At 35.2% G+C, this 72,089-nt stretch overlaps 1 long non-coding RNA gene across 1 annotated transcript; it reads right to left on the bottom strand.

Moving 5' to 3' along the window:
* Positions 1-32,220: 32,220 nt before the first annotated feature.
* LOC122445219 lies at positions 32,221-55,319 on the bottom strand. The gene is made up of 3 exons (XR_006270481.1): positions 55,307-55,319; positions 46,309-46,375; positions 32,221-32,269 (listed from the first exon to the last, which is right to left on the bottom strand). It is a non-coding gene; the product is annotated as an uncharacterized LOC122445219 (long non-coding RNA).
* Between the last annotated feature and the right edge of the window lie 16,770 nt (positions 55,320-72,089).

Below are 72,089 nucleotides of genomic sequence, written 5' to 3'. Positions count from 1 at the left end.
AATTTGCATTACTAAGCAAGTTACCACTAGGGACAACAAAATTTTAAACCCATCAGAGGCTTGGAAAGCCAGCGTAGAAAACACACTTTTCAGTTATTTCACACAAAGAAACCGGGGTATTTATTTACCAATTCTTGTCTGTCATTGGTTGGACAGTATGGTGTTAATTTCGCAAAAAATTTGGCTTGCTACTTTAGAGACAAGTTGAATCTAACTACCAGATAAAGACTTCAGGGAAAGGAATGTAGCTGGCACTAATTGGAATTCTAGACCCTGTCCCCAGAAATAATAAGAAACCAGGGGATATGTACTAAGCATTGACAGCAACTATTCTAAGTCCTTAAGACAGATAAATGTCATTTTAATATATTTTAACATTTTTAAGCAAACGCATTGCTTTCAAAGTATATAAATAACTGTGTTGCCTCAGAACCTTGACATGGAAATTAAAAAATCTGTATTCAAGGCCCATATTAATGAAACATAAGAAAAGTTATATTCTCCCTATTGTTCTTGACTTTTTATTCAATAAGGGTGGCTTCCTTGTCTTGCTCATTTGTATAATGAAAATGTGTGCAGAGATATCCTTACATTGAAAGAAAATAAAAATAAAAATAGATTTTGTTTTAAAATTGTTTCTACTAAACAGTTTTAAAAAGAGAAAGCAAAACATCCAGTAACTTAGAGGAAAGCAAGTTATTGTGCAATTATTTAAGTTAGATTTTAGATTGATCATACTGATAGTAAAGAATTGTGATTAGAATTATTTGCCAAATTATAAGCGATTTTAAGTGGGATCAGATGTATCTGATGAGTTATGTTTTCACTGATCCATGGATATTTTGATATCTGGATGCATCTTAACATGTAAAAGATCACTAAAGATAGACTCAGTGTGTTTCTAAAATTGGTCTCTAATTTGCATCACAGCATCCAACAGTCATGATAATTAAGCCAACTGATAAAATCACTATGACTGCTTCTTGTCACTGTAGTATTTTCCCCATTGAGAGGGGTTAAATGTAGTGGTAGAATTATCTCCCTCTTAGGCAGAATTTTTAAAAACCAACAGTGAGGTTCAAAATGACCAGTAATAAAAGTAGGAGGAGATGATTGCTATGAAACTCAATTTAATGGGGTTGGACTCACAGAGAAAATAACCACATAGTGAATTAGATCAAATAAAAGAAGTAAAATGGCCTGCATATGGTCTATTAAGTAGAACAAAATGAAGCAAAACAAACTGTTACATTGTAGTAATTTCAGATATTTATATCACCTAACTTTCACTAATTTGAGTATTATTTTAATATAAAATTGACCTATGCATGTGTTAAAAGAAAAATGAAATCCTTCTATTACTGAAACTAGCTCAGATTCCAGAGGATAGTCCACAGTTTCTTGTACAATACTTAAATGGTGGGATCCTGGTTTATATTGATTCACACATTTCATAAGCAATGTAAGACTGTTTTTCTATGTTCTTAGTGCTAGATATTTTCAACATTACTGATTTCACATAATTATTAAGTTAAATGGAAACTCATGTTTTTAATGTGTATTTCTTCATTGTAGGTGATGTTAAACATCTAATGTTTAAAACACTTGTTCTTTTTCTTGGTTTTGAATCATCTGTCCAGCTTCTTTATTCACTTATATATTACATGGTTTGACTTTTATTCATTTTTGGAAATCCTTTGGTTACTGATTCACTAGAAGAAGGAAAGATTAGTAGTCTCCATGATCTACAACCAGTTCTAGATCATTGGGTCTTCCATATAGGGTTTTATTGTTTTTAATAGCTTTACATAAAAAGTATGTGTATATTTGTCATATATCTATAAAGTAATCAGAATTCACTGATATTAAGTGCTCAGATGTTCACTTGTGTCCGACTCTTTGTGACCCTATGGACTCTAGCCCACCAGGCTCCTCTGTCCATGGGATTCGCCAGGCAAGAATACTGGAGTGGGTTGTCATTTCCTTCTCCAGGGGATCTTCGCAACCCAGGGATTGAACTTGAATCTCTTAAGTCTCCTGCATTGGCAGGCAGAATCGTTACCATTACATGACCTAGGAAACTTACATTATTATCACCTCAATTATAGAGCTGAAGAAATGTAAGCTTGGACAATGATTTGACCAACACTCATAAGAAAAATGAAACTTCTTTTCTGACTTCTTGCATTTATTTTCCAACTACAAACATCCATTGTCTCTATTTTATTAACAGAGTATTGTTATATCTATTATCATGCACCAATATTTTTTCTATTAAGTTTTCTATATTGAATACATACTAATTAATAGAAAAACAGATCAATTCCATAAAAATCCCTGCAAAAATCTGCTTTAATATTTTATCATTTCAACACCCCCATACTTGGCCACAGAGATTTTAATAAAACTAAATCAGCTGTTCCCCAACTACTGAGCTTGGCACCAAAATCAGCATCCACGTTATTTCAGCTTCTTGAAGTGGTCTAAATAATTCATGCCATGTTGCCAAATTATTAGCCACTTTATCAGGCTAGGTTAATTTCTTTCTCCTCAATGAAAACTGTAATAATCTTAAAAAAAAAAAAAAAAGTCAGAACTTTTCTCACTCTCTGTACTTCAAGAATTTTATAATCTTTTATATAATAAAGTTCATTTCCTTAAATATCTACCATAATCTTTCAAATTATTCTAATAAAACTGTATTAATATCCTATTAATATGTAGTTTGACAACAGAATTGGACATCTTTTTTGGGTGTTAGTTCTAAAAGGTCTTGTAGGTCTTCATAGAACTATTCAACTTCAGTTTCTTCAGCATTACTAGTCAGGGCATAGACTTGGATTACCGTGATAGACAATGGTTTGCCTTGGAAACGAACAGAGATCATTCTGTCATTTTTGAGATTGCATCCCAGTACTGCATTTTGGACTCTTTTGTTGACCATGATGGCTACTCCATTTCTTCTAAGGGATTCCTGCCCACAGTAGTAGATATAATGATCATCTGAGTTAAATTCACCCATTCCAGTCCATCTTAGTTAGCTGATTCCTAGAATGTTGACGTTCACTCTTGCCACCTCCTGTTTGACCACTTCTAATATGCCTTGATTCATGGACCTAACGTTCCAGGTTCCTACGCAATATTGCTTTTTACAGCATCAGACCTTGCTTCTATCACCAGTCACACCCACAACTGGGTATTGTTTTTGCTTTGGTTCCATCCCTTCATTCTTTCTGGAGTTATTTCTCCACTGATCTCCAGTAGCATATTGGACACCTGCCCACCTGGGGAGTTCCTCTTTCAGTGTCCTATCTTTTTGTGTCTTCATACTGTTCATAGGGTTCTCAAGGCAAGAATACTGAAGTGGTTTGCTATTCCCTTCTCCAGTGGACCACATTCTGTCAGACCTCTCCACCATGACCCGTCCATCTTGGGTGGCCCCACACAGCATGGCTTAGTTTCACTGAGTTAGACAAGGCTGTGGTCCTGTGATCAGATTGGCGAGTTTTCTGTGATTATGGTTTTAGTGTGTCTGCCCTCTGATGCCCTCTCGCAACACCTATCGTCTTACTTGGGTTTCTCTTACCATGGGCGAGGGGTATCTCCTCACAGTCGCCCCTCCTGACCTTGAACGTGGGGTAGCTCCTCTCAGCCCTCCTGTGCCGCGCAGCTGCCACTCCTTGGACGTGCGGTAGCTCTTCTTGGCTGCCGCCCCTGACCTTGGGCATGGGGTAGCTCCTCTCGGCTGTGCTTCTGTGTGGTCCATCACAGCCACCATGCTTTTCATTATAGGGGGCTGGAATGCAAAAGTAGGTAGTTAGGAAACACCTGGAGTAACAGGCAAATTTGGCCTTGGAGTACAGAATGAAGCAGAGCAAATGCTAATAGAGTTTTGCCAAGAGAACGCACTGGTCATAGCAAACACCCTCTTCTAACAACAAAAGAGAAGACTCTACACATGGACATAACCAGACGGTCAACACCAAAATCAGATTGATTATATTCTTTGAAGCCAAAGATGGAGAAACTCTATACAGTCAGCAAAAACAAGAGTGGGAGCTGTGGTTCAGATTATGAACTCCTTATTGCCAAATTCAGACTTAAATTGAAGAAAGTAGGGAAAACCACTAGACCATTCAGGTATGACCTAAATCAAATATTTTATAATTATACAGTGGAAGTGAGAAATAGATTTAAGGCACTAGATCTGATAGACAGAGTCCCTGATGAACTATGGATGGAGGTTCATGACATTGTACAGGAAACAGGGATCAAGACCATCCCCATGGAAAAGAAATGCAAAAAAGCAAAATGGCTGTCTGAGTAGCCCTTACAAATTGCTGTGAAAAGAAGAGAAGCGAAAAGCAAAGGAGAAAAAGAAAGATATTCCCATCTGAATGCAGAGTTCCAAAGGATAGCCAGGAGAGATAAGAAAGCCTTCCTCAGCAATCAATGCAAAGAAATAGAGGAAAACAACAGAATGGGAAAGACTAGATATTACTTCAAGAAAATTAGAAATACCAAGGGACCATTTCATGCAAAGATGGGCTCGATAAAGGACAGAAATGGTATGGACTTAACAGAAGCAGAAGATATTAAGAAGAGGTGGCAAGAATACATAGAAGAATGGTACAAAAAAAAGATGTTCATGACCAGTTAATCACGATGGTGTGATCACTCACCTAGAGCCAGACATCCTGGAATGTGAAGTCAAGTGGGCCTTAAAAAGCATCACTACGAACAAAGCTAGTGGAGGTGATGGAATTCCAGTTGAGCTATTTCAAATCCTGAAAGACGCTGCACTCAATGCCAGCAAATTTGGAAATCTCAGCAGTGGCCGCAGGACTGGAAAATGTCAGTTTTCATTCCATTCCCAAAGAAAGGCAATGCGAAAGAATGCTCAAACAACCACACAGTTGCACTCATCTCACACGCTAATAAAGTAATGCTCAAAATTCTCCGAGCCAGGCTTCAGCAATATGTGAATCATGAACTTCCAGATGTTCAAGCTGGTTTTAGAAAAGGCAGAGGAACCAGAGATCAAATTGCCAACATCTGCTGGATCATCTAAAAAGCAAGAGAGTTCCAGAAAAACATCTATTTCTGCTTTATTGATTACACCAAAGCCTTTGACTGTGTGGATCACAATAAACTGTGGAAAATTCTGAAAGAGATGGGAACACCAGACCACCTGACCTGCCTCTTGAGAAACCTGTATGCAGGTCAGAAAGCAACAGTTAGAACTGGACATGGAACAACAGACTGGTTCCAAATAGGAAAAGAAGAATGTCAAGGCTGTATATTGTCACCCTGCTTATTTAACTTATATGCAGAGTACATAATGGGAAACGCTGGGCTGGAAGAAGCACAAGCTGGAATCAAGATTTCTGGGAGAAATATCAATAACCTCAGGTATACAGATGACACCACCCTTATGGCAGAAAGTGAAGAGGAACTAAAAAACCTCTTGATGAAAGTGAAAGAGGAGAGTGAAAAAGTTGGCTTAAAGCTCAACATTCAGAAAATGAAGATCTTGGCATCTGGTCCCATCATTTCATGGGAAGTAGATGGGGAAACAGTGGAAACAGTGTCAGCCTTTATTTTTGGGGGCTCCAAAATCACTGCAGATGGTGACTGCAGCCATGAAATTAAAAGAGGCCTATTCCTTGGAAGGAGAGTTATGACCAACCCAGATAGCATATTAAAAAGCAGAGACATTACTTTGCCAACAAAGATCTATCTAGTCAAGCCTATGGTTTTTCCAGTAGTCCCGCATGGATGTGAGTGCTGGACTATAAAGAAAGCTGAGCGCCAAAGAATTGATGCTTTTGAACTGTGGTGTTGGAGAAGAGTCTTGAGTTCCTTGGACTGCAAGGAGATCCAACCAGTCCATCCTAAAGGAGATCAGTCCTGGGTCTTCACTGGAAGGACTGATGCTAAAGCTGAAATTCCAATACTTTGGCCACCTCATGCGAAGAGTTGACTCATTGGAAAAAACCCTGATGCTGGGAAGGATTGGGGGTAGGGGGAGAAGGGGACGACAGAGGATGAGATGGCTGGATGGCATCACCGACTTGATGGACATGGGTTTGGGTAAACCGGGAGTTGGTGATGGACAGGGAGGCCTGGCCTGCTGTGATTCGAGGGGTCGCAAAGAGGCGGACACGACTGAGCACCTGAACTGAACTGAACTAACAACAGAATGTAAGTATATATAAATTAATGTAGTTTGTTGGTATTGCTCACAGGTGTCAGTAATTGCTAGAAACTTGAGTCAAAGAAGTTCAGGGGAACTCTTTATTAATGAATAATGATTTAAAATCTAAGAATAAAAGAGGAAGGAAGAAGGAGGCAGTTGCTGAATATATAATTAAAATATAAACATGAATGTAATCATCCAGACCAGGTTAATGTTTGGAATAATGCAAAAGCATTTTTGTAGTATTTCCAAAATTTTACTCTCTACCCCTTAAAGAATAAGGTAGACTCTTTAATTACAAAAGAAGACGAATGCTAGTAGTTGACCCAGGGAAGTTAATGCACCATTGGCAGAAGAGAAACAGGAATGGGAGGTTAGGAGGTGGCAATAAGTTTTGTTTTGTTTTGTTTTTTAATGTGATATATGAACAATTAATCCAGAAACTGAGAAAGGGGAAAGTAAGAAGCAAATATGCAGGGGGGAATTTAAACTATTATGTATGTAGTTAGGCATGAGCAACAAAGAATGGCCTAGATACAAAATATTCAAGCTGATCTCTAAACTGCATCCCAGACATGTCCCAGTGTAGCCCAGGAGATCTCACAGATATGCTATAAAATAACCACAGAGATTTTTCCAACTCCAGCACACGTGCAGTTGATTCACAGCTGTGTCCTCAAGTGACTTTAAGCAGCAGGGAGCTCATTAAGTGTTCATAAATATTCTGTACATACATACATCTGATTATAACAGACTGAATTATGGGAAAGGCATGTGCAATACAGCCTGTTGTTATATAATTTACAACTGTCAATCAAAACCATCAGTGCACGCCCACCTAGATGAATATATAAAAGCTTTGTTCTGAAAACCCCATAGTTCATCATGCAGGTGCCAGTGCCTCTCAGCTTGGCCCACCTCTCCCTTGAGGTATTCTTTCTGTTCTTTCTTCAATAAACTTGCATACTGTCATGGGTAAGACCTCAGATTCTTCTCTGTGTCCTTACCAAGACTAAGGCCAAGGAAGGGTCCTCTTTGACTCTTCCTTCTTGGTAACAAAACTCATCTCAGTAAGGTCAGGAGATTGTTACAGGGATGTATACAGAGAAATGAACATCAGCTGGAATAGACCAATAGCACACTGTGTGATTTGTGTCATTATAAATTTTTATGGCACAAGTTCTGGAACTAAAGAAGATGCTCTGTCTAGACAGTGCCCCAGAAGAGCCTGAGGTTTGCATAAACTCTTCTGGTATTTTTCTTTCAATCCTGTACGTTGGAGGTTATGCCTTACATACCTAGCAGGATTATCACATTGTTCAAATCATTTTATTTGTAAATATTTCTGTATCTATCCATATATCAGTTTCTTAAATTATGCTGTATCAGGTATTGGTTTTTCGAAAGATTATTTCATTTCACTTATTTATTTCAGTGTTTCAAACTTCAAATATCTGCCTGCAATTTAATTTCTGCCTAAATTATATCAAATATTATACATATATTTAATGCATTTGCAAATAAAATATGGCTAGTGTTTCATATTGCTATTTAGAAGGTTATTAAATTATTACACATAAACAGAAAATGTTCTATACATTTCATCACTTTTAATATTTTAGTAGTTGCTTCAATTTTGCTATAAAGTGTAGGGATATAGCCAGTTAAGGTTAAAAGGCAACATAATAGAGCAAATGGATTTAAAATGGCTTCAAATTAGTTTTGTTTAATAAAATAATCTATGCCTTGGGCTTACCTTTTTCAATCCTATCTACTTTCTGATTCTTATGGTCCAGAAAAAGAGTATTGTAAATGACTGAACAGAGCATTATATCTGATTTTGTGCTAGAGAATTGAAACAGCATGTGATCATGTCTAAGCAGAAGTTTTATGGAAGGAGCAAATAGTTACATGATTATTGAAGTAGAGCTGTCACTGGAAATAGAAACCTGCCAGGAGCCTGTCATAAAAGTAGCCATTTCAGATTCACTAGTGTATAAAATTAAAGTTTAGTAATTCATTGTGTATGTATCTACTTAATAGCTTCCAGAAAGTTTCTTACTTTTACTTAGCATTTTCATATTTTTTTCCTTAATGCCCTGCCCTTCAAAACAAAAATATATTTATTTAAGATGAGTAACACAATTGTTACAAGGTTGTGTGAATAAAGCATGCTAAAAACATTGAATTGTGGGACGATGGTCAGTCAATTGTTTCTGCAGTTAACACTTGACTTTTAATCAATTGAGAGATGAAATATACTAAGTCAATTTGACCAATAGATTCCCTGCCCGCCCCCACCTGCCCATTTCTGGAGTATAGTTAGCTGATGATGATGGTGAATCTAATTAGAGACATGAAGAAAATTTAAAGTGAAAGTGCTTAGTGACAAAAAAAATAAAACATGGCGATTTAAATAGGTGTACACAAATATATGATATTATACTGTCCTAAGTGGAGATGTTTATTTTGTTATTGAATAATGGAGGGCTCTTCAAGCAGTTTCCACAGAAAAAATGTCTGTGCCCATCAATTTATTATTGTTGTTCAGTTGCTCAGTCCTGTCTGACTCTTTGTGACTCCATGGACTGCAGCACACCAGGCTTCCCTGTATTTCACCATCTCCCAGAGTTTGCACAAACGGATGTCCATCGAGTTGGTGATGCCATCCAACCATCTCACTCTCTGTTGTCCCCTTCTCCTCCTTCCCTTCAATCTCTCCCAGCATTGGGATCTTTTCCAATGAGTTGACTCTTCATATCAGGTGGTCAAAGCATTGTAGCTTCAGCTTCAACATCAGTCCCTCCAATGAATATTCAAGATTGATTTCCCTTAGGATTGACTGGTTTGATCTCCTTGCTGTCCAAGGGGCTCTCAAGAATCTTCCCCAACACCACAGTTCAAAATCATCAATTCTTCAGTGCTCAGCCTTTTTTATGCTTCAACTCTTACATCCATACATGACTACTGGAAAAACCATAGCTTTGACTAGACAGACCTTTGTCAGCAAAGTAATGTCTCCACTTTTTAATATGCTGTATAGGTTGGTTATAGCTTTTGTTCCAAGGACCAGGCATATTTTAATTTCGTGGCTGCAGTCACCATCTGCAGTGATTTTAGAGCCCAAGAAAATAAAGCCTGTCACTGTATCTATTGTTTCCGCATCTATTTGCCATGAAGTGATGGGACCAGATGCCATGATCTTTGTTTCTTGAATGTTGAGTTTTGAGCCAACTTTTTCAGTCCCCTCTTTTACTTTCATCAAGAGGCTCTTTAGTTCCTCTTTGCTTTCTGCCATAAGGGTGCTGTCATCTGCATATCTGAGGTTATTGATATTTCTCTGGGCAATCTTGATTCTGGCTTGTGCTTCATCCAGCACGGCATCTCACATGATGTACTCTGCATAAACCCTGGAGAAGGAAACAGCAACCCACTCCAGTATTCTTGCTTGGAGAATCCCATGGATAAAGGAGGCTATAGTCCATGGGGTCACAAGAGTCGGGCACAACTTAGTGGCTATAACACAACCACCACCAGCACTCTGCATATAAGTTAAATAAGCAGGGTGACAATATATATTCTTGACATACTCCTTCCCCTGTTGCCTATTGTTCCATGTCTGATTCTAACTGTTGCTTCTTGACCTGCATGCGAGTTTCTCAGGAGACGGGTAAGGTAGTTTGGTATTCCCATCTCTTTAAGAATTTTCCATAATTTATTGTGATCAATACATACCTCCTATTGCCAGCTACTCCACAGTGTCTTTCATGATTCTTTTACTCACAATTATTATGTGTTTTCCTTTTACTTTCATGGCTGTTTGCTTATTTCTCTACTCAGAGCAAATTTTAATCTGTTAAAATAGGCTTGTATATATTTGATTGCTTACTTGTCATTATTATGAATTATATATGCCAAAAAGTTTGAAGGACAAGCAGAAAAGAAATCTAATAACTGAGAATAGATAGAAATACCAAGAAATCATTAAGTTTTGCCCATTTTCTGAGAAAAAAAGTATTAAAAGCATTTGCTCCAGACTACTTTCCAAGAATGTTTTTATTGCACTCACTATGGAGGAGCAAACATAAGATCTCTCAGACTTGCTCTGATAAGGGTAGTAATGATTCAGGGTCAAATTTTGGTAGATTGGAAGCAGCTCCCTTATAATATTGGGAGTTTCCCTTAGGTCACATTTCCTCAGTTTTGTCATAAAAGGTACTATGTGGACAGCATCCACCTGGACCCACTTCCAAATTACCTGTGAGGGACTTAGGGACAAGAGGAAGTGATGGGTATATGAAGTCCTTGATCCCTGCTGTGCAGTGAGACATAAAGTTCTGTGATCCAGGTATCTTGTATTTTCTGCTTGTAACTATGAAGCCATGCTGGGCAACCTCATAGATTAACTTAGTTTTCAAGTAAAGCAAAATTTCAGAACTCACAATTTCCTATAATACCCATTTGTTTTCTGTATTTTTCTGATGAAAGGGCCCAAAATAAACAACATACCTATCCCAACATTATCATACTTAACATGCAGATCTTGATCTTTGAATATCATTCAACTCTAAAAATAAACAAGAATTCTTTAAGAATACACTGAATCCAGGGCTCATGTGGGTGCAGAGAAAGCAAAATGAAGAAGAATGTTGGTGGCAAAGCTTTACTAAGTGTTTATATTTAACATCACTGACTTTGGGGACCAGTAAGCATCACTTGCCTCCTGCTGTGATACACTGAAGAACACATCACTTTAATACTATTCCTGCCTATACCTACAACCTAAATCTAATCATGAAGAAATACTAATATCAGTGAGGAACATCCTACAATATAAATGACCTGTGCTCTTCAGAAATATAAAGAGTACAAAAGATTAAAAAAAAAAAAAAAAAAAAACCCTCTGAGGAATCATTCTAGTTTTTGAGACTAGCAGTACCTCACAAATAACTGCAAAGTGTGACTTTTGTAGAAAGAACATTTGACCATAGGGCACCAAATGACTATGCTTCTGAATGACCCATTCTGCACTGGGTACTGATGACCTCCAAGACATAATGTCTAATGAGTCAGTCAAAGATGGCAATGATACAACTGGGATCAAGCATCAATAGTAGAGAGCATGAGTAAGCTGCGTGTCTTGGTAGTCACCTCCACACAGCTGAGCCCAGGGCTTGAACCTACTTCCATGTAGGATGTTTCATCAGATTAACTGAAGAAGAGAGAAAAGCCCAAGCTAGGTTATGGAGGAGTTGGCTTGATATGTGTAAGCAATCTGAAAATGTGTAACTGCCTCACAATCACATTCAGGTATGACCTTGAAAGACACTGGAGTGAGAGAATCTTCCCAATAGGCAGAACTGAGATCAGTGCACCCGGTCATCCACTTTGCAAGGACGAGCAGGTGGTCAGAGGGGTGAGAATGTAGACACACTCCTGGGCAGCACCAAATGGCGTGGCCTGAATGTGGGCCTGGAATGAAAATGCCTGAAACGTCGGAGGAAAACAGGTCTGGGAAGAGTCATGAATTTGAACCAATAGAAGTGGACACAAACTTGACTATAGACCAATGGATGGGTAAATTAAATTGAATACTACAAAACAAAAATCCAAGTTAAAAATTGTGTTAAGTGCAATATTCATCAGTGGGAGCTTTGAGAAAGACTAATTTGGAATATAAAAAAGATAACATTTTTGACACGTATTTTTGCATGAATATTATATTAAAGCAATTGTCAAAAATTAAGTTATAATTTTTTCATAACAAAAGATTATGTATAAAGTACATTTTCAAGATCACTAAAAGAAAAAAAAAGAATGTGTTAGAAGAGAAAGTTTTAAAGAAATCAGGAAATACCCTAACGGTCTTCTAATGGTTTTGAAGTATATACTGTTTCTTAATTTCAGAATTGTCAGTCTTAATAGCGTAATTAATAAAGTATTTTAAGTACCCTGAGAAAGGGCTTGTAAACATTATGGATTTTCACAAAGGTGACAATTTATTATAGTTTAATTACTTTGTAGATGCTTATAGACAGAGCTCCCATGAAGCTGAACCTCTGTGAAGTTAGGCAGGACTTTAAACTGTTCTGTCATAATCTTTTGTCAACATGGAGATGAAATAAACAAATGAGATCTAAACAAGATTATACAGCTCAAAAGAAATATTTCCCAAGAGGCTTATCTCCTCCAATGCACATAATCTTTGCATTTCCATTTAGAGCAGCACCTTCTACCGCCACCATCCTCTTCCAATTAAAACAGGATTTTTAAAAATGGAAATTTTTAAGGTTCAGCATTTTATTTTTAACTTAACTTTTTAAAAAAGTTCTTATTAAAGCAGAGGTTGGGTTTTGGAGGCCGGGGTTGGGGGGGTATGTGCTTTTTTAGGAAAAAAGTACCTGTTTTCCCAGAAATCAAATTATATGCAGGCCTAAGTCTACAGGTATCTTGGTTTAATCTGCTTGACTTTCTCAAGGGGATTAGATGAAAGGCCTACTCTCCTCATTTGGCCTGTGTTGCTCAGCACTATTGATGAGGATGAATCTAACCTTCATCTGCCTGCTTTTTATTATCCTCCTATTGCTTTCCTACCTCCTTTGCTTAAACAAAGTCCTTTGCCAGCAGCTGCTGTAAGTACCAGAGGTTGGGAATATTGCCCCTCCTCTTGCAGTACACTGGAGCAGGGAGCAGATGATGTTCAGTATCACTGTTAAATATGATGCTGGCTTTACATAAAAGTGATAGAATAGAATCCTCTGTCAAGATCACAATGTCTTAGAATATTTTTGTAAAGGAAAAATAAATAAAATTGATTTTATCCAGCCTTGTGGGTAATTTAAAAATTTTAAATGACATTTAATTTTAGGACAGTGATTATCCTGATGTTATTCAAATTACTCAGAATATTCTGCAATATGACAATATGCTTTAAGTAAAATTAGTATAACCCCATTTGCTAAAATCTACAAATATCATTTGCAGTTGACAGGCTATCAGACATATTTTTAATTAGCATATAGGTTGATTGGCTTAAGTTATCCGTGGACAATAAGTTTATTGACATCTACTTTCAAAATTTTAATGAATGGTTTCATACAATTTTATACCTGAAATTAGTCATTTAAATTTCTTATAGAAATAAAAAGATGAAAAATCTGTATGAGACAAACTCGTTTAATAATATGTGCATTTAAAATGCAGAGAAAAACATTGCTGTGTTTTTTTGAGAAATTAATTTTTAAGTGACATTTTGTATTTCAGAATAGCTAAATCAGGGAAAAGACCTCTAACCTTTGTTTCTCTATTAGGAAATAACATCTGAATGTCCCCAGGATGAATTTAAACAAAAATGTGAAAAGAGCAAAGGGCAACTAATGGTATATCATGAAATCATGGGTGAAATGTTAACCAAGGCAAATTTGTAGTGAAGATATGTGGTGACTGGGAAAATACATAGCAATGTGTATGTAAGATGGTGGTAAGCAGAAAAAAAATGTGATTGCTTGTGGTGAAATAATCCTAATTGTGAGATATTATACATAATTGATGATTTATTCTCAGCAAAAGCATTGCTAAATATTTCACATATGTCATCTCATTAAATTTTCACATCGAATTACAAAAGAAAAATAAAATAAATAAACTAAGAATGAGGGAATTTAAGTAAAACATCCATGTTCCCAGAATAGTTTTGAAGCCATGATTCACTCTAGATTTATTTAACTACCCAGTGTATGCTTATAACTCTGATATTTCACTTCTTTCCTCTGCACCACACTGTCTTCTACTGCATGAATCAATTACATGTATGTTGATAGAACAAAGTAGAATAAATATTAATATAAGTCCAGATTTTTAATATCTAGATTTTTTATAGTTTGGGAAAATGAATTTGCACCAGCAACCTAAATTCAACTCCACATATACTTTCCCTATTTTTTTTAATGCAACAAATGTAACTTCATTTCATGCTGCCTACACATCACATGGATTCCTGCAGCTGAAAGCAGACTAGAGTAAAACATAACTATGCTAGATTATAATCTTTTTAAATTTGTAATCATCAAATTGAAGTTGATAATGTCTGGCAATAATGACATTTTCCTAGTCCCTACTCTCCAAGATAACTTTATACTCTCCCATTTTATTTTCTCCTTTCTACAAACTTAAATAATATTTTTTTTTCCTAATTCCAGTGCTTAGCTGATATTTTTGCTTCTGATTCCACAGTGGGGGAAAAAAAAAAAAAAAACAACCACAAGGAGTTAGAAGAGAGTTTTTCAGAAATTCATTACAACATCTAGGAATTAATTCACTTCTATTTGTAGTCGTGGGGCTTTCCAGGTGGCTCAGTGATAAAGAATCCACCTGCCAAGCAGGGGATGCAGGTTTGACCCCTGGGTCAGGAAGATTCCCTGAAGGAGGAAATGGTACCCCACTCCAGTATTCTTTCCTGGAAAATGCCATGGACAGAGGAGCCTGGTGGGCTACACAGTCCATGAGGTCACAAAGAGACACAATTTATCAACTAAACAACAACAAATTGTAGTCATACTTAACCTCTCATATATTATTATAGATGAATTATCCAAGTTCCTATCAAAAGCAATCATTTTTTTTTTTTAACACATGATCGAATACTCTTGTTTTAAATGTAACACCATAGTGATTTTCCTCTCTTTCTCACATCATGAATTTTCTCCATACTTTCTGGATCAATATGGTTAGTATACCAACATGCTTTGACTTCTTTCTTTAAAAAGCCCACCTCCAGTACTAGTCCATGCTCTTTTTCCTATTCACTATTTCTTGAGAGATCAAGTGTTTGTCCTTGTCATTTCACAGAAACTAATCTCTGCTTTTCTACATCTGTTGGTCAATTCTCAGTCCACATCTCCCTTGCTTTAGCAGCATTTTTAGTAGTCGTTCAATCTTTCCTCCTTGAAGCTCTTTCCTTAGCAAAAAATATTACACTCTCCTGGTTTAACTTCTAATTTACCTGGTGGTTTTCTTTTTCATTTGCTGATTCTGCCTAATTCTCAACACTGAGTATAGGACTCGGTCTTTGGACTTCTACATTACTCTTGTTCTACATTATGGATGGAGGAAAGGCGAACTTAAACTGGAATTATTCATGATAATGGATAATATAGATATTAAATGGAAACATATAGACATTAAAAAAAAACTTTAGTATTAATTGCAAGGAAAAAATAAACTTGGAACCATTATTAACAATTCATCAATTACCAACTATAATATAACTGTATTTAATGATTTTCTACAATTAAAATTTAGAGTTAAATAATTAAAACTTATTTCACATGTTTAACATATTTAATTGGATACTACTTTTTGGCTTTTAAGATTCTACCTAAACATATCTATGGCATATAATTCATATGCTATAAAAACATTTACACAGATATGTATAACCATGTTTCTTATCTATATTGTTCATTGTTCATATCATTTTCATGTCAGAATTTAATTTAGTGGAATATTTTGAAAACATACTTAATGAATATTTAAATGTGATTTCAATAACTCACTCAGCATATAGTATGTTAAACAAAAACATTTGTCAATGTAATAAAACAACCTCAAAGTAAGTGCTACCATATTTTAGCCATGATTTGGGTTGGTCTCTATTTGAGATTATCTAATTAGGTATGTATAATAATATAAGTAAAATGTGAGATGATTAGAAATATAATGGGGAAAAATAAAATTGTTTTTCCCTAGAATTATCTCCCAAACATATTACTTCTTAAAATGAACAATTATAAGACTAAAGAACATGACAAATGGTCTCATATTGAATGCTCTGTGGAAGACTGAGATCATAGCAGAATTAGGTGTCAATCTTATATACAAACATGTCAATGAAATTGGTTTATATATTGATTTAGCAGAGCTAATTTTGCTTTATATTTTAATGAATTTACATTAATGCTGCTTAGATTATAATTAATGATTACATTAATGCTGTTGATAGATAGCTTCAACTTAATTTCCACTAATATCTTTAATATGGGTTTTTAATAAGTCAGTTCTTCCCATACCCAATATGTATGACTAAGTCATTAAATCAGATTCATAGTTTATTTCATTAAGCTTAAATTTTCCTCCTATTATTTTAGTTTATTTAAAAACCTTAAACATAAATTTACCAGTCTACATAATAACTCCTTCTTACTCCATATGTAATTACATATGATAATCCTACCTTTTACATTATCACCTTCAATACAATTTAGTAGGAAACTGTCAAGGTGGACTAGAAAATATCTCAAGCAAAGCTTGTCCAGATTAAAGCTTTAATATTTCAAAGATTGAAATCTGGTTAATTGTAAAATTTTCTAACTTGAGTTTCTCCTTTCTAAATTTAAGCTACTGTATAATCAATAATCCTAGCTAAAATGAAATACAAATTATTTTGACATAACTTGTTCCTTGTGTCTTCCCAGGTGGCACTAGTGGTAAATAACCCACCTACCAATGCAGGAGACATTGGATCCCTGGGTTGGGAAGATCCCCTGGAGGAGGGCATGGCAACCCACTCCAGTATCTTGCTTAGAGAATCTCATGAACAGAGGAGCCTGGCGAGCTATACTTCATACTGTCACAAAGAGTTGGACATGACTGAAGCAACTTAGCATGCATGCACATATAACTTGTTCCTTAAAGAAAAGCTATTGGTTTATCTACAGTTTTTTCAAGTACTTATATACTATTTATAGATTTGTTGAGTCATTTATCCTCAACAAAATATAGTTACCACCCACTAAGTGTGAATTTCTACTCTAGGTACAAAAGAGGTCCTCTCATCATTTACTTGATCCTCTAAACTGCAAGTGGTAGACAGAAGATATTGTGACCCTAATAATAACCCTCATAATGGTATTTTAAAAAGTCTTAATATTCATTTGGCCAAATTTATTGGTTTATAGCTTTTATTTTTCTGACAAATTCTTACTTTGAAATAAACTCTCATTTTGTATATTACTCTTAACTCTTGATTACCTATATAAGTTTCACAATTCTCCAACCTTGGATATTTTTCCTAAAAGTAAGATAAACTTTAGTAAGTACACAAGTCTTTAGTCAAAAAATTCTATATTATGGTTTTTATTGAATTATTGTTCATCATCACATGTGAAATAAGGACACTAGCAGTAATTAGGGAAAGAATAAATATGGGAAAAAAAACAGTAGCATACCTTACTCTCAATGTTTGAAATGGAATAATTTGCATTAAACAAAAATCATCTGTGTATTTCATCTATTTTGAAGATCTTTGTCCTGTTTAACAAAATAGAGCTGATTTGGACTAATAACAAAAATAATAATAATTATTATTATTATATAATTATAATAATTATTATTGCTATTATTTTTGTTAAACGTTAAAGGTTTTGTTACCATCAACACTCACTTTATTCATTAGACTGATTAACTGTATAACATCCTTCACAACCATAAAGTAGTGATAGGAGTTTTACACAGATATAGGATATGACTCATTTCTTCTGTTGAATATACTCTGAAAGTGAATGCTGGAATTTAAAACCTGCATTTCTACAGAGATTTCCCAGTGAAATGAAGTTTAACAATGATTGCTGAGTGCCCCCTAAATTGGGTTGTACCTCACTGATGACTAGAGAATGATCTTTAAAATACTCCTACTAAAATTATTCCAAGACTCCAGGGGTACAGTTTCTAATGTAATTAAATTGTATTTCAGTACAAAGAAATTATTTTCCTTCACAATTTTTGAAACCACCTGCTACTGCAGTTGAGTTTATTTGCCTTTATTTTTCTTTCAAGAAGAATACACTATCCATTGCCATCACAGGGAATCCCTAAGTACATATTTAACCTGTAAGTGTGATCTTTTGTTAATTTTGCAGATGATAGTTGTTTAGTTTTGCTTTCTGTTGCAAAGAAACTTGTCCTCTAACTGAAATGACCAGAGTAACATGAAAAGCTGGAGGCTGCTAGGTAGGTGAGCATCTGAATTAGGATGTAAGTGGTGCAGAAGCTGGAAGAGAAGCAGTATCTGGTGTAATAGAGCTGAGCAATGACATAGCTGCCAGAAAAGCCATACCTGGTGGGAAGGGCCAAAGGTGAATGGGTGAGAACTATCTAGAATATTGGGTGTAGAAAAGAAAAGAGTGTGCAATTTCATGAGAAAAATGATTATAAAAGAATGAAAAAGGTTATTTTGTGAGGAGAATGAAAATATCGATTGTCTAAAATTTTATAACAGTCATAATTAGTGAGGCTTTTTCTGCTGTCATGAAATTAGAAGCACCTGCGATTACCGGTAATAACAACTCCTGACCCGAGTATGTCAGATAGATTTTCCAAGTACTGAAAATTACTGTTGTCATGGAGAACTGCAACTGTTCAGGAATGGAAAAAAAAAAAAAAAAACCTTTTCTGTAGGATTTGGAAGAGTTTGAATTGTTGATTTTTAATATGTTTGGTGATTTTTCATATCACTGAAGACAAATGCTTATATCTAGATAATGAAATTTGCTTACAATCTAACAATTTTTAGTATCTGAGAGAAAATAATCTGATCAATAATCTCAAATTGGATCACTGGCTTTCAAAGACGCATTGTTTTCAATGTTTCAAAATACTGTGAGTTCATATTAACCATTGTTGTTGGATGGAAGGAGCAAAAAGTGCCTATAGAACTGAGAAGGTATTTTGAGACCAAAAGAGAAGACAGGTCGCTCCATGTAATCCTTGGTCAGTTTATTGTAGGGTAATTTACAGGGTATGATTGGATTGTTGATAATCAAGATGTATTCACAGCTGCATTCTGCACTGCTGAGGGGCCATCAGGACAATTGCACAGCTAACCTAGCATATTGAGGTATGTGCTTGAAAACAGGAAGTGTATTGCTAAGTCAAGATTTAGTCAAGTGCATTGCTAACTTAAGACAGTTTTATAGTTAACCTAGGACATGGAGGTATGTACTTGAAATAGGAAGTGCATTGCAAAGTCAAGATTTATACTAGTCTCCTGGGTACTGAGAATACCTCAGCAAAGGTCTTCATCGTTGTTTGGAGGCTAGTACAGCACAGACCTAAAGATCATGAAACAGTATCTATGGACTTCTCTGATAGCTCAGTCGGTAAAGAATCCACGTGCAATGCAGGAGACAGAGGTTCAATCCCTGTGTCAGGAAGATTCCCTGGAGAAGGAAATGGCAACCCATTCCAGTATTCTTGCCTGGGAAACCCCATGGACAGAAGAGCCTGGATGGCTATCAACCATGGGGTCGCTAGAGATGGAAACAGCAGAGTGACTATGAAAACAGCTTAGTGACTAAACCACCGCCACCATCAGCTACAAAGAGGCTTCCCAGCCGGCACAATGGTAAAGAATCTGCCTGCCAATGCAGGAGACACAAGAGACAACGATTCGATCCCTGGATCGGGAAGATCCCCTGGAGTAGGAAAGGGCAACACACTCCATTATTCTTCCCAGGAGAAGCCCATGGACTGAGGAAGCTGGAGGACTATAGTCCATGGGGTCTCAAAGAGTCAGATATGACTGAGCATGCAACACTCACTCATAAGTCATATTAAATTCAGACTATGTTTTGTTAATGTTGATATTTATTATTCTTTATTGAAAAATGTATGTCCTATAACACAATCAAATGAAAATTCAAGTAGGGAGATAATTAATTTAAAAAATTTAATTTTTTAATTATGACTGAAAATAATCAGAAATTTGAAAGGCTATGTATAGCATAAATGAGTGAATACAGTTATCCAGGTAACTGACTCATTCTTAATCTATTTGAGATAAGTGTATTCAGCACCTAATGTTGAATTGGCAGACATGGCATTGACAAATTTGACAAAGAACTTTGTCTTCAGATATCTTACATAATATTGTCATTACATATTCCTGACATCTTAGTTACATATTACATTAAATATTAAGATCATAACTTATTTAGCAGATATATGTTTGGCTTTGCAATATAAAAGCTTCAAAAATTACTGTTAGAACATTTATATGACCCCAAAATATTTTATACTTTGAGTGTGCTGGTAGTTAAATAGGTGTATATACTTCTCAAAAGAATTCAAAATATATAATTAAATTTTATAATTAAACTGGACAATTCAAACTGGGGAATAAAATTCATATTATTGTATATAAATTATATCTTGGTAAAGTAGATTGTAAATGCTTGAAATACCTACTATAGAAATTACTTCTATGCACACACCTAAATTTCACAAGTGTGTATATGAAATATACTCTTTCTATGAAAGAGTAAGTAGGAAATGTGACTTGATATATTTTGGGAACTCTAGGTTGAGGGTTGGTATGTTTGTTGTATTTTAGGAATGTCATTTTTAGTTAAAATGAGGTTATTTCATCTCTGGCCTTCAGATTCCCAGGATGACAATACTGTTGTCACTAATAGATGGCATAGTGAAGACCACCTAGGAACTTTGGATGATTTAAATAAAAGTAAATTCTATTGCCTTGTTATAAGTTTATTTACCTTTCTTTGGAGCTTTCATTTTTCAGAATAGTTTATTTGCAATTAAATGAAGAGAAATAAAAATTAGTTTGTCTTATGCCTATGTGACACTCATTAAGTTCTCAGTGATAAGATTTAGGAGAACCAGAAAAGCACATATCCTAACTGTGATTAATGACAGAATCAGTTAGAAAGAGAATTTATAGCTAAAGCCTCAGAGAGCAGTTATCTATATCTGTGCCACAAATTATAAGTGGTTGGGAATAAGAAAATATCAGGGAAAAAAAAGGAGGAACAAAGGCTATTCATTCCACTTCTTTTGACTGAATCAAACTGGGCCAGAGACAGAATTATCACCATTAACCTGAGATAGAAATGATTCAAATGGCACACTGCTCACAAATAAAATAAGAAGGCAAATGTGTTTCTGCTGTTTAAGATTGCTTTAAATGGTACAGTAAAGCCCTTTATGTTGTAGTTACAGAAAATAAAGGTGGTGGTGTATCTGTCATGGTAGAATATAGAGAGGACAATTAGTGTGAGTAACTTAAGCAAACATGGTAACATATGAAATTATGATTTCTATTAAAATAGATCTTTTATTGCCCCTCTTTGTCTATACATTGCTACTTTCTCTTTGTATCTCTTTATACCTATTCTTGGGCTTCCCGGGTAACTCAGCTGGTAAAGAATCCACCTGCAATGAAGGATACCCGGCTCCATTCCTGTGCTGGGAAGTGCCCCTGGAGAAGGTATAGGCTACCCACTCCACTCCAGTGTGCTTGGGTTTCCCTGGTGCTCAGAAGGTAAAGAATTCGCCTGTAATGCAGGAGTCCTGAGTTTGAACCTGGGTTGGGAAGATTCCCTGGAGGAGGGCATGACAGCCCACTTCAGAGGAGCCTAGTGGGCTACCATCCATGTGGTTGCAAAGAGTCAGACATGGCAGATCAACTAAGCACAGCACATAACAATATATGCAAAGAGTAAGCCTGTATCTAAAGTGTAGACTGCATTCTATATTTTTACTTAAATTTTATTTACTAATTTGTGTCCCAATACCTGACTTATCAGTTTACAAAATAACTCCATTTTATAGATATCTTCTACCAAAATGATAGCAAACAACTTTATAAAACATTGTCATACTTTAGAAAATGTTTTAAATATTTGGGGCAATAGGTGGGGAAACAATGGAAACAGTGACAGACTTTATTTTCTTGGGCTCCAAAATCACTGTGGATGGTGACTATAGCCATGAAGTTAAAAGATGCTTGGTCCTTGGAACAAAAGCTATGACCAACATAGACAGCATATTAAAAAGCAGAGATATTACTTTGCTGACAAAGGTCCATCTAGTCAAAGCCTATGGTTTTTCCAGTGGTCATGTATGAATGTGAGAGTTGGACCATAAAGAAACCTGAGTGCCAGATAATTGATGCTTTTGAACTGTGGTGTTGGAGAAGACTCTTGAGAGTCCCTTGGACTGCAAGGAGATCCAACCAGTCAATCTTAAAGGAAATCAATTCTGAATATTCATTGGAAGGCTGATGGTGAGCAGAAGCTTCAATACTTTGGCCACCTGATGTGAAGAATTGACTCATTGGAAAAGACCCCAATGCTGGGAAACATTGAAGGCAAGAGAAGAAAGGGACGACAGAGGATGAAATGGTTGGATGGCATCACAGAGTCGATGGACATGAGTTTGAGCCAGCTCCAGGGGTTGGTGATGAACAGGGAAGCCTGGTGTGCTGCAGTCCAAGGGGGTCGCAGAGTCGGACACAACTGAGCAACTGAACTGAACTGAGTAAACTTTTATTCCCAACATATTATATTAAAAATAAGTAAATTAGTCTTAACTATTACTCAAAATTAAAATCTAGTTAATATCAGAACCAATGTAATAACATGTAGCTGCAAAATATTGTGATTATGAAATTTTATATGCACACACATTATGTAAACAAAAATGTATTTAGCATATTGTGTGTACAATAACTGAAGGGGGTGTATTTTCTCAGTTTGTACACATGTTAATAAAATGTATGGGGAGAGCAAGAGAGGATGGATAAAAGCAAAATTAAATAGTGGCTTAGATTTCCACTCTAGATTTAATAGTTCTCACACATATCCCCAGATAGTTGATTATAAAAGACATAAAAAAGGAAGAGAAATGATGGGAAGGAACTGAAAATAAAATAAGAAGAAAGGCATAAAGGAGAGAGGATTGAAAACAAAAGGACAATAGAAAGTATGACAAAGATAAAAGAATGGATAATATGAGAAAAGGGAAACAGTCCTTGCAAAACAATTTTTATTGTCTGGCCAAGTATAATGTTGGCATTCAGTATAGTTATGTACTTTTATCTTTGACCCTGAGATTATGTCTGCCTGAGCACAGTAAAATCATAGCAATAACTACAGCTAATATTTAAACAGTATATCCTATTTAGCAAATGAATTTTTAAAAAATCTCCCTGCAGTGGATTTCATGTCATCTTAGAAAGAAACCAAATGACGCACGAAAATCTCTTAGACGGATGAATGGGTATTTGAGGTGTTTGTTGTTTTGTTGATCTAAATATATTTGAGATGGTCATTTCTGCACAAGTATCTCTGATGGCTTTACAGATTTTTAAGAAATTAAATAGTTTTTTAAATTAAAAGTATGAATGCCAATCTTTGAAATGCTTCTTTTTATAACCTTTTACCTAGATTAATGAAGTAATACTATTTGGTTGAGAAATAAAAGAAATCATTGGTATAATATAGTCTTTGTGTTTGAAATACTTTCTGCTTATTTTCTATATTTTCAGATATATGTAATATCACTTAAATTTGATATTTAAGATGGGCTTTCCCCCCCCCCCCTTCTATAAGGTCTACTAGCCTAAATTAGTTATACTGATAACTTGATGAGAAGAAAAATAAGCAATATGTTCTAAGTACATGATACAGAAATTATAAAAAAGATTGTTGGAATTCTTTTACATTATGCAAGAATGTATATGCATATACATGTTTAATCTGTATAGTTTTGTATTTTTTATATAATTTAATTGAAGATAATCTTATTTAATGTATAATTTTTGGACATAATTTCTAATGATTACTTAATTTTTTATATAAACATATCATAAATAAATGAATTATTTTCATATTAAAGACTGAAAGTAGAAAGGAATATACATAACAAATTACAGCAGTAGCTTTCAGTGACTTATGGGATTCTGTTGATTTGTTTTTACCCTTTTATATTTTTTCCACATTTAAAGCTTTAAAATATAGTCAAAATCATTTTAATAAATTTCATTGATATTTCCATATAAACAAAATTTATTAAAATATGACTATAATTTTTAGAACTACAGTAAAAAAGAAGCCAGCACCCATATTTGGGATTAAACTAGTCTAACGCTAAATTTTAATATGGAAAATGTGGTTTTTTTAGTATGTGGCACAAAGTTCTCAAATTAACATGACTCACTCTAGGGATGGGAGAAACAGAGCACAGAGCAAATCTTTTCAAACAAAATACCAACATTCCAAAGGATTACTTCATGCTTTATTTCTTTCAGTTTGTTGCTATTGTCTACCATTATAATACAGATATAGCTAGTAGTCGGTCCCAAATATACTAGCTAAAATACAGGTTGGGAAGATCCCCTGTAATAGGAAATGGCACCCCACTCCAGTATTCTTGTCTGGAAAATTCCATGGGAAGAGGAGCCTGGGGGCTTACAGTCCATGGGGCTGAAAAGTGTCAGACATGACTGAGTGACTGAGTACACACAAAACAGTTTATTAAAACTGAATAATTTCTGACTTATTATCATCAAATGCTTAAAACTGCACAATTCAAATATACCAAAGAGGAATTAAAGACATATTTTTATAAAGGGCTAATCACTTGCATGGTTTAAACAACTAAAGTCTTTAGACTTGATGAAACATTTTAATGGTTGGGGAAATATCTACAAATTTAACTAACAGCAAACATGTATTACCACTTTTCTACATTTATGTAGCATATAAGTACATGCAAATAGAATTGACATCTTCAGGAATGGATTATTTTAGGAAAAAATTATGGTGGATGAAATGGTCAAGATATTAAAATGTATGGTAGTAAATGCTTTACCATCTCCTCTCCAGCTGTTGTCTTCCAAAAATTATCAATATCATAAGAAACCTAGTATCATTAGATGAGGCCTTAGATTATCTGTATAAATGTTTATCCTTTATAAAGGACCATCTGATTTTCTTCAATGATATCTCTGCTTTTCCTGTGAGTATGACATTTTTTGACATATTCAAAGATAAAAAGACCAGTCCCCCACTGGAGAGTTATTTCTACATTGTCTGAACAGTAGAGGAATATTGATCTGTCCAGACACTTGAGTCCAGTTTTACCTACTAGTAGAAATATCCTTTGGCAAGTTACAATTTGGGTACAGAGTCTCTCACAGGATAATCAACCATATATGCACATTAATAAGTGACATTACAGTGCATTTCATCTAATCCACCCTTATTATTTCAGAGGTGCAGTCTCAAAGGACGAATGCCCTTGTTTGCTGAAATGCAAAGCAACAGCCCCATGGGTCCCCCTAACATTGTTAAAACACTTAAAAAGTCTGTGTAACCAGTAACCATGGAGACTATCTCCACGGAAACAATGTTCTCAAATTAGATGTGAAAAGAGGTCAAGTAGAGAATTGTACTTTCCTTCTTGTTTTACCTTTCTAGACTGCAGATAGGAAACCAAGGCAAATTATCTTCTAACAATGAAGGATAATGTTGATTGAGCATAAACAAAATTCTGTTGCCCTAGAAAGTGGGTCTTCAATTAAAAATTTCAAGAAAACTTCTTTAATATTTACATATTCCAAGTGAACTGTTATATATTTCATACTGTGGGATTAATAATGTTAATTCTCATTCACTTGAAAACTAAGACAATATAAAGTCAAATCAATGTTAAACAGATACCTAGAGATAAAAATCATATCTATCAAAAATCAAAACTAAATTTTGCAAGTAAATAGATCTCAAATCCTTTGCTGCAGAATATCTACTTCTCTAATGATTGAAATATTTTCTAATTCTGAGAATACTATTTAATATTATAATTTTAACATAAGACACAGATATTAATAAGTAGTTTTTGAATCTTTGAAAATAACCCAAGTTTAAAATTTCTCCCTAAAGTATTTTAAAAGTTCTTTGTTGTCATCTAGCCATGAATATTAAGTTCTAACAAACCACAAAAGGATCAAATCACCCCATATCCAAATATAAACAGATATTGGTGAAAGACGCCAGATCTGTGCAAGATTAAATCTTACAACCATATGCTTTATTAACAACAGATGTGACATTTAACAACTGTGATTTAATTAGCTTCAAAACACACATTAATTCCCCTATCAAACCACCATATATATTAACATACAGATGAACTAGTGCCCTAGGTCTATTCTGTTTTCCAAATAGTTGTTCTAAGTGCTGACAATTCTAATTGCTCTGAATATCTTCATTTCCCTCACCCAAAACATAGTGTAATTTAACTTTATTCTTTAGATTTCAGGTAACCAGGGCTGAATTTGTTTGGATTAATAAGTTATAAGAATATCAAAATTATATCATGAAAGAGTTCTTAGGAACTATATCAGTACATCCTAAGATAGTCAATAAAATATCAAGCTGTAATATTTTTTAAATACAGAGTACTTTAAAATGGCATAACCATAACTTTAGAAGATATGTGTATGTATGCATGCTAAAGATTCAGTATTAAGCCTGTATATTAAGTGATCACGTACAGCCCAAACACTGAAATAAAATATGCTTCTAAAACAATAGTATCACAACAGTCAAACTGCTTTAATAAAGGAGCATTTGAGACAAATATGTGCTTATGACTACAAAACACACACACATAGTCAAAATGGACAGTAAAATAAATAAATAAATAAATAAATAGGACCAAGATATTAAAAGAGGATGGATCAATTAGACCTTAAGGATGTGAACTGAAGTGAGGGTTAGATTCAAGTTGAATTTCCTATTAAAACAGTTGGAAGGTTTATTTTAAAATATGCAATAAATGGGCATTTACAAGAATGTCAGGATACATAAAAGTTGGTTTTATTGAACTAAATTTTTAGATCACTTTACTTTAGAGAAGGAAATGGCAACCCACTCCAGTACTCTTGCCAGGAGAATCCCGTGGATGGAGGAGCCTGGTGGGCTACAGTCCATGGGGTCACAAAGAGTCGAACATGACTGAGCGACTTCACTTCACTTCACTTACTTTATAATACAAAAATATACCTATAACTACAAATGCATTTAGTATCATAAAAGTAAAAAATAAATTTCATGTGTGATGCAGATTGTACCCTAAGGATTCTGGTAACCAGTTAATTTCAAATAAAAAAACAGCAGTAGAAAATAGATGACTTAGGTTTAAGTGATAGCTCTGAAATTTAGCCATTATGTTCTCCCAGGTAAAAGAGCCCTTAAATCTAACTTGAAGTTTAACTTATTCAACTCTAATGTGAGAGTTGACTGCAATTATTTTAGTATATTTTGAGTGATATGAGAGACTCAAAGGAATGAATGTGTGCATGATTTATTAACCTTTTGGAGTGTGAATAAAGATTATTATTTTTAACATTATAGTACAGTATAAAATTTATTTGAAAGTGAAGAATAAGATATTATTTCTGGTGGATTTGGTAACATGAAAATGGCAATTTCCTTCCACAAATAAAAAATGGACAACGTGCTCAAAAATAGCAATTTCAGGTTACTGGAAATTGACCAATAGGAGAAACAAACGAAGAAGAATTTAGTCTTCAACACTTTCTAGAATTTTTAAGACATGATGAAATCTATGCCTTCTTACGTAGACTTACTGTTACCCAAATTGCCACACTGAAACATCAGTTCAGTCACTCAGTCGTGCCTGACTCTTTGGATGCCATGAACTGCAGCACGCCAGGCTTTCCTGTTCATCACCAGCTCCTGGAACTTGAGCAAATTCATGTCCAATGAGTCGGTGATGCCGTCCAACCATCTCATCCTCTGTCATTCCCTTCTCCTCCTGCCTCCTATATTTCCCAGCATCAGGATCTTTTTCAATGAGTCAGATTTTCCCATCAGGTAGATGTTCAAGCTGGCATTAAAAAAGGCAGAGGAAGCAAAGATCAAATTGCCAACATCTGCTGGATCATCGAAAAAGCAGGAGAGTTCCAGAAAAACATCTATTTCTGCTTTATTGACTATGCCAAAGCCTTTGACTGTGTGGATCACCACAAACTGTGGAAAATTCTGAAAGAGATGGGAATACCAGACCACCTGAACTGCCTCTTGAGAAACCTGGATGCAGGTCAGGAAGCAACAGTTAGAACTGGACATGGAACAATAGACTGGTTCCAAATAGGAAAAGGAGTATGTCAAGGCTGTATATTGTCACCCTGCTTATTTAACTTATATGCAGAGTACATCATGAGAAATGCTGGGCTGGAGGAAACACAAGCTGGAATCAAGATTGCCAGGATAAATATTAATAACCTCAGATATACAGATGACACCACCCTTATGGCAGAAAGTGAAGAAGAACTAAAGAGCCTCTTGATGAAAGTGAAAGAGGAGAGTGGAAAAGTTGGCTTAAAGCTCAACATTCATAAAACTAAGATCATGGCATCTGGTCTCATCACATCATGGCAAATACATGGGGAAACAGTGGTTTACTTTATTTTTCTGGGCTCCAAAATCACTGCAGATGATGATTGCAGCCATAAAATTAAAAGACACTTACTCCTTGCAAGGAAAGTTATGACCAATAGATAGCATATTAAAAAGCAGAGACATTACTTTGCCAACAAAGGTCCATCTAGCCAAGGCTATGGTTTTTCCAGTGGTCATGTATGGATGTGAGAGTTGGATGGTGAAGAAAGCTGAGCACTGAAGAATTGATGCTTTTGAACTGTGGTGTTGGAGAAGACTCCTGAGAGTCCCTTGGATTGCAACGAGATCCAACCAGTCCATCCTAAAGGAAATCAGTCCTGGGTCTTCATTTGAAGGACTAAATTTGAAGCTGAGACTCCAATACTTTGGCCACCTGATACGAAGAGCTGAGTCATTGGAAAAGCCCCTGATGCTGGGAAATATTGAGGACAGGAGGAGAAGGGGACAGCAGAGGATGAGATGGTTGGATGGCATCACCGACTCAATGGGCATTGGTTTGTGTGGACCCCGTGAGTTGGTGATGGACAGGGAGGCCTTGCGTGCTGCGATTCATGGGATTGCAAAGAGTCAGACACTACTGAGTGACTGAACTGAACTGAGCTAAACTGAAGCCAATGTATTGGAGCTTCAGCTTCAACATCACTCCTTCCACTGAATATTCAGGACTGATTTACTTTAGAATTGACTGATTTGATCTCTTTGCACTCCAGGGTGTTCTCAAGAGTGTTCTCCAACAGCACAGTTCAATGGCTTCATTTCTTCAGCTCTCAGCTTTTTCTATATCCAACACTCATATTCATACATAACTACTGGAAAAAGCATAGCTTTGACTAGACAGACCTTTGTCAGCAAAGTAATGTATCTGCTTTTTAATATGCTCTAGGTTGGTCATAACTTTTCTTCCAAGGAGCAAGCAACTTTAATTTCATGGCTGCAGTCACCATCTGCAGTGATTTTGGAGCCCAAGAAAATAAAGCCTGTCACTTATTCCATTGTTTCCCCGTCTATTTTCCATGAAGTGATGGAGCCAGATGCCATGATCTTCTTTTTTTGAATACTGAGTTTAAGGCAGCTTTTTTACTTTCCTCTCCCACTTTCATCAAAAGCTCCTCAGTTCCTCTTTGCTTTCTGCCTTAAGGGTGGTGTCACTTGCACATCTGAGGTTATTGATATTTCTCCTGGCAATCTTGATTCCAGTTTGAGCTTCATCCAGCCCGGCATTTGTCAGGATGTACTGGGTTTATAATTAAATAAGCAGGGTGACAATATATAGCCTTGACATATTCCTTTCCCAAATTCGAACATTTCCATTGTTCCATGTCCGGTTCTAACTGTTGCTTCTTGACCTGCATACAGATTTCTCAGGAGGCAGGTAAAATGGTCTGGTATTCCCATCTCTTGAAAAATTTTCCACAGTTAGTTGTCATCCACACAAAGGCTTTGGTGTAGTCAATAAAGCAGGAGTAGTGTTTTACTGAAATTCTCTTGCTTTTTGTATGATACAACAGATGTTGGCAATTTGTTCTCTGTTTCTTCTGCCTTTTCTAAATCCAGCTTGAACATCTGTAAATTCTTGGTTCAAGTATTGTCGAAGCCTCTCTTGGAGAATATTGAGCATTACTTTGCTAGTATGTGAGATGAGTGCAATTGTATGGTAGTTTAATCCTTCTTTGGCATTGTCTTTCTTTGGGATTGAAATGAAAACTGACCTTTTCCAGTCCTGTGGCCACTGCTGAATTTTCTAAATTTGCTGGCATATTGAGTACAGCACTTTAACAGCATCATTTTGTAGGACTTGAAATTGTTCAAATGGAATTCCATCACATCCATTAGCTTTATTTATAGTGATGCTTCCTAAGGCCTGGTTGACTTTGCAATCCAGGATTCTGGCTCTAGGTCAGTGATCACATCATCGTGTTTATCCGGTTTATTAAGATCTTTTTTGCAGAGAAGGCAATGTTATCCCACTACAGTACTGTTGCCTAGGAAAGCCCATGGATGGAGGAGCCTGGTAGGCTGCAGTCCATGGGGTTGCGAAGAGTCGGACACGACTGAGCGACTTCACTTTCACTTTTTACTGTAATGCATTGGAGAAGGAAATGGCAACCCAGTCCAGTGTTCTTGCCTGGAGAATCCCAGGGATGGCGGAGCCTGGTGGGCTGCCGTCTATGGGGTCGCGCAGAGTCGGACACAACTGAAGCTACTCAGCAGCAGCAGGAATATTTTTTTTGTATAGTTCTCTGTGTATTCTTGTCACCTCTTCTTAATATCTTCTGCTTCTGTTAGGTTCATGGCATTTATATTATTTATTGTGCCCATCTTTGCATGAAAAGTTCCCTTGGTATCTCTAATTTTCTTGAAGAAATCTTTAGTCTTTTCTATTCTATTGTTTTCCTCTATTTCTTTGCATTGATCACTGAGGAAGGCTTTCTTATCTCTCCTTGCTATTCTTTAGAACTCTACTTTCAGATGGGTTGATCCTTCCTTGCACCTTTTTTTTTTTTTAATTTTTTAAAATTTATTTATTTATTTTACTTTACAATATTGTATTGGTTCTGCCATGCATGGACTTGAATCCTCCATGGGTATACATGTGTTCCCCATCTTGAACCCCCCTCCCACCATCCCTCCAGGTCATCCCAGTGGACTAGCCCTGAGCACCCTGTCTCATGCATCAAACCTGGACTGGCGATTTGTTTCACATCTGATAATTTACGTTTCAGGGTCATTCTCCCATATCATCCTGCCCTTGCCCTCTCCCACAGAGTCCAAAAGGCTGTTCAATATATCTGTGTCTCTTCTGCTGTCTCGCATACAGGGTTATTGTTACCATCTTTCTAAATTCCATATATATGCATTATTATACTGTATTGGTGTTTTTCTTTCTGGCTTACTTCACTCTGTATAATAGGCTCCAGTTTCATCCACCTCATTAGAACGACAAAAACCACTACAATATTGTAAAGTAATTAGCCTCCAACTAATAAAAATAAATGAAAAAAATAAATAAATAAAACTATGAAGAACCAAGGAGAAAAAAAAAAAAAGAAACATGTATATTATCATATGTTTAATGAATCGCCAGTCCGGGTTCGGTGCGTGATACAGGGTGCTTGGGGCTTGTGCATTGGAATGAACCAGAGGGATGGGATGGGGAGGGAGGTGGGAGGGGGGTTCAGGATGGGGAACACATGTACACCCGTGGCAGATTCATGTCAATTCATGGCAAAACCAATACAATATTGTAAAGTAATTAGCCTCCAATTAAAATAAATAAATTCATATTAAAAAATAAATAAATAAATAAATAAAATATGCTTGCTCCTTTGAAGAGAAGCTATGATTAACCTAAACAGCATATTAAAAAGCAGAGACATTACTTTGCCAACAAAATTCCATCTAGTCAAAGCTATGGTTTTTCTAGCAGTCATGTATGGATGGGAAATTTGGACTATAAAAAAATCTGAGTGCCATAGAATTGATGCTTTTGAACTGTGCTGTTGAAGACAACTCTTGAGAGTCTCTTGGACTGCAAGGAGATCCAACCAGTCCATCCGAAAGGAAATCAGTCCTGAATATTCATTGGGAGAACTGATGCTGAAGCTGAAACTCCAATACTTTGGCCACCTGATGCTAAGAACTTACTCCTTTGAAAGTCCCTGATGCTGGGAAAGATTATAGGCAGGAGGAAAAGGGGATGACAGAGGATGAGATGGTTGGATGGTGTCATCAACTCAATGGACATGAGTTTGAGTAAACTCTGGGAGTTGGTGATGGACAGGGAGGCCTGGTGTGCTGCAGTCCATGCGGTTGCAAAGAGACGGGCACGACTCAGTGATTGAACTGAATGGGTAGAGCTTCGCATCTTCAGCTTCAAAGTCTATAATCAATCTTATTTCAATGTTGACCATCTGGAGATATTCATGTGTAGAGTCGTTTCTTGTGTTGTTGGAAGAATGTATTTGCTATGAGTAGTGCATTCTCTTTAAAAAATTCTGTTGGAATTTGCCCTGTATCATTTTGTACTCCAAGGCCAAATTTGCATGTTATTCCAGGGATATCCTGACATCCTACTTTTGCATTCATGTCCCCTGTGGGAATAGGACACATTTTTCGGGCATTAGTTCTAGAAAGTCTGTAGGTCTTCATAGAATCATTCAACTTCAATTTCTTCATCATTAGTGGTTGGCACATAGTCTTGGATTACTGTGATATTGGATGTTTGCCTTGGAAATGAACAGCAATCTTTCTGCCATTTTTTAGATTGCACCTGAGTATTGCATTTCAGATTCTCTTTTTGACTATAAGCGCTACTCCATTTTTCCTAAGGGATTCTTGCCAACAGTAGTAGATACAATGGTCGTCTGAATTGAATTTGCACGTTACAGTCCGTTTGAGTTCACTGATTCCTAAAATGTCGATGTTCACCCTTGCCATCTCCTGTTTGACCACTTCCAGTTTACGTTGATTCGTGGACCTAACATTCCAGGCTCCGATGCAGTATTGTTCTTTATAGCATTGGCCTTTACTTCCATCACCAACTGGACATTGTTTTCACTTTGGCTCTATCTCTTCATTCTTTCTGGAGTTATTTCTCCCCTCTTCTCCAGTAGCATATTGGGCACCTACCTACCTGGGGAATTCATCTTTCCGTGTCATATATATTTTTTTTTTTTTTTGCCTTTTCATACTCTTCATGGGGTTCTCAAGGCAAGAATCCAGAAGTGATTTGTCATTCCCTTCTCCAGTGGACCATGATTGTCAGATGTCTCCACCATGATCCGTCCATCTTGGGTGCCCCTACACAGCATGGCTCACGGTTTCAGTGTGTTAGACAAGGCAGTGGTCCATATGTTCAGTTGGTCAGTTTTCTGTGACTGCAGTTTGGTTTTCATTCTGTCAGCCCTCTAATGAATAAGGATAAGATGCTTATGGAACCCTGCAACTTAGTTGGTGATAACTGTAGCTTTAGTAACCATGCTAGCCAAGAAAAGCAGTATCTTTACTGTTTACAGTAGCTTTACTAAAAACAGAGGGGGTGATGTTGGTTCAGACAAAGATGAGACAAAAGGGAAAAAAGGGTATGGTTTTTGCATAATAAAAAATACAAATGTACAGTATAAAATGATAAATATGAAAGCCTAAGTTTTTAGTCTTGCTTTGGGGCAAGTGTTAAAACATCATCAAGCAGACCCTGGATTGAAATACTAAGGAAGGCCTGATATTAGGTCTCCTCACATTTCTGGATGGCAAAGAAACTGTGCAAATTCAGTACAACAAAAATGTGAAATCCAGATGAAACTTGAAAACAGACTGCACGTTTACAGTTATTCCCCAACTGATGTACAGATCTATCAGAAGCAGTTGGAAGACATACATTTGGTGTATTTGACCACAGCTTATAAAAATCATTGCTTGCCATTAAACTATATCTACACAAGAAAGAACCTTAAGGAAATAGGCTGAAAGGTAAATGCAAACAAAATAAATAAATAAAGCAGAAGGACAGGTATAGCAATACAATAGCAGTGCACAGTGAAGGACAAAGACTGAAAAATTTAGTTCTGTGCCATTAAATCAAATGGGCTTTCCCTGGTAGCTCAGTTGGTAAAGAATCTGCCTGCAAAGCAGGAAGTCTGGATTCGAATCCTGGGTCAGGAAGATCCCCTGGAGAAGGAAATGGCAAATTGTTTGAGAATCCTTGCTTGGAAAATCCCATGGACAGAAGAGCCTGCTAGACTGCAGTCTGTGGGATCACATAGAGTCAGACATGACTGACAACTAACACTTCACTTCATAACATATAAACAAAAAACATAAAAATAAAATATAATTTATATTTTCTTCAGTACATTATCTAAAATAGCCAATATTCAATCAAAATTGATTAGAGATATGGAGAAATAATAAAATGTAACTTGTACCACCAAAATAATTAGGTAATAAGAACTAATTCTGAGTGGGTCCTTATTTCAAAGACACTATTATAAATATGCTTAAAGAACTTGTAGGTAATATATTCAAAGAATTAAAAAGGAACATAGTGATAAAAATTCAATCAGCAATATTAGTTGAAAATTAGAAATGATAGAAATTTCAAATGTTAAAAATCATATGATCATCTCAATAGAGAAAGAACATTTGAGAAAATTCAGCATTCATTTATAGTAGAATCTCTGAATAAAGCAGGTATAGAAGGAATGTATCTCAACATAGTAAAGGCTGTATATGACAAGCCCATAGCTAACAGTGAAAAGCTAAAAGCTTTTCTTCTAAGATCAGGAGCAAGACAAGTGCCCACTCTTGCCACTGTTATTCAACATGGCATTGAAAGTACTAGCAATTAGTCAAGAAATAGAAAGTGTATACAAACTGGAAAATAAAACTTGCATTATTTTCAAAAGACATTATACATAGAAAGCCCTAGTGTTGGCTGCTCAGTTGGGTCTGACTCTTTGAGACCCCAAGAACTATAGCCTCTGTCCACAGAATTCTCCAGGAAGAATAGTGAAGTCAGTTGCCATTCCTTTTTCCAGAAAACCCTATAGACCATACCAAAAAACTGTTAGAATTAATAAACAAATTCAATAGTTTTGTAAGATAAAAAATCACTATTTGCATTTATGTTGTATTTCTATACACTTATAACAAGCTATCAAAAAGAAATAAAGGAATACAACCCAATTTGCAATTGCATCAGAAACAATGAAATACCTATTACCAAATATAACAAAGGAGGTTAAAGGTCTGTATACTGAAAACTACAAAATATTGAGTGTGAGGCTGTCACGGCTAACGCCATGGCAGGCAGCCTAGATTAGGAGTAGGCCTGGTTTCCCAGGGTAACATAATAATCAGGCCTCCTGGAGCCAGCCAATCAACATATGCCTAGCCAGAAAAAAGGGAACCTATCAGGGGAAAGCTGAAAGCCCCATGTTGGGCCAACAAAAATTACCTTGCAACTGTGTAACCAATCAGCTTGCGCCAACTACCCACTGTGTAACCAATCCGATTGCGCCAACTACCTGCTGCTTATTTTGACCTAATAAATACCCGAGAGAACTGGGGCTCGGGGCCTTTCGTCCTCACACACCTGGTGAGGGCGGGAGGCCCTGGCTCGAGTCAGTAATAAATTCCCCTATGGTGAGTTGCATTGTTTCGAGGAGTCTTCTTTCCCGACCGGGGACTCAGACTACAGGCAGAACATTGAGGAAAGAACTTGAGGATATTACAAAGAAATGAAAATATATGCTCTGTTTATGGATTGGAAGAATTAATATTGTTAAAGTGTCTATGCTATCCAATGTAATCAAGATTCTATGTAATCCTTATCAAAATTCCAGTGTTTTTCATAGATAAAGAACATAGAATCTTAAAATTTGTATGGAACTAGAGCAGACTCTGAATAACCAAAGCAATCCTGAGAAAGAACAGCAAAGCTGGAGACATTACATTTTTTGAGTTCAAACACTATTACAGTAATTAGAACAGTATGGTAATAACATAAAAAGAAACATTTTGCTCAATGGAACAGAATAAAGAACGCAGAAATAAGCCTATGCATATATGGTCAATTAGTTTACAACAAGATAGCTGATTCATGTTTTTGTACAGCAGAAACTAACAAAACATAAAGCAAATACACTCCAATTTTAAAAATTAATTAAACATTAGTTTGCAACAGTAGAGATCGGAATATGCAATGGATAAAGGACAGTCTCTTCAATAAATTGTGTTGGAAAAACCAGATAGCCACAAGAAAAACAATGAAACTGGACTTCATTCTTATATCATACACAGAAATTAAAATAGATCAAAGACTTGAATGAAAGCTGTGAAACTATACAACTTCTAAAAGAAAACATAGACTCAGATGGATTGGGTAGAGAGGGAGGTAGGAGGGGGGATCGGGATGGGGTTACATGTAAATCCATGGCTGATTCATGTCAATGTATGACAAAACCCACTACAATATTGTAAAGTAATTAGCCTCCAACTAAGAAAGATAAATGGAAAAAAATAAAATAAAATACAAAAAAACAAAAGAAAACATAGATGGTGTGTTTCTTAACATAAGTCTTGGCAATTTTTTAACCTAAAACAAAAAGAAACAAGCAGAAATAAATGGAACTGTATCTGATTATATTTACACAACAAATATTTAATATAATATTAAATTATATTAAGTGTCTTTTCTGACCACAATGTTATGAAACTAAAAATCAACTACTGAAGGAAAAATGAGAAAACAGCAAGCATGTGCAGACTAAAACAACATGCTACTAAAAGTAAAACCATGAGTCAAAAATGATAGGAAAGAGAAAATTAGAGAATAGCTTGAGAGAAATGAAAATGAGAATATAACTTTACAAAATCAATGGGATGCAGCAAAAGCATGTCTGAAGGAAGTTCATAATGATAGAGGCCTTCCTCAATAAACAAGGAAAATCTCAAGTAAGCAATCTCACCTAACATCTAAACGAGTTTGAAAAAGAAGACCAAAAAATTCCAGAGTCAGCAGAAGGAAGGAAATATTAAAACTCAGAAAGGAAATATATAAAGTAGGAATAAAAAAATTAGAAAGGATCAATAAAATCAAGAATTGGTTTGTTTGTTTGTTTGTTTAAAATAAACATAATTGACAAACCTCCAGCCAGCTTCACCAAGAAAATAAGAGAGAAGACCAAAACAAACAAACAAACAAACAAAAGAACTGAAAGAGGAGAAATAATAACCAAAAGCATGAATATGGCAAATGAGGGTAGAGTGTGAATATCAATATTTTATATTTCATAGAATGGAATAATTAAAATTCAAGCAGGAAAATGTGTCCAAATGGATCAGTAGAACAAGGTTTGTTTTTGTTTTTTTTTTTTTCACTGTTGATATTAACATTGGTGTTAGCTTCCTAGGGTTTCCATAACAAATTACCACACACTCTGTGGCTTAAACAAGAGAAATTTATTTTCTCGCAGTCCTAGAGTCCAGAAGTCCAAAATCAAGGTATCAGAACATGTCTCCCTCTCAGGAAACTAGGAAAGAAATATATATAAGAATGCTTTCTTAGCTTCTGGTCATTACTTGGCTTGTAGCATCATAAATACAGTCCTTACATGATATTCTCCCCATGTACTGTCTGTGTTCAAATTTCTCCTTTTTATAAGGACACCGATATTAGATTAGGGGTTCTCTCTAGTACATTGCAACCTCTTAACTAATTATAGTTAGTTATATATCTTAGTTGTATGCAGTTAGTTATATATCTTAACTAACTATATCTGCAATGACCCTATTTCCAAATAAGATCACATTCTGAGACACTGGGTGTTAGAACTTGTGAATTTTGGGCTTCACATTTCACTCTGTAACAGGAAGCATTAATGCAGTAAGGAGGGGAGTGCCTTTCAGACTCTGAGACAAAAAAGAATATAGAAATAATATCTCAGCTTGTTGCAAGGGCAGTAGTTTGTATAAACGTCAGAGGGAAGTGGCCAAACAATGGTTTAAAGTTAATTATGCATAAGTTTGGGTATTCAACCCAATGTAAAATGATGTACTCAGATAGTAATGTTGAATGCTATCCACTGTTACATTGTTTATAAACATCACCATATTTAACTTTGCTTTTAAAAATTTATCTCATAATCTTGATTTAAACAATGTTCACATTTGTGTATTATTACATAAAAATATAGCAAAGTGTTTTTGAGATAGAAACCTACTTAAAACCATTTGGTTATAGTGATTTCTGATATAATAGTTAAAAATAAATTTTAACTCCTGAAGAATTTTATCTAATCATTGTCCTGGGACTAGATATACAAAAGAATTTTTTTTAAAAATAAAACTCACATAAAATATGTTTCTAGACAAGCAGAAAAATGTGCAATAAATCACATTTTGAAAGAATGAAACTGAGAACACGGTTCATTTCAGAGAATCTGACCTTTGTTTTACTATCAGGCAGTGTCAGTTCAGATTAACTGTGATATAAATCCAGTCATCCTAGTTATCCTACTATTTTCCTTCTGAGTTGCATAACTGCGCACACAACCATTGTCAAAGGTATATATTTTGCTTCCTACATCTTAAGCTATTAAAAAATTTGCTTTTTTTAAAAAATAAATAGTCAATTAGAAAAAAAAAAGTGAAATCTTATATGTTGAGAAAAGCTGCTAATACTTCCAAAGTGATAATAAGTTTAATTTAAAAAGGATATATAAAAGAAAGGCTGTCAGTTCAGTTCAGTTCAGTTCAGTTCAGTCGCTCAGTCATGTCCGACTCTTTGCGACCCCATGAATCACAGCATGCCAGGCCTCCCTGTCCATCACCAACTCGAGTTTACTCAAACTCACACCCATCGAGTCGGTGTACTCACTATTAAAACTGTTATTTGATGCTTTCAAATCTTTATTATAATTCATTGATTTTGATAGTAATTGAATACATATGGAAGTATTTTATGTTTTCAGAGTATTTGGAGCACATATCTTTCCTTCAAAAGCATAAATGAAGACATGTCATTTGAAACTTAACTGTGAAATCAATACATGTACCCAAAGTTTCAGAATTACAGCATTTGTAATGAATAATTGCAGAAATTGATATGATCAGAACTCCCATTTAAAGCTAATGGTATAAACTCTCTGCTGATTTTTAAGTTAATATAACTTTAAACATAGAAAACTAATGAATGCTCATATGCCTTTTACAAAATTAATTGACTTTATATTTATTAAATTTCCTTTATCATTCTTTCTTTTGAAATCTTTACACAAAATACCTATATCACATGAATATAAAATTTATAGCAAAAGAAAAGAGAGAAAAGAATAAAAGACCAAGAATAATTCCCACCCATAGCCTGATTTTGTGGGAACTTTGTTGCATAAATCACATTTTAGAGTTTCTCCAACTTGTAAAAACTGAGGTGTTGTTGTCCAGTTGCTAAGTAGTGTCCAACTCTGCAACTCCATGGACTGCAGAACACCAGCCTTCCCTGTTCTTTGCTGGCTCCTGGAGTTTGCTCAAACTCATGACCATTGAGTAGGTGATGCCATAGCCATCTCGTCCTCTGTCTCCTCCTTCTTCTCTTGCCCTAAATCTTTCCCAACATCAGAGTCTTTTTCCAATGAGTGGACCCTTCACATCAGATGGCCAAAGTATTAGAACTTCAGCATCGGTCCTTCCAATGAATGTTCAGGGTTGATTTCCTTTAGGACTGATTTGATCTCCTGGCAGTTTAAGGAACTCTCAAGAGTCTTCAACACCACAATTAGAAAGCATCAATTCTTTGGTGCTCAGCCTACTTCATGGTCCAACTTTCATATCGATACATGACTTGTGCAAAATCATACTTTGACCCCACAGACCTTGGTCAGCAAATGATGTCTCTTCTTTTTAATATGCTGTGTAGGTTTGTCATAGCTTTTCTTTCAAGGAGCAAATGTTTGTTTGTTTTTAATTTCATGGCTGAAATCACTATCCACAGTGATTTTGAAGCCCAAGAAAATAAAATCTGTTACTGTTTCCACTTTTCCCCCATCTGTTTGGCATTAAGTGCTGGGTCTGGAAGCCATGATCTTAGTTTTCTGAATGTCCCTCTTTGTTCCTTGCCATTAAAATAGTAATCATCTGTCTGAATATCAGAGATTGTTGATATTTCTCTTGGAAATATTGATTCCAGATTATGATTCACATATTCAATCATTTTGCATGATGTACTCTGCATAGAAGTTAAATGATCAGGGTGATCATATGTAGCCTTGATGTACTCCTTTCCAATTTTGAAACATTCCATCATTTCCTGTCCATTTCTAACTATTGCTTCTTGACCTGTATACAGGTTTCTCAGGAGGCAGGTAATGTGGTCTGGTATTACCTTATCTTTAAGAATTTTCCACAGTTTGTTGTGAGCAACATAGTCCAAGACTTTAGCATAGTAATGAAGCAGAAGTAGATTTTTTTTTTCTTTCTTTTTTTTTGGGGGGGGGGGGGCGGAATTCTCTTACTTTTCTATGATCTAATAGATGCTGGCAATTTGATCTGTGGTTCCTCTGCCTTTTCTAAATCCAACTTGTATACCTGGGAGTTATTTGTTCATCTACTGTTGAGTCCAGCTTGAAGGATTTTGAGCAATACCTTGCTATTATATGGAATAAGGACAATTGTACGGTAGTTTGAAGAGTTTTTGGCATTACCTTTCTCTGGGATTGAAGTGAAAGCTGACATTTCCCAGTCCTGTGGGTGCTGTTGAGTTTTCCAAATTTGCTGACATATTGAGTGCAGCACTTTAACAGTATCATCTTTTAAGATTTGAAATAGCTCAGCTGGAATCCCATCACTTCTACTACCTATGATCATAGTAATACTTCCTAAGGCTCACATGATAGACATGAGTTTGAGTAAACTCCGGGAGTTGGTGATGGACAGGGAGGCCTGGCATGCTGCGATTCATGGGGTCACAAAGAGTCGGACACGACTGAGAAAATGAACTGAACTGAACTGAAGGCCCACTTGACTTTACACTCCTGGATGTCTGGCTCTAGGTGAGTGACCACGCCATTGTGGTTATCTGGGTCATTAAGACCTTTTTTAAAATATAGTTTGCTGTGTCTTCTTGCCATTTCTTAATATCTTCTGCTTCTCTTAGTTCCTTGCCATTTCTGTCCTTTAAATGCTCCCTTGGTATTTCTAATTTTCTTGAAGTGATCTCTAGTCTTTCCATTCTATTGTTTTCCTCTATTTCTTGTCCACTTAAGAAGGTTTTCATATTTCTTTCTGCAATTCTCTGGAACTCTGCATTCAGTTGGGTATATCTTTCCCTTTCTCCTTTTCCTTACACTTCTTTTCTCAGCTGTTTATAAGGCCTTCTTAGACAACTACTTTGCCTTCTCACATTTATTTTTCTTTGGGATTGTTTTGGTTACCACCCCCTGTACAATGTTAGAAACCTCTATCCATAGTTCTTTAGGAACTCTGTTTACCAAATCTAATCCCCTGAATCTATTCATCACCTCCACTGTATAATCATAAGGGATTTGGTTTAGGTCATACCTGAATGGCCTTTTCTCTACTTTCTTCAGTTTAAGTCTCAATTTTGCAATAAGGAGCTCATGATTGGAGTCACAGTGAGCTCCAGGACTTGTTTTTGCTGACTATGTAGAGCTGCTCCATCTTTGGTTGCAAAGAAGGCAATTAGTGATTTTTATATTGACCATGGTGATGTCCATGTGTAGAGTTGTCTCTTGTGTTGCTGGAAGAGGGTGTTTGCCATGGCCAGTGTGTTCTCTTGGCAAAACTCTGTTAGTCTTTGCCCTGATTCACTTTGTACTCCAAGTCCAAACTTGTCTGTTACTCCAGGAATCTCTTGACCTTCTCTTTTTGCATTCCAATTCCTTATGATGAAAAGGACATTTTTTTGGTGTTAGTTCTAGAAGGTCTAGTTGGTCTATATAGTCCTGTTTAGCTTCAGCTTCTTTAGCATTAGTGGTTGGTGCATAGACTTGGATTACTGTGATGTTGAATGGTTTGCCTTCAAAATGAACCAAGATCATTCTGATCAACCCCATGAACAGTATGAAAAGGTAAATAATCTGACACAAGAAGATAAGCCCTCTTGATGGTAGATGTTCAATATGCTACTGGGGAAGAGTAGAGATAAAGCTCCAGAGAGAATGAAGAGGCTGGGCCAAAGCAGAAATAATGCATGGTCATTAATATGACTGGTGGTGAAAGTAAATTAAGGTGCTGTAAAGAATAATGCTACATTGGAACCTGGAATATTAGGTCCATGAATCAAAGTAATGTGGTCAAGCAGGAGATGGCAAGGGCGAACATTGACATTTTAGGAATCAGTGAACTAAAATGGATGGGAATGGGTGAATTGAGTTCAAATGACCATTAAATCTACTTCTGTGGACAAGAATCCCTGGAGGAAATGGAGTAACCCTCATTAGTCAACAAAAGAATCTGAAATGCAGTATTTAGGTGCAGTCTCAAAAAAATGAGTTAGGATTTCAGATTCCCTTACTGCTAAGTCACTGATGCCTATTGGATATAAACTCTCAGACACTCACATCTTCCTCCTGCTGAGGGAGAAGTGGTTCCTGGAGCAAAGAACCAATGTTTGTATAAGACTGCAAGTGCCAACTATTAGAAGCAAAGCACACAGAACTTGAAGATGGATTTCTAAGGGAATTTGAAAGGACAATGACAGTGCTGCAGTGCCCCTGTGAGGTATAGACAGGGAGACTAAATATTAATACAAACTGCCTATATTATGATATTACTAACAATAACACCTCCTATGTGAATACTGGGGAAATAATTATATTTTGAGATAGAAAATTCATAGCTTAATTATTATTTTTAATTGGAAGTAGGAATCAAATGTGATTTTACTACTTGCTACATTGTATCATTCTATCATTTAAATTCTATTGAATGCCACTTCTATTACATCTAACTCAAATTCTATTGAATGTCACTTCTATTACATCTAACTCAAATTCTATTGAATGTCACTTCTATTACATCTAACTCAAAACATCTTGTAACATAATTAGAAGAATTGTTTTTGCATGGTGTCACCCTACAGCAACAAAGGTATAGAGCTTCCTTCTTCGTCTTATATATTTGGGAAAATTATTTGGTTGTTTAGATACTAAAGCCTAATTAAGTATTAATACCTAGAAGAGCTATTTATTTGGAGTAATGAGGTTACAACTTAGGCTATCACTGTAACCAAAGATTGGGTGATCTTCTGTGTTATATATTTATTTAGAAATTTAACAAAATGTGTGGTTTAAGTGTTTTTTTTTTTTAAAGCACCACAGAATCAAAAGTAAGGACAGAGCAAAAATTGTTATAAATTTCTCTTATGTAGAAAGTTTCTATTCATGTTTTCCATAAATATGATTTTGGAAATACTAATTGTACTTCTCTCTAAATTATAGATAATAAGTGATTAGTAGTGTGAACATAAAGGAGTGTTATCAGGAAAACTTGGGGTCAAATATTCCACGGCCAGTCAGATGGAAGATCTGGAACTCTCCCTCTGAAGTGTGTGTGTGTGTGTGTGTGTGTGTGCATGCACATAACTAAAAACCTCCAAACTGTTCGAGCTTGTAACATTTACAATATAAATATAAACCCATGTGTGGATAAGGATACATGATGCCTTGCTTAGATACTAACTAGATAGCTACAGGTGGAGTTATATCTCATAAAATGCTTCAGTACCAGTTGAGCTAAGACTTAATCTCAGTATCTGGTTTACCAGGTATGAATTAGGTTGGCATTCATAGATGGTTCAAATACGTGTGGCCCTTAAGATGAAACAGTCAGTATGTTCTTATTGACAGTTTACAAGCTGCATGCTCAGAGAAGAACTAATCTTAAAAATACTCAGCCTTTAAAATAATTCTAATATATCAATTATAAATATTTTATATGATGCTTTAGGTATATGGTGGTGATAACATAGTGGTCCTTGTAAGAGTTGTGTCAACATTGTCACTATGTTTTGGACATTTAAATTTTTGAAACTGTTCTAACAAACTAAATGAGAACACAAAAACCAACAGATGAACTAGACTCTCCTTTCAAATAAGGGCATTTGCCTTCCTGAGGAAACAGAAGTCTGTAGTACTGAAGTAATCTAGACTTCTGAATGCAATTATATAGTAATAAAAAGTTATGAGCAATAAGAAAAACAAGGATGAAAAGAAGTCAAATTGCAAAGTTATTTTATATAGATTGATCATAGAAGTCATCTCTATGGTGCAGGAATACTGGAGTGGGTTGCCATTTCCTTCTCTAGATAACATTTAATAAGAGACCAAAATACACTAAAGAAATGAGTATGTAACAATCTAGGGAAGAATGTTCTAGGTAGAGGAAAGAACAAGTGCACAAATTATAGCAGTATGTTTGTTTTATTTGAGGACCAGGAAGGTAACCGCTTCTCTGGTGGTTCAGAAGGTGACCGCTTCCCTGGTGGTGGTAAAGAATCTGCCTATAATGGGGGAAACTTGGGTTTGATCCCTGGGTTGGGAATATCCCTTGGAGAAGAGCATGACAACCCACTCCTGTATTCTTGCCTGGAGAATCCCCACAGACAAGAAGCGCTTGGCGGGATACAGTCCATGAGGTCACAAAGTTGGACACAACTGAGCGACTAAGTACAACACAGCAAGGTGACCAGTATGATATGAGCAGAGCTAGAAAAATATATACAACCATTCATAGAGATAGAGAATTGGTTAGTGTGAAATGTACAAGGAGTTGTAAAGTTTTTCTATTTCAGTATGAGTGAGATAGAAATTGTTGGAATAGAGATCTGATTTGATATATGTTTTAAAAGATAATACTGTCAGTGGTATGTAGAGTGCTGATTTTATTAGAGTAGCTGATTATAATGTCTTCAATATTCACTGTGTATGCTATATATAAAATAGATAACAAATAGATAGAAAACTAATCTATTAGTTAACAGATAACTAATAACCTACTGTGCTGCACTCAATATGCCAGCAAATTTGGAAAATTCAGCAGTGGCCCCTGGAAAAGGTCAGTTTTCATTCCAATCCCAAACAAAGGCAATGCCAAAGAATGTTAAAACTACTGCATAATTGCACTCATATCACAAGCTAGCAAAGTAATGCTCAAAATTCTCCAAGCCAGGCTTCAACAGGACGTGAACTGTGAACTTCCAGGTATTCAAGTTGGATTTAGAAAAGGCAGAGGAACCAGAGATCAAATTGTCAACATCTGTTGGATCATAGAAAAAGCAAGAAAATTCCAGCAAAACACTTACTTCTGCTTTATTGACTATGCCAAAGCCTTTGACTGTGTGGATCACAACAAACTGGAAAATTCTTCAAGAGATGGGGATATCACATGACCTTACCTGCCTCCTGAGAAATCTGTATGCAGGTCAAGAAGCAAACTGTTAAAACTGGACATGAAACAATGGACCAGCTCCAAATGGAGAAAGGAGTGTGTCAAGGCTGTATATTGTCACCCTGCTTATTTAACTTACATGCAGAGTACATCATGTGAAATGCGGGTCTGGATGAAACACAAACTGGAATCAAGATTGCTGGGAGAAATATCAATAACCTCAGATATGTAGATAACAGCATCCTTATGGCAGAAAGTGAAGAGGAACTGAGGAGCTTCTTTATGAAAGTGAATGAGGAGAATGAAAAAGCTGGCTTGTAACTCAACATTCAATAAACTAAGGTCATGGCAAAAGGTCCCATCTCTTCATGGCAAATAGATGGGGAAACAATGGAAACAGTGATAGACTATTTTATTGAGCTCCAAAATCACTGCAGATGGTGACTGCAGCCAAGAGATTAAAAGACGCTTACTCCTTGAAAGAAAAGTTATGACCAACCTAGACAATATGTTAAAAAGCAGAGTCATTACTTTGCCGACAAAGGTCTGTCTAGTCAAAGCTATGGTTTTTCCAGTAGTCATGTATGAATATGAGAGTTGGACTATAAAGAATGCTGAGCACTGAAGAAATGATGCTTTTGAACTGTGGTGTTAGAGAAGACTCTTGAGAGTCCCTTGCAAGGAGACCAAACCAATCAATCCTAAAGGAAATCAGTCCTGAATATTCATCGGAAGGACTGATGCTGAAGCTGAAGCTCCAAAACTTTGGCCAAGTGACTCACTGGAAAAGACCCTGATGCTGGGAAGAGTTGAAGGCAGGAGAAAAAGGGGGCCACAGAGAATGAGATGGTTGAATAGCCTCACTGACTCAATGGACATGAGTTTGAGCAGGCTCTGTGAGCTGGTGATGGATAGGGAAACCTGGGGTGCTGCAGTCCATGGGGTCGAAAAGAGTCGGACAAGACTGAGCTACTGAACTGAACTAAACCTACTGTATAGCACAAGGAACTCTACTCAGTACTCTGTATTGAGCTATATAGGAACAGAATCTAAAGAAAAGTGGCTATATGTACATCTACAACTGATTGAATTTGCTTTTTACAGCAGAAAGTAACACAACATTGCAAATCAACTATATTCTGATAAAAATAATTTTTTAAATATTTTAAAAATAAAATATAAATAAATTTAAAAACAAACACAACAAAATGAAGGTATTAAAATAATAAAACCACACTTTATTGCATTTTACATTTAAATAAATTTAACTTTAAATCAACTTTATTTTAAATTAAAAAAAATCTTCACTGGGTGTTGGCCATGGTCAAATTCTTAGAAGTCTTTAGAATTCAGCTACATCAATTGTAGAATTTCTCAAAATACTTATTTCATTGTCTTCCTTTCAGGTTAAATGACAAAGTCTGTTACGGTAACCTTGTAAATCATTAGGCACCAAATCAGTACTAATTATAAAGACATATATGAAGTTCTTTATACATACCACTGGCGAAATTCAAAAGTTAGACCTCCAATTTTCACTGGGAAATTTATGAGGCTCAAATGCTTACTTGCAGCTAAACACTTCCAATTTATTAATAGTTTCTCTCTTGATATAGCATAATTTTGAACTGCGACATATGGGACATCTTTAATGAAATGAGTCTTTTTCTCATCTACTTTTGCTTGTTAGCAACCTAAAGATTTGAGCACCTGAATGTTTGGGATGTCAAGAACACTCAGTTTAATTCTAGGAAGGTCAACAGATGTGTCAACCAAGTTATTATTTTTTAAAATTAGTTTTTCAAAACTTTTAATATTATCGCAGTTTTTTACTGTTTTCACTGAAAAGTTAGGCCTTTTTTAACATTACTACCTCAAAATTATTGCCAATAACTGGAGAAATCCATAATTATTGGTGCAAATGTTACCTTTTTACTAATTTCAACATCTCATAAATAATTTAAACCCATCAGCATAATTATAGGTATATTATGAAACAATGTAGTAGGTTTTTACCACTTCCTTTCATTTTAGCATTCGATTTGAGAGCTGTACTAAAAGCATTATAAAGTTCATCATCCTTTGGCACAAAATCAGATAACACATTTAAATTTGGCTTGTGTTATAAAAATCATGTAAACAATAAATGCTTTTACATGAAAAGATACCCAGAATAAAATACCTTAAGTTTTATAGTAAATCAGAAAATACATTTTAACATTATTTTTAAATAAAATCTTCCAATTAATTTGGAGGAGAGGGCATAATTGAAAAGTTTCTGCATGAATTATTCACAATTGCTTGTTTTTTTACTTCAAAAATTGACATTTTTGCTGCTTTTTTTTGCATAAATTATATAAAATAATCATTAACATTTTCACCATGTATATTTTGGAGACTTACAGTGTTAAATTTTTATGCACATTATCTCAATTAATTCCCCAAAATAGGCTTTTAAAGTTGGCTCTAATGTTATTCTGTAATACAGATGAGAAACTGAGGCACCGAGTTTAATTATCTGCTGAATATATCACAGAGAGTAAATTGTGGAGCCAAGAGAGAAACTCAATAAATCTGTAAGCTGAGTATATGTGGTTAAACATTGGTTATATTTCTTATGGAAAATCATAAGGGAATGTGATGCAAAAATATCTTTATCTAACTTTTCTAAGAATTAGATTTTTTACTGTCAAAGTGGTATATTCATTTAAAAGGTATGATTTTTTTCACTTATAAAATTGACGTGTTTTTTTTTTTCTTTCAGACTCCAGATAGTATTGAAATATCATATAATACAATCTCTTTGAAAGGAATTTTGGCACATGAATTTAAAGCTTTATAAAAGGCAGAACTTATGACTCAGAAATTCATCATTTGGAAAAGTAATTATAGCTCATTCATGATCAGAGAGTTGGGGATAGAAAGTCATGAATGTAGATTGCCTAAGGTAAAAGGCACTGATTTCTGTGTTGATTGTGTGGAGTCAGGGACTAAACCCCAGGGATAATAAGAACATAAAGTTATACTTCACTATGCCTCCACAAGCAGAACATAATTGTGGTGGTACACAACTCTTACTGGAAGCATTGTATAAACTGCTCAAGAAGAATTTGCTTTAGGGTGAAGATATAACCACATAGCCACTAAGTCTCCACGGAAATCTTCATGACCAGATTCCTAGATCCTATCTTTATTCCCATTGTCTGAAACCAATTGGTGCAATCTTAATACATTACCTAATTAAGTGGCTATACCTTTTAGCACATAAGATGTTGAATTGCATTAATGACTGTTTCCCACCAAAAATCCATCTATTGAGCCAAAATATTGCAGTTCACATACAGGAGACGTCCCTTTGATCTGACTAAACTGAGCCATAGTAAAATTGACCTGCCATATATCTCTGTGGCTCTGGTGCTCCTTTTCCACTTTGGGACATATAATTCAGGTTCTTGGTGTCCTAGGATAGAATACTAACCTTGCATATTCTGCAGCGTCTGCAAGAGCTACAAGGAATCAGAAGTATGATCTCAACTACTCCAAGTTAGTATATGTCTACATTATTCTAATTTGAGGATTATTTTACCTTCTCTTATCTCAGACAAAAGTTAAGTAAGTGAAAGTCGCTCAGTCGTGTCCGACTCTTTGCGAGCCCATGGACTATACAATCCATGGAATTCTGTAGGCCAGAATACTGGAGTGGGTAGGCTTTCCCTTCTCCAGTGGATCTTCCCAACCCAGGAATTGGACCCAGGTCTCCCGCATTTCAGGCGGATTCTTTACCAGCTGAGCCAGAGGTAAGCCCAAGAATACTGGAGTGGGTAGCTTATCCCTTCTCCAGGGGATCTTCCCTACCGAGGAATCAACCGGGGTCTCCAGCATTGCAGGCAGATTCTTTACCATCTGAGCCATCAGGGAAGCCCCGAGGTTGACCCTTTTCTCTAAGCGTGATTTTCCTCATAATGATTTTCTAATTCAGCTCAGCATGCAGGCTCCCTGGCCATCTGAATTTGTTCTTCCTTCTATCTGGATTTTTCACATACACAAATAAGTTGAATATAGATAGATGAATTCCTCACTTCTCTCAAGTCTTTATTTAGATAACACTTCCCAGTAAAGCATTTGCAGTGATGCCATTAGTGTTCATAAGTATCTAAATTTCCATCTTTTCTTACCTCTGTGATGTGATTGCCTCTAGACATGACACTCTTTATTTCTTCCCATGATCACCAGCCAAAATTAGTCATACAGCACCCAATCCAGTTATAGCTGGGCACTAATAAACTCATAACCAATGTGCCCAGTTGATTATCCTCATTCCATCAATTTTTAAAGTCTTATTTTGTTATGATGGACCTAGAGTCTGGATCCCTATACCACCACTTAGGAGGAAGCTGCCATAGTGAGCAATATCTAGATATGGCAATATCTACAGAAGAATTTGTAGAAGTTAAAAAAGACACGTTTATATGCTAAACCAATTAAAATTTAAGAACTAATTTTTTACTGCAACTTACCAACCTACCAGACTAAAGAACTTTCCTTAAACACATAACTTGAAATTATAACCACTTCTCCAAACATTTTCTTGTCTCTCTGTCCTTCTAAATTTTCTTCAAAGGACTTATTGACATATCATATTATTTAAATATTTGAAAATTTCTTACTATCATGACCATAGCCTCACTCTACTATAACCATGAGAGGGCAATGGTTTTTATCTGTTCTGCTCACTACAATATATCCAGCACAAGATAAGTGTTCAATAAATATGTGAGGAAAATTAATTTTAAAAAATGTCTTCATGAATTTAAGATTTAGAAAATCAATTTGTGCTTACAAAAAGTGTCTAATTTTTGGCAAATTTTCTCCTAGTGTTTATAATTTTTTCAAGAAAGCATAGTTTTATTTGCATTTGCTATATAATATCTCATAGCTGGAGAAAATCTTAAAGGTGCTCATAAATCAAGGAGTAATTTGAAAGCTCCTTTTAAATTATTACTAATGATATGGATACTATAATTATTGTAATTCAGTCCAGTCATGTGAGCTAATTTTAAATTTTCTTTCTTTGGATTTAATCCAAAACTTATGATCTTCCATATTTATTCATTTATTTGTATTTTGAATACTTAATATTTGTTCTATGATAGTGTGAAAATGAGTGGAAAATCTATTTTCTTGAAATTATGAACCTTCTGTGTATAAAGAAACTGATACATTTTATTGATCCGATATTCTCCTTTCTCTTGTGCTTTCTTAAAAACATGATATATTTATTTTTTTATTTATCTTTAGGAGAAGAGGCATCATTTATGAGAACACCTAAATGCTGCATATTTGACATTTGAATAAAACTTTCCTCTGCATAAAATTTGCTGCCTGTGAGAAAAATTTTGATATATACAGTTAAATTTTTATAGAAAAATGTCAAGAAGCATAGCATAATACAAACTGACAAATATTTCTAACAATTTAGAATTATTTAGAATTATTATTTTTAATAATTTTCTAGATTTCAAAGACAGAAATTACCTGTCTGGGAAACAGAGAATTATCAGATGGCTATCAGTTTGTCCTGTTATTTTACCCGGGGTTCTCAAAGACAATAAGAATGACAATTATATCATACCAGTAATTAATGTTATAGAGTTTGTAAAACCTATAGAGAAATTATGCACTTTTTATTTTTGGACAATTTTTACTTTTAAAATAAAAAACTAATGTTTTAGTGAATTACTTTCTTGCATCATCTTGTTCTGATACCTATTTTTACCTTTTACCTTATGCTACTTGTATCCTCTGTCTTTCTCTCTTCATGTTGGGAAATAGAGTTCAATAACTGAATAGTTATTCAATAACAATAGTTATTGGACAAATATGTTATTTAATAAGATCCTCTCAATAGACAGTAGATAAATAAAGATTTGGAAATGTATATATAAACACAGATATAGCTATATGGCCAAATCCATGGAATATGATAAAATACAGACATAATTTAATAATATGTATTACATGATATATAACAATGATATATTAATATATACTGTATATGAATATATAAATTAAATATAACACTATTTTGAGATTAAAAATAAATTTAATTATTAGGTATTTTAACTCATGATTATATAAATCAAAAAGACAGTAATTTAGAAATGACTCCTCTATTTTATTGTCCAAAATTATGTCTTGTATCACTCAATAAAGTGAAAAGTACATAAATCCGTTCTTTTTTTTAAAATTTCACATAGGTTGGTACTCAATATGGATCATTGTCCTTCAATGTTACATATTCTTAATAATAAAATATTAGGTTTATAGTATCTTAATATATTGGAGTTGTGTTTCACTTAATGTACTGGAGTTGTGTTGCATTTGCTCGCTTCTACTAACATTAGATAAAATTACACAACTTAAAATATGTAATTAGCCATAAGATATAAATACATTTAAGATAGAAATACATTTATAAATATATATTTATAGATTATATAAATATATAATATTATATATATTATATATATTTATATATATAACATTTATATATATTTATATATAACATTTATATAATATATATTTATATTATTATAATATATAATTTATATAATTTATATATTATATATTATATATAAAAATATAATATTTATATAATATATAAATAAATCTATATATATATATATAGATTGTATAATTAGCCATAAGATATAAATACATTTAAGATATAAATACATTTATAAATATATATATATAGATAGGGAATATAATAATTTGATATTTTAGGGAGGTATTTCGTTACTAGGAAAATACTTTTCTTAAAATGTTAATAGGATTAAATATTTTCTACATCTTTTCATTAAATTAACCAAGGAAGGCAAATAATTAAGATTATAGATTTATTAAAAAAAAAAGATTTCATATATTTTAGACTATTAAGTTTTTCTTCATGATTTTAATCATTCTTTAGCAGTATTTCTCTCTCCTTTTCCTGCTGTAGAAATTTGATTATTCCCCATTGTATTGGTCTTCAGTCATTTAAATTTACATTTTAAGAATGTGATAGATGGAAATGAGAAGTTGCTGAATTATATAAATGTGTAGAGAGAGTGTAACAATATTTTGGGGATAGGCAAAATACTGGAACAATTGCAAAATACTGGAACACTTTATTTTAAAAACTACCTAAAGGACAAAAAATCCTACATTTGGTTGTCATGGGATGAGGGCCAGGGTTTGGAATAAAGTGCTTTAATATGATAGCTCTTAAACTATATATCATGGAACCTCTTTTATATTAGATAGTATGTTTAATAGGAAATGTATTAATTTCACTCAGTATATTTATCCAAATTAATGTTCATATTAACATTTTCAAGAACAATAGAATCCTTTTTTTCTCTGTCTTAAAGATTATTTGTAAAATATATCTTTCTGTAGAATAATGATTGTAGAATCTGTTAATGTTCACACACACACAAAAAAAAGGAAAATAAAGCAGGTGAAAATGCAAAATTGAATACAAAAAGAAACAAATGAACCAAATTGTATTTCAAATAAATAGCATAGCCACCATGAAATTCATGGGAGAGTACTAGCCCAGATGATTTTTAATCAGCATTTGGATGCTATATCCTCTGACTAAGAAAAAAGAACTCTAAAAATATTTCTCTGTTGTTAATAGCTTTATTTTTCACAGAGACATAGTAAGAAATTCTGAAACTACCTTTTGGGTATTCAATGATTGAGCAATTATGTAAATATATTGTGAATAATTGGAGCTTGGCTTCTCACTGTGGATATGGAAGTCATAAACACAGAACAAGAAAAAAGGATAGCAAGAGGCTCTGCTTTTGGATTGGAGTGGGAGGTATAAGTGTGTACTCGTGTGCTTATGCAGAAACATGTACTTACACATGTTATATAGGTATATATAGGCATAAATATAGATTTGTGTCATTTTAAATATATTTCTTAAAAGTTACAGATATATCTGTATTTGCACATATATGCATGTATGTATATAGTCCATGGGGTTGTAAAGAGTTTGATATGACTGAGTGACTAAGCACACACACACATATATGCACATACATATGTATGCATCTAGATATATTTGTGTCTGTGAGTGTATATACAGTTCTCTAGTTAGTCTAAAATAATGATGTGCTAGTGTCCATGAACTGAGCTTATGCCCAAGTCATGGTTGATACATATCACTCTCTTTAGTAAGAAGTAAGACTCCTTGGGAAAAAACCTGACTCTAGGGCTGAAATAGAAAAAGTTCAAAATGAATCTGGAGTATCTTGCTGTCTGATACAGCAAGTTAGAAAATGCTAGGGGGATGAAAGGGACAAGCCAATAGACAAAGGAACCAACTTGAAGGATCTTGCCTTCAATATGGGGAAATTGGGCCATGAATAAAGGATTATAACCCATTGAATAAATTAGAAACCTCTGAGTCCATCATGAGTCCATGTTAAAAAAAAAATTGAGAAAGGAAAGACCTTCCTTAAAGTAGAAAGGCAAAAAAATTAATAAGAAATTTTTAAAAATATCATTATTTTATTTTTTTAATTTATTATTTTTTTTTGCATTTCCTCCCCATTTCTTTTTTTTTTTCTTTTTTTCAGGGCTGGTGCACTGGGGGGACCCAGAGGGATGGGATGGGGGGATCGGGATGGGGAACACATGTAAAGCCATGGCTGATTCATGTCAATGTACGGCAAAAACCACTACAATATTGTAAAGTAATTAGCCTCCAACTAATAAAAATAAATGAAAAAATATCATTATTTTACAAACATCATAATAACATTTTTTAGAGCAGAATCATTTTGAACACTAAAATTAATAGGTGAAAGTTTGAAGAGTACTATATTTGTATATTATTAAAGTATCTCCCCCAAAGATAATTATGAACTACAAAAGAAACAAATAGTAATTCTCAATTAAAGACAACTCCCAGGACCTGCCTTAGTCATGTGAATAAAATTAGCAAAATCAGTGCTCATATAAATCTCACAAGTTTCCTGACATCATGCACTTTTAACAGAGTGTAGCATCACTTGCATATTATTGTTATCAGAAATGCATAACTGAAATTTAAACCTGAGATAACATGAGAAACATTACATAGGATATTAAACTAATTTAAAATATTAACATTTTAGGAATCTAGATAAAGAATACATTAATATTTTCACTAGTCTCTCAAAAATTTTCTTTATGGTCAAAATTATTAAACAGGTTGTTAAAGTACTGCTAGAGAAAAAAGAGGATATTTCAAACTAAAAATTTCAATATGCATGCATGTACATTTTTCTTTTTAGTTTTCTAAACTACTTTTTAATGATGGGAGGAATAATCTGTCCATAATTTCTACATTCTGACCAGAAATTGAAGTCCATCAGTTACTTTGAAATACCTTTTTGGCAATATCTTGCTAAATGAAGTCAACAGTAACTATTAATATTATATGTTGTTGTTATTATACTGATTGCCAGTCTTTCCCTAGGGCTATAGGCTTTATGGTTTATGGTATACTTCATTTGGAACATAAGGCAACAATTTTACCCCTCAAACTGCTGTTTACATATAATGGATTACCATATTTCCAACACCAGGCAATTATTTCCATGCTGCTAGACAAAAGACTTTCAGATAATATCACAAAGTTTAGACTTTGTTTTGTTACTATCTACTCATTGATAATGCTGAATATGTGTGCTAGTCTGAATGGGCTAGGTAAAAAGGAGTCCAACACTTCCAGTGGTTTAAAAAAGCAAAGTTTTGATTTTGATGGAAAAATACCATAAATATGAGTCTCTCTCTCTGAACATTTAGTGCATTTCCAGGAATATTATGCCATCTCCATAATGCTCATATAGTTTCACATATATCAATCAGCACACTTAACTGAAACTAATTGTTATCATCAAGTACTATTCCTTAATGAAGTAAAAAAGTTTTGTGAAAAGTAGAGTTACTGTTCCCTGTTTATATTATGATAGAAATATAAGATTGAGTGTTGAAGATTTTCATTAATTGTTATAATTCAGCATTATTAATTTAATATTTGATTATACAGAAGATGAGCAGGAATTTTGTAGTTGAGTGAATTCAAAAGTGGTTCCTTGCTTGCTTAGTCACTCAGTCATGTCCACCTTTTTGCAATCCTTTGGACTCTAGCCCACCAAGCTCCCCTGCCTCCGAGATTTTTCAGGCAAGAATACTGGAGTCGGTTGCCTTTTCCTTCTCCAAGGGGATACCCCTGACCCAGGGATTGAACCTGCATCTCTTGTGTTTCCTGCACTGCAGGCAGATTCTTTACCCATTGGGCCACTGGAGAAGCCCCGAAAGGGTTGTATTCATACTTATAAATCAATCATTACTTTGTACAGATTCAATGAATTTGATAGTTTCTTACTTTAATAAACACCCTTTCCTTTACCTTAGAAAGCAAAGAAAATAAAATAAAGATTTGTAAACATTCATATATATTATAATATGTATGTTGATATTACATGAGATTTTATATATGAAAACACTAGATATTGTTAATAATTACTTTTATTTATCTGTGAATAAAATGTAAAAAGAGGGCTTCCCTGGTGGCTCAGATGGTAAACCATCTGCCTGAAATGCAAGAGATCCAGGTTCAATCCCTGAGTTGGGAAGATCCCTTGGAGAAAGGAATCCAACCCACTCCAGTGTTCTTGCCTGGAGAATTCGATGGACAGAGGAGCCTGGTGGCTATAGTCCCTGGAGTTGCAAAGTGTTGGACATGACTGAACAACTAACCCTTATTTGTAAATTATTGTTTACATTTACAATTGATATAGTGAAAATATTGTCTTCCAGTAATGAATTAGTTTTCTAAGGCTGCCTTGACAAATATTAATACCACAGACTGAGTGGCTTAAAAAACAGAAATATATTTCTTCACAATCCTGGAGAGATGAAGTCTAAGATCAAGATATGGCCACCTGATGCGAAGACCTGACTCATTTGACAAGACCCTGATGCTGGGAATGGTTGAAGGCAGGAGGAGAAGGGGACACAGAGGATGAGATGGTTGGATGGCATCACTGACTCGATTGGCGTGAGTCTGAGTAAGCTCCGGGAGTTGGTGATGGACAGAAAGCCTGGCATGCTGCAGCCCATGGGGTCACAAAGAGTTGAACATGACTGAGCTACTGAAATGAACTGAACTGAACTGAAGATGTTGGCAGGGTCACTTTTGTTCTGAGGCCTCTCTCCCTGGCTAACAGATGGCCATCTTCTTCTGTTGTCTTCAGATGATTTACCCCTGTGTGTGAAAGTGAAAGTGAAGTCGCTCAGTCATGTCCGACTCTGTGCGACCCCATAGACGGCAGCCCACCAGGCTCCCCCATCCCCGGGATTCTCCAGGCAAGAATACTGGAGTGGAGTATTTCCTTCTCCATGGAATCTTCCCGACCCAGGAATCGAACCCAGGTCTCCAGCATTGCAGGCAGGCGCTTTAACCTCTGAGCCACCAGGGAAGTCTGTGTGTACCTGTGTCTTAATCTTCTCTTTCTATAAGGATAAATCTCATAATGAATTAGGGCCCACCCTTTAACTTAATTACCTCTTTATAGGAGTTTGAAAGTGAAAAGAATGTGAAAGTTGCTCAGTCCTGTCCAACTCTTTGAGACCCCATGGACTATACAATCCATGAAATTCTCCAGGCCATATACTGGAGTTGGTAGCTGTTCCCTTCTCAAGTGGATCTTCCCAACCCAGGGATTAAATCCAGGTCTCCCTCATTGCAGGTAGATTCTTTACCAGCTGAGCCACCAGGGAAGCCCAAGAATGCTGGAGTGAGTAGCTTATCCCTTCTCCAGCAGATCTTCCCAACCCAATCATCAAACTGGGCTCTCCTGCATTGCAGGCAGATGCTTTACCGAGCTACCAGGGGACCCTTAAAGGTTTTTATTTCCAAATAAAGTCACTTTTTCAGGCCCTGGGAGTCAGGAGTTCACCATATGCATTTTGGGGGGAACACAACTCAGTCCAAAGCAAATAACCAGATTTATCAGGTTATTTAGGCAAAAGTTAAATTGTGATTTTCCTAATATTAAATAGGTACCATAGTATAAGAAGTTATTAACTCCTATTACTGCCTTATGATGTATGATACAGGGATTTGTTGGGAGAAGATGAACCAAGGGACGTACAATTTGTCTACCCAGCCCTCAGCCCTCTCTCTTTCTCTGAGTAATATATGGCTGATTTGTATCCTGCTCGCTCATGATTTTATGGGACCTATTTCTATTAGTATTTGCTCTGCTGATATAAGGCATTGACACCTGACACGAGTGCACCTATTCCTTCTGATATATCAAATGATCCATGCAATTCTGGGATTTGTTTTCTAACAAAGGAAAGAAAAAGAAAAAAAAAAAAAAACAGAACACGGAAAAAATTCCTCAGAATTAGCTTAGCAGTAGAGAAGGATCAGAGAAGGCAATGGCAACCCACTCCAGTACTCTTGCCTGGCAAATCCTGTGGATGGAGGAGCCTGATAGGCTGCAGTCCATGGGGGAAGAGTCGGACACGACTGAGCGACTTCACTTTCACTTTTCACTTTCATGCATTGGAGAAGGAAATGACAACCCACTCCAGTGTGCTTGCCTGGAGAATCCCGGGGACAGGGGAGCCTGGTGGGCTGCCGTCTATGGGGTCACACAGAGTTGGACACAACTGAAGCGACTTAGCAGCAACAGCAGCAGAGAAGGATCATTTCATTTTTATTTCTGAACATGTGAGTTGTGACTCTGGAACTTCTGACAACCATATCTTTCACAGTTTGGGTTCACTGAAGAGAAACTTTAAGATGAAAATTAGCACCAGAAAATGAATTAGATTTTATTTGCTGCTGTTTTGTAGCTGTTGTAACAAACTACCACAAACCTAATGGCTTTAAATGACAGATATTTATTCTCTCGTAGTTCAGAGTACTAGAGGTCTTAAATCTAGCTATAGATAGGGCTGTGTTGATTCCAGAGGCAACTCTTAGGGAGAATCAGTTCCTTGCCTCTTCCAGTTTTTGGTAGTCATTGGCATTCCTTGAGTTGTGGCAGCATCTTTCTCTGCTGACTTCACATCACCTTCCAACAGAATCTGAGTCAAAAGTCCCTCTACCTCTCTTTGTCTCTCAGCTTTACTGAGATATAACACTGTGTAAGTTTGAGGGGGCACAAGATAAATATTTTAGGTTTCCATGTATTTTGAAATAGCTACCACAATAAGATTAGTTAACATCTGTCATCTCACATAGTTAATTTTTTTTTTTTTTTCAGTAATCTCTTACAAGGATGCATGTGATAGCATTTAGGGTCTACCCAGAAAATCCAAGATAAACTCTTCCTCTCATAATCTTCAAATTAATTTCATTTCTGGCATAGAAAGTAATATTTAATATTGCCATATAAGGTAATATTCACAGGGTCCCATGATTAGGATGTAAATATATCTTTGGGAGGGAAATCATTTCAAAAACATGGGAAAACACCTAATGAAAGAAGTAAATCAGGGATCATATGTCAAATAAGAAAAGAAAGTAAGACTAGGCAGAGAGAAAGACTGAGTTGTGATACCATCTCAGTGAAGATCTCAGTCAACCTACCAGAACATGTGAACATGGAATAATCTTGCAGAGTTGTTCAAAGGTGGGATAAATAGGTCAGGGCTGTTTAAACCTTTTCAAACAGTTGTTAAATGTATATAAGGCACTTCCTGTGGAAGTGCTTTTGACGGGTGACTCTCTCTAGCTGAGGCAATTCTTTATAATGACTGAAGGCTATTGGTCAGTGGAACTCCTGACTGCTGGTATAAAAATGTCTTTATTTTAAGAGGAGAATGCCAGTAGAACATCACAACATGCACTAAAATGGAAAATTATGTAGAAATGTCTCTAAAAGCCAGAGAGAAACAATGTGAGAGATTTATCAAAATCTAGACACAACTCATCCAAGCTGATCTAGATCCATGAAACTGTTCCTTTGATTCTGAAAACAATTTAAATTTCCTTGGTACAAAATTTTGCTTAGACTACACATAAAATATGTTTATTTGCAACTGAAGACACAAAAATACTATGAAAATGTGCAAAAACATGTATACTACTAAGTGATAAGAACAGAGGAAATTCATAACTTTCTTTAATATATAGCTATCAGGATAGCTGTGGAGGTGGTATTTCAGTTACTGACTAAAATTGTCTACTTTATAATATTTTTATATTATGATTACAGGCAGTAAAACTCCTCAAGTTTAGGTCAAAAAGCACTGTTTCTATGCTATTCCAACTCTTTTCCTTATGGAAGAAGCATCATTATCTTATGAGTGCTTGGTAAAAATTCAAATTCTGAATCACCAGCTATGTCTTTGGAACCAGAACCTCAGGTTGGGGCTGGGAATAAGTCCTTTAACATGTCCTCCTGTTTCTTTTGACAGCAATTGGTATTTTGACTTCTTTTCTGTTGTTATTGTTGTTTTTATGACCTTTTAAAAGACATTTAGTGGTATCTAGTTGTGGTTTCGCTTGTATTTCCTTAATGATTATTCTTAAAGATTATTTCATCCCCCTATGTGGTAATAAGTTCATCAAATTGGTTGTCCATTTTTATTGGTTTATTTGTTTTCTTATTATTGAATTTGAGGATTTTTAGCATATTCTTGAATCAAGTTATTTATCATATACATTATTTGCAAATATTTTCTCTCAACCTTCAGCTTTTCTTTTCACTTCTTTAAGATTGTGTTTTGAAGACCAAGAAGTTCTTGATTTTGATAAATTCCAATTTATTTTCTGATATGAATCATTCCTTTGGTGTCAGATCTGAGAAAGTTTTCCAAAAACAAGTCAGAAAAGATATCCTCTTACATTTTTCTTCTAGAAATTGTACAATTTTACCTATGGCTTTCTGATAAATTTTGAGTTATTTTTGCCCACATTGAGAAGTATTGACTGTTTTATCTTTCAATGCATGGATGATCAATTGTCTCATAAAGCATATATTTCAATATAACTTGGGAATTATTATCACAAGTTGTGTCAAATCAGTTGGCCACATATAAATGGGTCTGATTATGGACATGTTATTCCTTTTAAAAATGTAAAAAAATATTAAAAAAAACTTAGCTCACAAGTAGTACAAAAACAGACCATAATATAAACTAGGCCTATCTACCAGCAACTTAACAACAACCATACTGTGTTTTCCCAGGTGGCGCAGTGGTAAAGAATCTCCCTGCCAATGCAGGAGACGCATATTTGATCCCTGGGTCTGGAAGATACCCTGGAGAAGGAATTGGCAATCCACTCCTGTATTCTTGCCTGGGAAATCCCATGGACAGAGGAGTCTGGTGGGTTACAGTCCACGGGGTCACAAAAGAGTCAGATATGACTTAATAACTAAACAACAATAATCATACTGTAACTAACAAGTAAAATTATATACATCTAGTCAAGGCTATGGTTTTTCCAGTGGTCATGTATGGATGTGAGAGTTGGACTGTGAAGAAAGCTGAGAGCCGAAAAATTGATGCTTTTGAACTGTGGTGTTGGAGAAGACTCTTGAGAATCCTTTGGACTACAAAGAGATCCAACCAGTCCATCCTAGGGGAGATCAGTCCTGGGTGTTCATTGGAAGGACTGATGCTAAAGCTGAAACTCCAAACTTTGGCCACCTCATGCGAGGAGTTGACTCTTGGAACAGACCCTGATGCTGGGAGAGATTGGGGGCAGGAGGAGAAGGGGACAACAGAAGATGAGATGGCTGGATGGCATCCCCGACTCAATGGACATGAGTTTGAGTAAACTCCAGGAGTTGGTGATGGACAGGGAGGCCTGGTGTGCTGCGATTCACAGGGTTGCAAAGAGTCGGACACAACTGAGCGACTGAACTGAACTGAACTGAAGTTGCATAAGTTGATGTTTAATATACTCATATGTAGCATAGTCACTACAATTAGTATATCCATCATCTTATATTTTCTTTTCTTTTTTTGTCTTTTGGGTGGGGATGGTAGTGATTAATTGCTATCCACTAACCTACTATCCTACTCTTTGCCTCCCCGTGGACTATAGTCCACCAGACTCTTTCCATGGGATTTTCCAGGCAAGAATACTGGAGTCATTTCATTCTCTAGGGGATCTTTCCAACTCAAAGATCCAATCTACATCTCCTGCTTGACAGGCAGATTGTTTACCACTGAGCCACCTGGGAAGCCCTTTATTTTTTGGAGAAATGATGAAAACACTTAAGATCCAACCTCTCAGCAAATTTCTAGTTTTAGTTCTCAAAAATTTCATCTTGCTTTACTGAGATTTTGTACTTTGTGAACCAAAATTTCCCCATTTCCCTCTTCCCCCAGCCCCTGACAACTATCTTTCTATTCTCAGCATCTATGATTTTGACTATTTTAGATTCCACAGATAAGTGAAATCAGTGAAGTCATGCAATGTTGTCTTTCTGCATCTGGTTAATTTCAGTTAGCATAATGTCTTTTAGGTTCATTTGATGGACACTTAGGCTGTTTCCATATTTGATTATTGTGAATAATGTTGCAGTGAACATGGGAGTGTAGATATGTCTTCAAGATGCTGATTAAGCTTACTTCAAATGTAAGCCCAGAAGAGAAATTACTGTCCCAATGTTACATTCCTAAATTTTTGAGGATATTCCATACCGTTTTCCATAATGGTTGTGGCAAGTTACAATCCTAGCAACTGTGTACAAGGGTTTATTTTTCTCCACATTTTTACCAAGATTTATTATCTTTTGTCTTTTTGGTTCTAATATGTATGAGGTAATATCTCATGTGGTTTGGATTTGCAATTCCCTAATAATTAGTGAAGTTAAGCATGTTTTCATATACATGCTTTTGTATATGAAAAACCTTTTGTTTTTCATATACATATATATACATATACATATGGATATATGTATAGTATACATACACATATACACAAAAAACCTTTCGTATATATCTTCTTTGGAGAAATGTTTATCATATCTTTTCCTTATTTTTAAGTTGGTTGGTTGTTTTTGTTTGCTATTTAATTGTATTCTGAGCTCTTTATATATTTTAGATATTAACCTTCTATCAGAGATAGTTTAAAAATATTTTCTTCCATTCTGTAGATTTCTCTCATTATACCTTTTTACTCTGGTCATGATTTCCTTTGCTGTGCAGAACCTTTTTCACTTTGACGGCGAATAACCTGTCTATTTTTGCTTTTGCCCCCTGTGCTTTTGGTGCCAAAAATCATCGCTCAGGCCAATGTCAAGAAATTTTTCCCTGTAGTTTCTTCTGGCAGTTATATGTCTTCAGGAATTAGAATCAAGTCTTTAACACGTGTTGAATTGATTTCTGTGTATGATGTGAGATAAAAGCTCAATTTAATTCTTCTGCATGTGGATGCCTGGTTTCCCCAACACTATTTATTAAAGAGACTGTCTTTTCCCCATTGTGTGTTCTTGGCATGCTTATAAAATACAGTGAGCTGTAAAAGCTTAGATTTATTTCTGAGCTATCTATTCTGCCATGTTTGGCTATATGTCTGCTTTTATACCATGTGCCACGTAGGCACTAATTCCTTGTAATGTAAACTTAGGCAAGTGCTTGTGAATATTTATACATAGTTTCAAATAAATCCCTATAAATATTAAGAACGACTTTGAGGTTTCTTTTAACCATAAACTTTTTACTAAATATAAATATGTTATATTTATATTTACTTTCCCTTTCCCAGTAAAACTACAAATTTAGCCTGACTGACTTTCCTTTTTATTAAAATATGATTCTAGATTCTACTTTCAGTTCAGTTCAGTTCAGTCGCTCAGTCGTGTCCAACTCTTTGTGACCCCATGAATCACAGTACACCAGGCCTCCCTGTCCATCGCCAACTCCCGGAGACTACTCAAGCCCATGTCCATCAAGTCGGTGATGCCATCCAACCATCTCATCCTCTGTCATCCCCTTCTCCTCCTGCCCCCAATCCCTCCCAGCATCAGGGTCTTTTCCAATGAGTCAACTCCTCGCATGAGGTGGCCAAAAGTATATTTCCCTTATTACTTGACCATATAACTTTCACTACAGGTTTCAAATGTTAACCATCCTTCACAACATACTGAAGGAACATGGGACTAGCATGTTAGAATTTCTAACCTTCTTAATCCAGAAGGTTTAAGACCAATTAGACCACTTAAGACCACTTAGACCACTCGGCCACGCTACCTCCCACTCTAACTTTCTATTTTAGAAAACATTTTGATAATATGACTGAACTGCATAGAAGTAATATATCTTTACCATAGTATTTAATTTGTTTTTGTCTCTTGAAATGAGGTATATTTACCTGTCAGATTCACAGATTAGATACATCAAACTATTGAAAGAACTTTAAAAAATTTCACTAAACACAGGTTTTGTCCTTTGGGGAAAAAAAGACAAAGATTCATGGAAAATTTTAACAAGTAATACAAGCAGGAAAAGTCATTTACTTTCTCTTTTCTATAACCTATAATTAAGTGGTTTGATTTCTGAATAATCAGTTGACTAAGAGACTACTAGAATGATCAAGCCTTAGCTTTTCCTCTCCTATTTGAATAATCAATACCCTGAAATGAATGTAGGACACTGCAATGTTGATTTCAAATATTCTCTTATTGTTAAGGTATTTAGTATAGCATAAAACCAATGAACAAAGGATGTAACTGAGTTTGAATCTTTTCTTTTATTCTTTTCTTGCATTCTATAGAAGTAATTAAATTTGCAACTAAAATAGAAATATCATGTATTTCCCATTACTGTCATGCAGACTGTAGATACTCCTCTAAAATTGTTATTCTGTATGACATTCCTTGAATATTGGCAGTTGTTCCTCTTTTAATATTTGTAGTGATACATGTATTTGTGATTTTCACCTTTTAGCTTTGATTGTGTTTTGCTTAATTCTATATAGCATAAGAAGATTAAAATAATCTTAGTGGGTAATCAGCTAAATTGTTGAAATTGCGGAGCTAATAAGACCACGTTTAGGTTCATTCAGAAACTGCAGTCTCTGACCCCACATTGAAGCATATACTTCCATACATAAAGGTAAGGTACAATAGAGTGTGTGCATATTTTAAAAATTCAGGTGATTATCCGAAAAATAATTTCAGCTACGTTTTTAATGAAAATGAGAAAAAAAGTTCACTTTTAAAACTAAGACTTTAATAACAACTAATTGTGGCACTCTGTATATTACTATAATACAAAATGAGAGCTAACTAAAGACTTCTTGCCTTCAGGGTTATATTTTTCTTCATTGCAAGAAAATTGTAACTTATATTCTGCCACTTTCAGTAGAGAGTTGTGCATTTAGAATAATGCAAAATGTTTGATTGTATTCCTAAAGTTCACTATAGGAAATATTATTGAAGAGTTCAGTTCATTTCAGGAGGTTAGAGAAGAATTTGAGGTATAAGGTGAGACCAAAATATCTAAAACAGAAATTGATGGTTGAAAGTATGAGAGACAGGAAGAACAAGTACAAGGCTCATTGGAAGAATCCCAACAGATTTTTTAAGTGTGGTAAGGAGCCTCCATCAGATAGCATGGGAGCCTGGATTCTATGCACACGACTCTGACCCTTGACACTCATTTCCCTTCACCTTAACCAACATGAGAGCAACAAAACTGAAAGAAGTCAAGTGTCTCTTGGCTTCTAGAACATACATCTAAGTATCATGTACGTAGGATTTGAGTTAGAAGAGCTTCATTTCATTTAAAAAAATACCAAGCACCTACCATGTGTTACAGCAATAAGAAAAATGTACAAAAATGTCTGCTATATGCCTCAAGGGCCGGAGACAGAAAATAAACCAATCAGTAAACTATGTAGTATGTTAGAAGATGAGAGGTTCAGGGACGAATAAAACTAAATGAGTAAAAAATATTAGGGAACATGGGTGTGGGGAATCAGTATTTTAGCAAATTGTTAAAAGAAAGTTTCTCTAAGGGGGTATGTGTGCAAAGATTTGAAAGAGGTGAGCTAAGCAGTCATGTGACTGTCCCTAAGGCGAGAGAACCTCAAATGCAAAGTCACTTCAGCAGGGTCTTCCCTGGTAATTTGAGGAATGTACATGAGGACTATAGGTGAGCACCTGAGTAAGCAAGGGGAGAATGATAAAAGGTAAGGTTGCATGGGTGATGGACTGTCAATGTGTCTGGAGACTTTTTGCCTTTCCAACAGATTCTGCTGCAAACCTTACATTTTTGAGATCCCAGATGTCTACCTAATTAGTGTTATATTTTATCTGAAAAAACTTGATGTGTATATTAGTATAATCCATCCCCATAAAATATGATTTGTTCCACAATGTATGGGGAACACACCATTTTGCTATGTTTTGAAATATTTCCCTGGGAATTCTAAATATATTACCCTTTTGAAGAACTCCTGGTTGATCAATTTACCTATTTCCTCTGCTTCTCTTTTTGGCAGATCTTGTGATGTCATTGGGTTTTATCACTTCTCTTTTGTCCATTTTTGAATGACTTGTGTTCAGGCTCACCTACTTTATCAAACAGCTTGTATATATGCAACATCACATTTTAGTCAAATGTCACTCCTTTAATAGACCATGATTTTTATAGAAAGGAAAACTCTTCTATCTTTGTGTTATATATTAGTTCTAGTAGCAATTATTAATTTTATGTGTCAAAATCCAAAGTATTTTGTGAGTTATTTTATTTTTCTTAAAATTAAATCAGAAGATAGAATAAATCTACATTCAGATTATTCAGGATGATGTGTGTCCGCATGTGTGCTAAATCGCTTCAATTGTGTCTGACTCTTTGCAACCCTATGGACTGTAGCGTCCCAGGCTCCTCTGTCTGTGGGATTCTCCAGGTAAGTATACTGGAGTGGGTTGCCATGCCCTCTTCTAGGGGATCTTCCTGACCCAGGGATTGAACCTCTATTTCTTTTGTCTCCTGCATTAACAGGTGGTTTCTTTACCACTAACGCCACCTGGGAATCCCATTCAGGGTGGTAGAGGGTATAATCGGTCTAAAATAGCTTTCTGAGATTTGTGAGATATATAAAGGAAATATTTCAGAAGCTATTTAAGTGAGATTGAATATTTAATCCAAATTAAAATTTGGATTTTAATCTTTGAGAAATTTGTGATGGTCTAGTCAGGACGGGATATATTTTACATATGTAGTATTTATTGGAAAGGTCAAAATCCAGAAAGTCTAAATTTAGTTAGCAAAGAAAAGTCAAATTCAATGTACCTGAGATGCTGATCTGAGAAAAAGGAGGAAAAGATCAAGTAATAGATAGATCTAAAGAACCTGATTAAATTACACTGTAGGGTCAATAAACAGAAGAAATTCCTTTCAAAGGGAATAGGGAAAATTGAGATCCTTAAAGTTTTAAGTCTGCTTTGCTTCTAATAAATATGTAAAAAAAAATCAATTTCAGTGAATAAAGAGAATGATCCTAATAATGCATTCTAGAACATCCTTACTACTATAACCAAAACTTTTCCAATTTTTAATGCAATGTAGTGATATTGTGATAAATAATCTATTGTGGAAATGTCAGTGGATATGTACAGCCAAGTATTAGGAAACCTGTGTGGACTTCTGGTTTTAGATACTCAATGTTACTGGAGTCAATAAATCATAGTGAGAACTATTTATGAATAGGGTATGCATATTTAAAGACAAATTTTCTTCCTTGGGCATTTTTTTAAAGCTTTGCCTGCACATAAAGTACAATCATTACTGAAGATTGTAGATTGTTTTGAGGAACCATCATGTGAAAAAACAGCCCACTTTCTTAATGTAAATTAAGAACTAACTGGGTAATCATCAATTTTCAATAAACATTTTAGAAATAAATAGCAAATATCAGGGCAACAGATACAATAAAAAGTATCAGTAGTCAAATTTTATCTAAAAAGTCTAGAATTTTATTTTTTCTCCTTTTGTTAAAATAGTTAATTTTATTTTTAACATACATTTAACTAGCCATATGATGACAGGAATAAAAGTTATACATTATATATTTCTGTGTACAAATTCTTTCAAATATTTTTAATCTGAACTTTTAAATAAAAAAATATTGATATCTGTGAAGATAAAATATTAATGCTAATTTATTACTATTTTAAATATTAGTTTCATAAAATGTACTGTGGGTACAAATTATCAGTGAATTCTTCAAATGTTTTTCATAGTTTACATAAGAACTGATATAGGAAAACTGAAAGAAAGAAACTTTTTTCCCCAGAAGTAATATTATCAACAATGGAAACTAGAAATCTTCCTCAAAATGATTTATACAGTTCTATTTTAAAAATCTATTTTGTTCTGCTTTTCAACAGCACTATTTATTTTATATTTGTATTAGTTTCCTATTGCTGTTCTAACAAATTATCATAAGTTTAATGAGTTAAAGTAACACAAATTTATTATCTTACAATTCCTGAGGTAAGAAATCAGAGATGAATATTATGGGGCTAAAATCAAGCTGTTGGCAGGGCTGCATTTTTTCTAGGGGTTCTAGTGGAGAGTCTTGCTTTCTTGTCTTTTTCAGCTTTTGTTGTTATTTATTTGCTGACTCATCTCTGACTCTTTTGTGACCCCATGGACGGTAGCCTGCCAGGCTCCTCTGTCCATGTGACTTTCCTGGCAAGAATACTGGAGTGGGTTGCCATTTCCTTCTCTAGGGGATTTTCTGACTCAGGGATCGAACTCATGTCTCTTGCATTGCAGGCAGTTTCTTTACCACTGTGCCACCTGGGAAGCCCTTTAAGATGCTCTTTGTAATCTTTGCCACATGGCCTTTCCTCTATCATCATCGTCCATCATTCCAAAATTCACTTCCTTTGGCAGAACCTACATTTTCTGACACTGATAATCCTGTTTTACTCTTACAAAGACCATTGTGATTACAATGGGTCCACTCAGATGATTCAAGATAATTTCCTCAAGATTCTTTACTAAATCACATTTGGAAATTTTTCTTGGCATGTAAGGTAATCTTTTCAGTCTCTGGAAACTAGTTCATAAGCATTTCAAAGGGACTATCATTCTATCTGTTAAAGTATCTGAGATCACTTCAGCATTTTCATGACAAAGGGCAGGAAGCATGTGTATGTGTGTGTGTGTGTGTGTGTGTGTAAGAAGCAGAAGCAATACACCACATCTGCCTTCCAGTAACTCCACAAGCATCCAATTAAGTCAGTAGGTATACCATTATCCATAATCATAGGAAAGGGCTGACTTTCCTCAAAGAATGAAAAGTCTATGTTGTCATATATTGTAAAAGAGAGGCTGATGATGAAACAGTACTTTATTCTCCAGTTTAATATATATGGATACTTTCAGTGCTCTGTGATTGTTTTGTATTTTATGCATTTTAAGCAGTGAATTTTCTCCCATTTTATTAGAACAAAGAAAATATTTGAAGACACTGCATCTTTTCCCCTGGTGCCTCAGATGATAAAGAATCCGCCTGCAGTGCAGGAGACCTGAGTTTGATCCTTGGGTGGGAAGATCCCCTGGAGAAGGGAATGGCTTCTCACTCCAGTATTGTTGCCTAGAGAATTCCATGGACAGAGGAGCCTGGTGAGCTACAGTCCATGGGGTCACAGTCAGACACTATTGAGTGACTTAATATATTTAGGGGCAAACAATTATTTCTAAAGTAGTGTGCCTCTTACCTTCAAAACTAGAATTTTCTTGGTTTGAATGTTTGTTCTCTTTCTATTCTGCAATGTATACGATACTGCTTTGGAAAATTCTGAAGGACTGTAATTTTGAAATTGATTCCTTAATTTAATTTTGCTCAAAATATTTGCAATCATTTAAAATACACTACAAAATACACAGTGAGAGTATTATTAATTTCTCTTCTTTTGGGCTATCCAAGTTGTTTCTCAGGAAAATGCTTTCAGAAAGATTTGGGAACTCCTAACGAGGTGGATTTCCAAACCTGCCTTACCCACTGATAGTTTATATTGTGATTTTCAGAAATGAGGGAAATACACCTCATTAAAATTTTCAACTATATTGTATTTTGTCTTCAGGCTACTTTTCAGTTCATCGTAATTCTTCCATGTGCGTTTCCAAATTGAAGCGCCCTGGAAGAACTGTTTCCTTTCATTTTATTACAGGGGGGCCTGTGAGGTTTTCTTTAATGACTGACCATCTTCACCTTAAATAATAATTTTGTTTCATTTGGAATTCTTATGAAATTAGTTATCACTGCTTAGAGTGATTTATTTGATGGTGTTTGTTTTCTTCTTTCATTCAAATTTAATTGCTCACTGAATTTGACAATGAAAGAAAATTCTCGGAACTTTGATAGAGACTTAGAGAAAGATTATAACAAGTAAGATAAAAAAAAAAAAGGGGGGGCTTCATTTTATGCTTAGAAGATTTACTTGCAAAGTAATATAGATAGTTCTTTCAAGAATATGGACTGTGAAATGAGTACAAGAGGGCAGTTATGGAGAAATTTTTATGGGCAATGTCAGGAAGCTGTGTTTCTTTGGTTGGTTGGTTGACATTGGTTTAGTTTAGTTTGTCATTTTATACTCTGCTTGTTTTGTATTGTTTCATTGTAATTTTGGTTGAGAGAGATATAAATCATGTTTAAATTTGGATTAGTGACAAACCAGATGAATTAACTATTCTTGAATAAATCTGTAGAAATGAAAAACATACTAAACACACAAGTTCAGCAAAGAGCCAATGTTATTGTATATTATTAATATCAAATAAAAAGTGGATTCAGCAAGTTTCCTAAAGAGTGTACAAGAGGCGGGAAAGGATGCTGTAAAAAGTTAAATCTATCAAACTCCGTATTTCTGTCACAACCCTAAAACTGCCCAGGAGAATCATAGCCCCACGGAAGTTGGAAGTCTTTGGAACTATGTGTGAATGCTAATTACAGCAAATATTTATATTTAGAAACCCAGTTGGCCTCCCAGAAGCTAGGGAGATACATCTACAGAACCAGCAAACCAACACAGACCAATTAATATTTGTAAATGCTAAATACAAAAAAAAAATATACCCTCATATATGGTATATTTACCATCATATTTGGCCTCCCATATCAAAGATTGTGTTAATACTTTCTAACCAGTAACAACATGACAAACCATCCAGGTTTGCCCGGGACAGTCCCCGTTTTAAGACTGAAAGTCATGTGTCTCAGGAAATCCCTTCAGTTTCAAAAAATCAGGGATGATTACTCATTCTGATTGTGTGTGTGTATATATATATATATATTCTGCTTAAATTTTCAACCATTCTGAATCACTAAGGCCCCCAATTTATATTGTCTCAAACATCAAAGATAATTACTTGAGATTTCCAATGCCTAACCCTAGGTCCAGGTCTCTGAAACACACATGTATTGCTGTCACTTCCATTCAAGAGAATAAATTATGAATTCCCTTGGCATTTGATTACAAAGAAAGATACAATATTTATATGTCATATGAATTGTTGGAGTAAAAAACAATACAAAAATAAAGGAGATAGAGTGAGAGCCTGGAAGTTGCTTTATTAGCAAGACTGTATGTACCATGGCAAAGAACACTAATTTTGAGAAAAAACATTTTTTTCCAAGTATTTCCCTTCTGTGGCAGTATCACCTGATTCATACTGCTACCATGGCAGAGGAAGGTGACCTGAAGGCACATTTGTGATGCATTGGCTGTGCTAATTTGGAACTTCTTTGCCTGAAATGCAGTAATGATATATAGTTACAATGACTTGGAGTTCCTTAGAGATCCCACTGCCAGAAAAATGGATATCATTTGAATCTTGGATGTACTCATCCAATTTCTCTATTGTTCATTAAGCAGCACTGGTGGTGAGTTATGGGGAAAAAATCTATAAATATTAATATCTTATGTCATTGCAAGTAGTAATTTCCAGCTTATTATTCTCAAATATTTTCTAGTGATGGAATTCTGGTAAAGTTAAAAAAAATTCTTCAACTGTAAAAAAAGTATTGGAAAAATAGATTAAGCCAAATGATTATCACTAGGGACAACAGAAATTTCTTTACAATTAATTCCATTTTTAGACTTTGCTTCAATGATCACCTTGCTAAATGTTATCACAGTATAGTATCAATAATTATACTATAATTTTGGAGTCAGAGAGACTCACATTCAAGAACTGACTCTACAATTCAGTGGCTTGATTATTTTAAACAATTATATTATTTCCCTGAACCTCAGTTTCCTTAATTGTAAAATGTAGACAGCTACCATTAGAATTAGTATTGAAGATTGAGTGATAATATATATTAGGCATAAAGCATACAGTGTGTGCTCATACTTTACCCTTCAAATCTGCTTAAAACTCACTAATCAAAAGTGGGGAGTGATCCTTCATCATCCGCTTATTCAATATATGAATTTCTCGAGGTAGTCTGATCTCTCTGCTTAGGTGGAAAAGAAATTGTTTCCTCTCTTAACACCTGGGACAAAAGAGGGAGATCATAGGTGGAAGAAAGCAAGGTGGTAGAAATACTGCTCCATTAGACAGCAGACACTTGACCTATCCAGTAATACCTACCTTTCTTAATTGAAGACCAAAATCCTTAGAGTCAGAATAAAGAAGGTTGCATTATTTTATCAAAAAGG

This window comes from Cervus canadensis, chromosome 7 (genome assembly GCF_019320065.1).
Source record: "Cervus canadensis isolate Bull #8, Minnesota chromosome 7, ASM1932006v1, whole genome shotgun sequence".
NCBI classification, from domain to species: domain Eukaryota; kingdom Metazoa; phylum Chordata; class Mammalia; order Artiodactyla; family Cervidae; genus Cervus; species Cervus canadensis.
This window is presented reverse-complemented; position numbering and strand designations above follow the sequence as displayed.